General features: G+C 36.8%; 1 protein-coding gene across 1 annotated transcript; it reads left to right on the top strand.

Annotated features, from left to right (window-relative positions):
• Positions 1-14,804: 14,804 nt before the first annotated feature.
• Positions 14,805-17,242, top strand: LOC111886222 (heavy metal-associated isoprenylated plant protein 7). The gene is made up of 5 exons (XM_023882458.3): positions 14,805-14,957; positions 15,084-15,228; positions 15,362-15,564; positions 16,541-16,631; positions 16,729-17,242. The coding sequence occupies exons 1-5, from the start codon at positions 14,946-14,948 to the stop codon at positions 17,064-17,066; spliced, it is 789 nt and encodes a 262-aa protein (XP_023738226.1). The 5' UTR covers positions 14,805-14,945; the 3' UTR covers positions 17,067-17,242.
• The last annotated feature ends 54,847 nt before the right edge of the window (positions 17,243-72,089 follow it).

Raw genomic sequence — 72,089 nt, forward strand, 5'->3', positions numbered from 1 at the left:
GACACCCCTTAGCCTAAAATTGGTGACACTAGTAATCTTGGAGATACTATAGCCGAATTTTAGTGCCTAGAACCTCTTTCTCATTATCCTCCAACTGTTGGTGGTGTTTGTGACTTATTAGAGGCATCAAACTTGAGGTGCTAAGTTCTTAAAGGCCAAAATTCAACAAGCTACAACAAAAGCTAATCTTCTAACTTATTTTATGATTCATATGTCAAATTGTATGCTAGTTGTAGGCTTCATGCTTTGCAAAATTTTATTGCATGTATAACTAAAGAAAACTTAGATCCAAAGTAGTTAGGGTTGTATGTGCACCATAGGATGTTGTAGTACATAAAACCCAACACATACTACCTTCCACACCTACTTGTATTTGTCTCAACGAATCATCACAAACTAGCCGATAACAGACGCAACAACTAAGATATACACACATCATATACTTACTCTCTCGAGAATAGCTAAGCATACCTCAAATGGTCTGGTACACCAATACTCACTTATGAAACTTCCACCAACCCTACAGCCGCTCGTGCATGCTAATAATACGTAGCACAATATCTCATAGACAGTCGAATACTTGATTAAACTCTAATCCCACAACCAAACAAGGAACGGGAAATAAGGCTAAATCAAACATTCCCAGGCTATAGAATCTTAGTTATGTACAACTATGATGCACAAACTAAGCAACTACAGTAATGATGTCAATTCTATCTATCATCCTTCCTTGGTTACCTTTGAAAACAATTTTGAAAAAAAATTTGAAATCATTTTTGAAAGATTTATAGTTCCTTAGTTTGAGTCTCGATTCACATGAATTCTTATCCAATTCGTTCGAATCAGGGCTCTGATACCAACTTATTACATCCCAAAAATCACAATAAAAATTTTCATTTTTAATTAAATAAAAATCATTGTTTTCAATCAAACGCAAGTCATAAGAAACCAATATTAAATACAAATATTCCAAAATCAATGTATCATAACATCTCCAAAAACATGTCACCGAAGGATGTGTATGATCACGCCTTTGCTTACCCTCGATCATCAGAACTACCTGAAACATAACACTTAAACCGTAAGCCAAAGCTTAGTGAATTCCCCAAAATACCACAACACAAACATATAATAACATGCATACCAGGTCCACAACCATCGGGTTGGATTAACACTGAGCCCACAAAATGAGCCTGACTTGCCTTTCTGGCCCACAACTCATCTCTAGATTGCTCCAGAGCCTTCAACATCAACCTAGCTTGCCTTTTCTGGCCCATAGCTTATGTATGGATTGCTCTTGGGTTTGTTGGCTTCTACATAGAACAATATTTCCTCAACCCAATTGCACTATCTCGACATAGGCAACATATAAAACATATAGCAACAAACAAATAATAATGCAAATCTTAACAGACCACCACAACATATCAACATCCTAAATCATGATATAAAACCTACAGAGCGGACATTGATGCCTTTGAACCACAAGTACAGTAAGGACACCCACCTCACAGTCTGAGAGATAGCATAAATGGACACTGCTCCAAATGCCAACTCTATAGGTTGCTTATACAACATATAATGACCTAATCTCAAACTACAGCTCAAAATACCCAAAATCCCCCTAATTCAAACTTACTCAAACCCTTGGTCAAAGGTCGAAGTCAGAAAGTCAAAGTAGGTTGAGTACGCCTCGCGTACTTAGCTACTACGATGGGCGTAGTCAAAATCCTTCCAAACCGTATAGCCTCGGCCCAGTACGAGCAACACACCTTTTGGTATGCCCAACATACTCCATTTGGATCCAATTCTTCTCATTAAGTGCTTATTCCTTAAATACTTTTTTTATCCAAATTCAAATCTAGCCCCAAAACATCGTCCTAAGTCATAAAGTTTACACCTTTATGAATTTCCATGGCTAGAAAAAGGTCCAAAAGCTAAAACCCTAACTTAATAATCCATTAATACATCATAACTCTTATATGGAAATGATAGAAGGACCAAGATCATATTTTTATGATTCCTAAAACCTAAAAACTTATGAAAGGATAACTCTTATGGTTAGAGTAATCCATACTCATGAACACCAAGCTTATGGGACCAAAAGTGAACACAAACTCTAGGCTAGCAAGATCTAATAAAATGACTCATCAAGTTTCAAATTTTATAGCTTCAAAGGATGCTTGATGGTGAAACACTTATGTTAGAACATGAAAAGTGATCCTTAAGCAAACCAAGGTGAAGCAATCTTAGATGATGCATTCCGAAGTGAAGACAATTCTGAAGTTCAAGAGCATTCTAAAATGCATGTTAGTGATAAAGTGTTTTGTGTCTGCAATGAGCATTTATTATTACAAGTATTATTTTGTTTTGTTCCTATTGTCTTATAGTATAGTACAAGAGACAACATCAATAGCAATGCATGTGTCAGTCTGTTGATCTTTAGAAGTTTGGCAGTCCATGCTTACTTTATCATATTTGTCTTATGGTTACTCCTTAACTATTTAAGGAGTAGTCACCTTTGTATCAAGTATGGAATATGCACCTTTTTCACATATATCAAGAATTATTCAGTCAATCATTATCTATTACATTCTTCTTGTTCTTTAATCACTTTACATTGTTCATACTTATTAATCATTTATACATTGAGCACTTTATTGATTATCTTAATTCCGAGACAAGATTGGTTTACCTAACATGACTGGGTCTTTATTATTATCAGATATTGATCTTAAGCTAATTCAAGGTTCGAGTTTTCAAACCTTATCCGTGCACCTCCTTTTAACATTCACAACTTATGGATCCAAGATGCATTGAGCCTCCAAGATGATTCCACTTCCTTCTTCTTCCTTCAAGAACACCAAAAATGCACTATCAAGCTAAAATGCTCATACAATGGATTAGGGTTTTCAAGGGACGATTTGGGATATGGAGGTTGATGAGGGAAAAGGTCTTGAGGGGATAATGATGTTTAAATAGGGCTCAAACCCTAAAAATTATGGTTTGACCCCTAGCCACGTACACCTGGCATGCGCTTTTGTACGCCAAGTGTACTTCACAGAACACACATTTCTTTTTAAATGGGGTTTGGGACCAATTTTGCAACAAATTTCATAATAAGGGGTGGAAATGAAAATACCTTAGATCAAGGTGTTATAAATAATTAACCATAACTGGTTCACACAATGGATGTTATCAAATACACATTTAACAAATATTTCAAATAATAAACATCTAATTTCTCATATAAATTACCAACAAATATTTAATACCTGTTAATAATTACTAGTATTAAATTATGTTCATGAAATTAACTATGCACTCGCGTGATGTAGGTGGAAAACTCATGGAAAAATCAGATCATTGACTGACGCTTTAGATCTCCCTTTAAAATGACCTAAATATGAAGTATTTGTTTGTATATATAAAGTTTAATCGTTATAAGTTTTAATCAGATTCATCAAGAATCTCAAATGAAACACTAGAGTATAGATGATAAGAAACAATCAGGTAAGATTATATTGGAGGTAAGATTCGTTTGACATATAAAGATATAATGTTTGGAAAATCCACTTTAAACACCTCGCTAATCTTGCCTTGTCATCATTCCCGTAAGTAGATCGGTCAGTATAACGACTGATATTACTAATAGATCTTATTTATAAGTTCATCATAGCGATTATAAACATAAATATAAGTTATAATTAAATAGTAAACATAACTCAACTTACAGATTGTTTAACAAAAATCGGACATTACACGGGTAGAACTTTGAAACCGAAAGCACTATTTTTTGAGGCTCTCTGGTACTCCATAGCTTCTCCACTAACACCTAAAAACTACTAGAGTTGGGCCTCGAGAAAGTTTGAGAGAGGTTAGAGGGAAATTAAACAAGAAATGTGATAAAAATGAGCATATTTATAGGAAAATCATAAGGGCGCGTTGCGCCCATGCCATGTGTTAATGATCTATCGGATGGCTTGGGGAAGAAGGGACTCATCTGATGGTGACACGTGTCACATTCCTTGTGGTGCCACGTGTCGCTCCAGTGTTGGCCGGAATTTAATTATTTGTAATATTCATAGCTTTCACATGACGGGCTCTATTTGCAATGGTTTTCATATCCATGTGTAGCTATCGACTAGTACTACAACTTTCATTTAGTCTTCATCAGCTAATTTTCACTTTAATTTTCGTATTACAGTCATAAAAGGCTTGGACTATAAATATCGCTGCAAAAATCATAACTTTTTCATACGAGCTCATTTTTCAACATTCTCTATATCGTTGACTTTATATTAAAGAGTACTACAACTTTTATTTAGATTGTTTCGGCTAACAATCAGCCAATTTTGATTTCAAATTTTGTGTCACACTCGAAACTTTGAAAAATCATAACTTTCTCATACGAAATTCTTATTCACAAGAACTACTACTTTCATTTACATCACTTGGGCTAAAAAGTAACCTATCTCTGGTTCACTTTTTATGACGTATCTTGTCGTATCGGTTTGAATGCAAAATTTAGATAAGTCATCAATTTGTCATACGAAGTCAGATTTAACCATTTTTTTATCCACATAATCTTCATTACGTCTACTATAACTTTCATTAAGATTATTTATCCTAAATAATCTTTTATTTTTAATTTTTATTTTATCACTTCAACGATAAATAACTTTTATTATCTCATAACACATGAAGAACAATTACTCTAATCAAGGATTTTTTTTTTCTTTTGTTAATTGTATAATTATTATTATCATATACCTTAAATGTGTAGCCCAAAATTGTGGGGGTCACATAACTTATTTTTTTAGAAGACCACATCGTGTCTTGTTTATTAAATTACGTTATGATATTTTTTTTTGTCATATCCTCATTATTTTTGAACTTTTAACATGTCTTGAAACTTATGCTTTAGAGGGAACGCATGCTTTTCTACAATATAAAACTATGGACTCATTTTATTAGAATCAAATGATTTTAAAAGGTCTTTCAAACAACATTAGCAATGGGTGTTTCAATTTATTATACATATTACATCTTGAAATGCCTTATGAACAGTCCTGTTATTAAACCGGCACCGGTACTAGCTAGTTGTTTCAAGTTGTGTTTCTTCCCTGGTTTTAGCTGCTCTCTTGATTAAAATAATTCATTTGTTCAAACACGTGTCTCGCTCACTGATATTCAACACCCATGGTTGCTTCGTAGCTTCATTCCTCGAATTAGCATCCTCACTTTTCCTTCTGCTAAATCGGGAACATATATGGATAGCTACATAGACGGACTCCTCGAATTTGTGTCGTCCCTTAGATGCCGCCACCATCGGAGAACGAAGAATGCCCAAGAACCTAACGTAGGTGAGTTTTAGCCCTAATAGTTTGTGAATAGATGGTTTGTTGCTAAATCGGCAACCGATATATATATATATATATATATATATATATATATATATATATATATATATATATATATATATATATATATATATATATATATATATATATATATATATATATATATATATATTCTAATAAAAGAATAATTTTATTCTCCTTTTGACATGTGTCACTATATTATGCTTCATAATTAATGCATATTTTATTTTTCTTTTGTCATATGTCACTCTATTATGTCTTTTAATTAATGCATGTCACTTGCTAACCTATTGAATCTCCATTTCAAATTTTAAATTTTCCACTCTAATTACATTAAATTAATAACATTAGAATGGAAATTAAATAAAATTAACACAAATCATAAAGTGATATAATTTAAAGCGATGATTATAATTTTATATAACTAAAAAATATCTTAATTGATAATTTATTTAAAATAAGTGATTAATAATTTTGAGTTTTTAGTATTAAAGTTTAATTAAGTTTGTAACCGTGGTTCCTACGGGTTATCCCTATTTTAATAAAAGAATAATTTTATTTTCTTTCTGACATATGTCATCCTATTAGGTTTCCTAATTAATGTATATTTTATTCTCCTTTTGCCATGTGTCATCTTATTATGTCTCTTAATTAATGCATGCTACTTGTCAACTCTATTTTAAATTTCAAATTTTAAATTTTCCACTCTAATTATATTAAATTAATAAAATTAGAATAAAAATTTAAATAAAATTAATACAAATTATAAAATGATATAATTTCACATATTTATTTAAATCAATGATTAAAATTTATATAACTAAAAACAATCTCTTAATTAATAATTTATTTAAAATAAGTGATTAATAATTTTGAGTTTTTACTATAAAAAATTAATTAAGTTTGTAACCGTGGTTCCTACGGGTTATAAACTAGTATATATATATATATATATATATATATATATATATATATATATATATATATATATATATATATATATATATATATATATATATGACATGTATTGAATCATCGTTTCATAATTATTCAAATCGCACACTGAGAACTTCTTGCTAAAAGAAGTCTCGCTGATGTATCTGGGTTCTATTGAGTTTCATAACCCCTTGGCACTCTCAAACATTAGTATATATCAATGTTCTAAAAGTTTGTCATTGTTTCTCCAAGGCACATCATGGCTCCAAGGCTCGTATCCGACATCGCAACCTAGTCACTACTTAAGAAACACTATAGCCTCATCATGGCTCCTAAGGGATGATGCTTCACCTTTTTGTCACGTTACTCCTTATGTTATTTAGAATCTTTGTATATGTCAACAACGAATCTAACATGTCGTATAAAATGTGGTACCTTCAGGGCTGGTCCAAACGTATATGGGGCCTGGGGCGAAAAGAAAAAAAAGGCCCTCAAAGACAAATATAATAAAGATTCAAAAAAATATCATTTATTCTTCACTATAGACGTGTTCAATTCGCAATAACAGGCAAGCAAAACTATTTATCTTTTGAGCTAGTTAGAGTTTGAACCAACTTTATATCCTAAAAATCATTTAGGTAATAAGTTTATATATATATATATATATATATATATATATATATATATATATATATATATATATATATATATATATATATATATATATACTACATAGCCTAGAAATTTTGGGCCCCTAGAGACTAGGGCATTGGGCGGTCGCCCGGGTTGCCCACTGTCTGGACCGGCCCTGGGTACCTTCAAATCTAATTCTCATTCTCCTATTTACTTCTAGTCATATTTTATTATAAAGTCTCGTCTTCTATCAATTCTGCGTGGGGTTACTCAACACATACATCATTTTCAAAATCGTTAGAATGTAATGTGTATTTTCATGCCAACAGAAAGTTATCTGGTCGTTGAACTGATAATTCAGTTTAATCTTGAACTAACATGTTAGGTAAGTCAGTCCCAAGCTGACTAAGGCCCCGTTTGATACGCATATTTCCAGGTCCAAACAGATCTTTCTGGCTAAATGGACCGGAAAGACTGTTTGATTTGCACAAAAGAAGGGGTCTTTCCCGATAAGATATGTCTTTCCCAGAAAGCCCCAAAATCATATCTTTCTGGCTGAATGGGCTGGAAAGACAATTATACACCAAACCCCGCATCTTTCTTTCTTTATTGGATTATTAATTTTTTTAAATTTATTTTTTTTATTGAATTATTACTTTTTTCATCATTCAGCACAATCAATCAGATGTACAATCAAACAACATGATTTCTTTCCCAGTCAGAAAATTTTCCCAGACAACACTTTACCGGACAGCACTTTCCCAGACAGAAACTATTAAACGAGACCTAAACTCTATCCATGCTCACATTGACGAACTAACACAAGTCGACTTGATCTCACTAAAAAACATCACATTGATGTTGTCCATAGTGCCACTTGCCCCCACAAGGTGGTGCGACCTTTTTAGCCTCATTATTCACCGTTGTTGGTATTAAATTCATCGTATATAAATGTGCATTCAACATTGTCTCACTTGTATTAGGTCATAGATTCAGCTTTAACACTTATATAAATTATAATTATGCAAAATGGTACAACAAAAAATGTAACCTTTAGCGGCGACAAAAACCGTAGCAATTGATGCCCCATGTCGTCGCTAATACCTTTAGCGACGAGAAGTCGTCTCTAAAGTGTCGTCGATATTACCTCGTAGCTAATACTCGTTTGTCGTCGCAAATACTGTTGTCACTAATACATGTCGTCTCTAATACTCCTCTGTTGTCGCTATTGACATCGTCTCTATTGATATTCAGGCCACCGTCCGGAATATTTCCGGCAAAGCTTCCCAGAGTTATGTGTCGTCGTAATTGGTCCACGTCGTCCCTAAAGGTATCGCTGCTAATGGCTTTTTTTTGAGAATTTTTTTTATGATATTAGTTTATATATATTATAAAATGCAGATTTGATAAAAAAATACATAAATAAATACATACTACATTACATAAAACATCAAATATACCATATTACATATCTAATAAATCCCAAATAAACATCTAATATATCATCCATAAACTATCTAATAAATCCAAAATAACATCATCTATAACATAAAACAAGAAATATTATATGTCTTCGTTTTCCCCATCTTCCCTATCGTTGTTTTCCTCGTTGTTGACTTGGTTTTTAAACGGGTAGTCTCCAATGGCCGTCATAAATGCCAGGTTTGGAAGAAAAACATCCACATCAACATCCTACAATTAAGTCACAAACAAATTAAGTCATTAACAATTTAACAAACTATCAAACCCTCAAAGCACCAAATGAAGTAAGTCATTAAAATTTAACAAACTATTAAATGATCAAATCAATTAAATCTTTAATAATTTAACAAACTACCGAGCTACCAAAATTTACTACAAATACATCAAGTTCTTAACAATATAAAAAAGCTACTAAATTCTTTAAGAATTTAACAAGTACCTGTGTTGGTTGCAGTGCTTGTGTCTATGACTGCCATTGGGGTGGAGAACTTGTCCCGCAGCTGAAGAAGGTTTAGGCCCAATGCCTCTCACATGCCCCGTTCTTGTACCCAACACCTTCTCAAATATTGCGATCCAATCAATGGTGTTTGGATCACCACCAGAGTCAGCTATGTAATGAGTCTATAGAGCAACCTCAGCAACTAAGACATTCTGTATTTCACAAAGATTGTTAATATACGTTAAAACTAACGCGCGCGCACACACACACACATACACAAAACACAACAATCTACTTCATTTTTAAGTAATAATAACTTACATATTGCTCATCAACCAAAGGATCAGCAAATTCCTCTTTTTTATTCAAATGAGCACGATCTGTTAACATTACAAAATATGTTATATTTCAATAAACATTAAAAAAATATGTTATAACTGAATAAGCATTATGGTAACTTGCTTTCTTGAAACAAGCACTACCGTAGCTACACGTCCCTCCACGATTTTTAACTACTTGCTTCTTCCAGCATTCTTTGTTTTCAGCGGATCGTTTTTTATGTTTTTCTTTTAAGAAGTGGTCAATAGCAGCATTTCAACGCTGTAGATCCATACCCATAGGGGCTTGAGCCCTTGCTGCCTCCACATTGCCTGCAAACCCAGTCAAACGATTTTTGCAATATTTGTGCAGCATCTATATTGTGCACATATTCGATTGTTCAGTGACGCCCGATAAGTTGGATCCATATGTTGATTTTTAATCGCTCCAAAATTAAACCATCTTTACCAAAAATAGAGAAATTAAAAATAAATCAAAATTAAAAAATATTATATATATAATTTTATAAATAATTTACCGAAAGATACTGGAACATTCAAACACTTTCGGCTTCAGAAACGTATGTCCATGTGTCCTTATCAAAACCGATGTCCCACCACATATAGCTCCCAACCTCCTGAATGAAACATTCGTATACCTCCCCAATCGGCATGTTAGTATTTATGTCGAATACTATCTTAAGAGGCCGGTTGCCATTAGCGCAAATAGTTTGTGCATTTTTTTTTTATTTACTGTCATGTCTCTTCGTTTCGGAGGTACCGTTGCATAAAAAAATATTAGTCAAAATAAATTTTTTATATAGATACAATATGAAATACAACGAATTAGAATAAATCATAATTACCATCGTTCTGGTGATCACCAAAACCTCCACCGAACGGATGTGGTGGCTCTTCACCAACCGTCACCTCTATGGTCCATCACAACGGCCATGAGATGGAGCAATGCAATCCAAAAAAATGACATCCTAAAAAATTATAACACAATATGAATATATATATATATATATATATATATATATATATATATATATATATATATATACACACACACACACACACACATATAATATGATATGATTACAACAAATACAAACTTTATTTTACTAGTCAAATGTAAAGATTTTTTTAATCATTCTCGCCCTCAGACACTTCAGTGTCTGCTCTGCTGACACATCACTATCATAATCAGAATCTTCCTCATCATAATCAGTCTCGCAATCAGACACATTATTGATGATACTCGTTGGTGGCTCAACTTCATTATCATCTTCAACAGATTGACAATTTTGAAAGTAGTGGCTAAAGTCAATTGAGAGAGTGAAATTAGAAGAAGCGTTACTAAAAATGACATCGGTTGAATCATTGTCGACATTTTTAATGGGATCATGGTCAACATCGTTCATCGGTAGATCCCAAATTCTCCTGTGATTAAAATTGTCAACAACCCACCGTTGGTTGTCATTTTCATCACTTCGAGAAGGTTCTTGGATGTAAAATACTTGTTTGGCCTATGTAGCAAATATGAGTTGATATTCACTACTGAATTCGTGTTGTGGATCGATACAGGTGAAATTATTATCAGATTTAACTACTACAATATCGAACCACTTGCAACGAAAAAGTACGGTTGAATATTTATGAGGATAATGCAACTCGATAATCTATTTTAGCTGACCATAATATTTCTGCTTATTCTCTCCCTCAGTTAGAACCCCCGAGTTTTGTGTTGATCGTTGGGCGTCACACATAAGTACCATAAACCCAACATCATTCATTATGCAAGCTTTGTAAGTAAAAGCATTCACATGCGCACCGACTGAAAGAGCCGATAACTCCTTGTTAAACTCTGGAGATTTTTGTTTTTGCATATCATAGACCTTATGAAGGAACCATTTAGGGAATTCGGTTTTTTCATCACTTTCAATATGTAATTATTTGAATTCACTACATTTATGAAATATATATATATATATATATATATATATATATATATATATATATATATATATATATATATATATATATATATATATGAAAAATGGAGAAATTAGAAACAGACAATGAATTAAAAGATAAAAGCACTTACGCAATATACTTTTTGACTTCTTCACAACTATCAAACACAAACCAATGTAGACGTTTTCTTTCCTCTAGACTGAGATTTTTAAATCATAAAATATTTTTATTTGTATTTTATAAACTAAACTATGACTTTTTTTTAAATATATAAAATATATTTCATAAATGATATTAGCTTATAGAAAAAAATTATGTATTAAAGAAAATGAAATTGAAGGATTTAGAAAAAGCTAAATTGGCTGCAGCAATTACAAGTGAGAAAGCATCTCAAATTGAAAAAATGAAAGAGGCAAATCTCAATGTATATTCATATCAACCTAATTCTTTATTTCTTATAATCATTAAAACCTATAATGTTGTAATACGAAAATACAATATGTTATAATATAATAATAACTAAAATTGAAAAGATATTAATAATAACTTTCCAAGATGTCAACATTCACATCTAATCTAAGAAACATTTTTGTCATTTCTTTCTCTTTTAGTATCACATTAACATATTGGTTTATTAATCTTTTTCTTCTTTTTCTTTTAAAAATTTTTTTATCAATGCTTCTTTATTAGCTTATAGAAAAAAGTTATGTATTATGATGTATTTATTTTATTTATTTTAATATAGAAAAAAAAATATTTCTGATAATCATATAAACATTCTTAAATTTTACATATAAATTCATGATAAACATACAATAATTTTACATATATACATCAATATTACATATAAATTCATGAATTCATACATGATCGACAAGTAAAACATATCAATTAATTTACATATAAATTCATCAATTCATACATTATCAACAAGTGAAACATATCAAATTACATATAAATTCATCAATTCATACATGATCAACAAGTAAAACATATCAAACTAACATGCTCCTGCATACAATAGTTTCCATCAATTTCATAGTGAATAGTTTCCATCAATTTTACATATACATTCAAACAAGTGAATCAGATCAAATAATCAAACTAATATGCAATAGTTTCCATCAATTTCACAATCAATAGTTTCCATTAGTTTTACATATACATTCAAAATTCATACAATGATTAAGATATCCACATGCATACAATCCATATTCAGAAGTGAAACATATCAAACTAGCCTGTTCTTGCCCGGAAAAACGAAGCTACACTTGGTGTTAAAGCTACACCCGGTGCTACACTGGGAACTTAAAAACAAAAAAAAATCAGTTGTAATCGGAATCGGTGGTGGTTATGTGTGTTCAGAAAAGAAGAGAAAGAGAAATGGGTAGAGAAAACAAATCTCGTCGGAGATACCAAGTCATAATCGAAGGTGCGGTCGGCAATGGAGGTGACAGTCGGATTTGGAGGTTATACATGCGGTGGGAGTAGGCTTTGGAGGTCAATCGGCGATAGAGAGCAGTGGTGTCACCGATGATGTCGTAAATCATCGACGAAGAGATCGTTTAATGGATTCGTAATTGGAGTTACAGAAGAAATGGATTATAGAAAGACGAAGCTGAACAAAAGGGGCGACCCTAATAGCAGCGACAAATGGGCTATTAGCGGCGACATACTGGAGGGAACTAAAGGCGCCCTTTCTAGGGATCACCAACCGCTGGATCGGGTAAGAATCGTAGGGCCAGTATTTGGTCCAAGGTTGGTCAACGGATCAACACCTATAACGGCGACATGTCGTTGCTAAAAGTGTCGTCTCTATTGCCTTCCACAGGAATAAACCCTATCCGTTGGATTATGTACCGAACCAAGGGTCAGGATTGAAAGGGACGTGTCTCCGACGGATCTTTGGCGCATATCTTTAACGACGCCTCTATTAGCGATGACTGTTGTTTTAGCAGCGACACCAAACGTGTCTTGTCTGGTGTCGCCGCTAATGGTCCTGTCGTCGCAAAAAGCGACGTCCCTAATACTCCCAATTATTGTTGTGTGGTCATATGATTCTTAGAGGATGTTTGAGATTTCATTTTGATCATCAAATGTACTTTTACACAAAAAAATTATATTAGTTTTTGTGGTGAGAAAAAATCAATAAGTCATTAAGTTGTTTTTTAGAAATATGGTTATCTTAACTTAAGAGTATTTTTAAGGTAATATTGACTTTCACGACTCAAAAAGTCATAAAATTTTTAGAAAAGTTACAAATTTTAACTTCATAAAATCTCATATTTAAAAGGTTAAGAAGAATTTGTTTTAAGAGTCCTTTTTTCCTAAATATTTTTTTTAATTCATTGATTTTTTAAAAAACCAATAAATCAATTTTGAGATAAAATCCCAAGGGAAATTATATATGTATCCCTCAATTGTATTATGTACCCCTAATGAAGTTAGTGTTTGTATATCTTATTTAACAATTTATATGAGTAAGAAAAAAGATAAGTAGCACCCGATCCCAAACACCCTAACCCTATGATTGAAATTAATTCTGAGTTTACAATCTATAAGGAATTTACTGATTATCTATGGAAGCCTATATGGTCCCATGGATGGTAACATGACGACACTAAACAACTTGCAGAAGCTATGTAGGCTTAGAGCCCCGTTCCATTATAGCCCATGTGAAAGAGCCATATATTCAACATAAGGGCATCTCCAACACACTCTTATATTCTATTTCTTTCCTCATTCTTCTCCAACCCTATCTCATTTTCACCTCCATTTTTAGAGATATGAATAGTATTCCCCCAGTATTCCCCCATATATGGGGGAATACTATTCATATCTCCAAAAATAGATGTGAAGTTTGGTTGTCAATTTTAGTCCTTCTCATTTTTATTTTATACATTTTTAGTTTATTTTATATACTAATTATAATTTAAATGTAATATTTAATATTTATAATATCATGTTATATACTAATTTATATTAATTAATCATAAATATAGAGTTTAATTAGTAAAGGAGTGTATTTGACAATATATATAAGTTATAAAAATAGAATATTCTAAGAATATATTTTTTGGGGTAAAAAATGGGATAGAAAATGAAATAGGGTTGGAGATGAATCACTATTTCCTCCATTTTCTACCCTATTTATGGGGAAAAAATGGAGATGAGTTGTAGATGATCTAAGGATGATCTATTCTCATTCAAGTTTCGAATGATTTAGTAACTTGGAACTTTATATATATGATATTAATTTAAAATTACCTGTGATACGAATCAGTTAGTATATAGTAACTATTTAAATTAATATTGTATCTACATTTCTTTATTAACAAATTAACAATATGTTATAACTTTCGTACTTGTATTAATAGCATAGACACATTTGTTATTATAACACAATGTAAAATTAACAAAATATAATTGCATGATTTAATTATTTTACCTAATAACAAAAGTAAGTTAGGCTTTGTTATTTTGGCAATTGGTCCAATAGCCAAATCAATGCAATGAATGTTGCTGACTATGCATAGGACGCTTTGTCCACCCCACGTCAGATTTGCATTCTTACCTCCCAACCCTACAGCACCCACCCCACCCCTAGTAGGCTTAAATGTTGAGCCACCCCCACCCCCACCCAACAATCCATGAGAGATAGAGAGATATGTGGTGTTTTTTTGTGTTTAAATAGCGAAAATTTCGCATACTTTTGAATATTCAAAAAGTTATCAAAGGGAGAGTGTACTTTGACATAGGTATACAAGAAGTCTAATGGGTGAAGAAGTAAGTATCATTTTTATCTCGCTATGCCTACTCTCCGGTTTCTTCAATTCATTCATGTATATAACAATGACTTGAACAACTACACGCTGATATTAACGAGACGTCTTTGTGTATTAACTTTTGAAGGAGAAGAAAGAAGAAGAGAAGAAGGTAGATGAAAAAGAGGAGAAGAAGAAAGAAGAAGAGGTTCCTCAAGAAGTTGTGTTGAGGGTTGATATGCATTGTGGGGCTTGTGCTAGAAAAGTTGCAAGATCCTTGAAAGGATTCCAAGGTCCTTTTTCTATCTTTAACAACTTCATACTCTATATCCAACTTTATACGTTACCTAAGTACGAATATCAACAGTTAATTCGCTGTCATAATTCAAAATGATGTCTTTGAACAGTTTTTGTTTATATAAACAGGTGTCGAAGAAGTAACCACGGATTGCAAAGCCAGTAAAGTTGTGGTGAAAGGAAAGGAATTAGACCCTATTAAAGTTAGCGAAAGGATTCAAAAGAAAAGCGGTCGGAAAGTTGAGATCATATCTCCATTACCCAAACCGCCGGAGGCTGAGCCTGAGAAGAAACAAGAACCTGAACCTCCGAAGGATGAGAAGAAAGACGAGGTTAGTATTGCATAGCTTTTAAGGGATGTTTATTATGATATACAATCAATCATTTAAAGAAATAACGCACAATTACTTGTCAAGGTGTGGGACCAAATAGTATCCATTAAATTTAAATAATTATACTGGGATGTTTACAGTGCAACTTGTGATCTCTGGCACAGTGGCACTACGTTTGTGGTGACATGAAAGCTACAGAAACAAAGTCACGAAATAGTATTAATAGAATGAAGGGTCAAAAGGATGACACCCACAACTCACTGTGTCACACTTACCGATGTAAAATGATATGTGAAAATCAAATTCCATTATTTCGGCTAGCTCCTCCATATATACTCCACAACCTAGTTAACTCGACTCCGTCTTCTCCAAACAAAACAAAAGCAGATCAAAAAGCCTTGATTTTCATTTGGCATCTGTTGGAAATGATTTGAGTTTTCATGTACTTGGTGTCCTTGCTGTTAAAGTTAAGAATTTAAGGTCCTGTGTCCTTTTCATGTGGGATGGGTAAGAACCCTAATACTATTATTTTTGAAAAACTTGATTACCATCATCATTTATTGTCGTTGTTTGTCCATTTGATGCATGAAGCTCTTGAACCTGATGCATTGTGCATGGTATGTGAGTTGTACATATCACTCAAAAAGACAACAGGGAAAACTGTCATCTACAGGATGATATACTAAACCTTTGATTGTCACGTACAATGCTGGACGCCTGGACCAGCTGACATTTTCTTTTATTCATGTGTTTGATACCAACTTGCACCCATATCTTTGGACGCATGCTTCTTGGACTATCCACATTTTCCATGTGAATCTATCTTGGGTGGGTTCATTGATCCATCAGTGACCCGACCCCACAATGTGCTCACCCTGATATCAGTCAAGTACTTTTAAGTTTTAACTTCATTATGTTTAAAAACCGCTCTAGATTTTGATCAATTTAACTAATTAGAGCTTTTATCTTTCGGCAGCCTCCTCCGGTCATAACCGTGGTTCTAAAAATGTCAATGCATTGTGACGCTTGTGCACAAGGTTTACAAAAACGGATTCGGAAGATCCCTGGTAAGCATTTTTTTATCCAATAATATAGTTGTTTTTGTGATGGTTAAGATTTGTTGTACGTAACTAAATAAATGCTGTTATTTTTTTATGTACGTAGGTGTTGAATCCGTGAAAACAGAATTAGCAAAGGAACAAGTGGTAGTCACCGGTGTGATTGAGCCAGAGAAGTTTGTGAACGATGTATACAAAAGAACCCGAAAGCAAGCTTCCATAGTAGGAAAGGCTGAAGAAAAGAAGGAAGAGGAGAAGAAAGAAGAGGAGAAAAAGGAGGAGGAGAAGAAGGAGGAGGAAACCGAAGAAGTAAAGAATGAAGAGGCCGATACGAATACAGAAACCAAAAGGAGTGAATATTGGCCACCGAAGTATTACATGGAGTATTCTCATGCACCGCAAATGTTCAGTGATGAGAACCCCCATGCTTGTTCTGTAATGTAGCATCAGAAGATTGAGTACTAACGGCAGCGTGTTAAGCGTTTTAGCTACCTAGTTAAGTAGTTATGATATGGTAACTACTAAGCAATACAATTTTATGTGTACTAGCTTAGAATATTATATTGTGTCCTTTAATAATGTTTCAACGTAGGGGCCAATTTATGACCCTCCTTATTTAATTTCTCCTGTCGTACATGCAAGAAGCCAAGTCAAGTATTTGAATAATAATTGTTTGACCGTAGGGAATTTAAATCAAGTCATATTGAATTGTCCCGAATCAATATCTTACAAATCCACTCAAATGAGTTGAGTGATTATGTTTTTATTTTATTTAATATTATTTTTTTGAACCAGCGGGCTTTAATAACACATCCTAGGCTGCAAAAATGAAAGAAAATTATAAAATATTGAAAGGAATACAACATGCACCAACGTCGACTAGCCCATTTTCCTAAATTTGTCCCTATGTTTGTCCACATATGAAGTGCCTTTATTAAACATTTTATCTTCTTTCAAATACACCAAATAATTGCACGTCAGTGGCAATTTAAAAATTTCTTTTTCTTTCGAAAGCGATCTAACAAGCCACAAAGTCGATAAACTCTACCACAATAAAGATAGCTCTATTTGTTAGGTCAACCGTTATACCTATCATTAAGTGTGAATATTTTGAAAACATAACTTTCATTGGTGACGGAATATCATTGACAATATATAGAAGAGGGATTAACATATTGTGTACATGAGCCTAAACCTAGAAAATAAATACACAAAACAGAATACAAGATAACGGGTTACTTATGGGCTAACACCCCCCCTCAAGCGAAATGTTGGGTTTTGACCAACTCAAAGCTTGGATCGAAACAATAGGAACAGTGGACGAGCAGGGTTTTTGGTGAAGATGTCGGCAAGCTGCAGGTGAGAGGGAACAAATTGGACCTTGAGTTTGCTATAAGCAACTTTGTTCACACACAAAATGGTAGTTGATGTCAATGTGATTTGCATATTTATGAGCCACCAGGTTTTGGGAAAGAAAAATGGCGTTTTTGTTGTCACGAAGCAACAAAGGATAAATAGGTAACTTAACGTGTAAATCTCGTAAAAGATGAACAATCCAAGTTAGGTCAGAGGCGTTATTTGCAAGAGCCCGATATTCAGATTCTCAACTAGATCTAGAGACAGTGGGTTGTTTCTTCGCACTCCAAGAAATGAGGTTGTTTTCTATAAAGATCGCATAACCATATGTTGAGCGCCAAGTCTCTAGGCAACGAACCCAATCAACATTAGAGTAGCCTTTAACTGTTGGGTAGTCAGCGGAGCGAGAAAAGTGTAGAAGCAAAATTGTAAAAGTCGAATATTGTGTTTGTATAGTTTCGCATCTTTATGTTATTTTACTAAGTCAATTTTATGCGAAGTGTAATGTTTAGACTTAGTATATTTTTTGTTCACTCAGGTTCCCTATAAATAGGGACTGAGGATAGAAGTAGAGGATAACTTTTTGCAACTCAAATATCCTTCTGCTTATTCCGTGTAATCAGTCTTTTTCAATACAGGATCTGATTAATATTTACTCTTCGTGTTCATATTTCTCAATTATTCAATTCATCATTGCATTCATAATCTCGATAACAATTCTCTTCAATTGGTATCAGAGCGGGATTCAAACTGCTTCGATCAGATTTTAGTGTTAGAACCGTTTTGCTTTTAGAGTAGTAATTTTACTCAAAATTTTCCGCGCATTCTGGTTTTGAAAATCACATTTGATCTTCAGATTTGAATTGATTCTGCTTTTGAATTGTTAATTCGAGTAATCGATTAGCAATTTGTGATCATTTCTGTTAATCAAACTTCAAATTCATCGAGTTTTTTTTTCTTCAAAGCTTTCTAAAATTTTTTTGTGTTCATCAATGGCGAACTTTAACATCAACCAAAATTCCTATGTTAATTCCTGAATATTATGATCAATGGGCGGACAGAATGGAGGATTACCTGAATGGAATAGATGAAGAACTATGGAACTGTATTGATGGAACAGTTCAAGCTCCTGCTAATGTTCAACCAATCGGAGCATCAATTACAACTCCTGAAGTACTTGAAAGACAAAATCGTCTAAAGAAGAACGAAAAACGATGCATGAGGGAATTAAGAGGTGCTTTACCTCCGGTTGTTTACAATTACATCTGTAGTTGTAAAACAGCAAAGGAAATCTGGATCACTTTGAAGGAGAAATATCAAGGAAGCGAGAAAACGAAAATCAATTCAGTGAAACAATGTATCGTTGAACTGAAAGAATTCAGATAAAAGGAGACTGAATCTCTTGAAGCTTACTATGATCGTCTGAATGAACTGGTCTATCGTTGCAACAGGTATGGGATCACGAGGTCACTCATGGAGTACAACTTAACTTTCATTATGGGCCTTCGCAAGGAATGGCGAAGTGTGAGCATGATGATTAACAACCAACAGAGTTTTGATACAACAATTCTGAACGATTTATACAATCAACTGAAAACTCATGAGTGTGAAGTTTCTGAAATGTATGAAGAGTCGAAACAAAGTATTGGAGGTCCTTTGGCTCTAGTTTCAAAGGTATCTGAAGTTGATGTGAATGAAAAAGATGATTCATATAAGGAAGGATTTTTGATGAATTCGGATGATGAAGTTGTGGCATTCTACTTGTAACGACCCAATTTTTCACGTCCAAAAATTTTGTTTTAAAAACATTACTTTAGAAAATATTAATAACTAAAAACATCGTTTGATCAACCACAACATAAAGTGAACCATGTCTAAAAACCAAATCATACAACTAATCAAAATATCAGAGTATCAATCCCAATGAAGCTCGTAGCTGCGGAAACAAGGGAGTGTGTGTGTGTGTGACATGCTGCTACCGCGCCGGCTCCTTTCCCCTAGCTGAGGAGGTACCTGAAACCAAAACTGAAACTGTAAGCACAAAGCTTAGTGAGTTCCCCCATAATACCCCATACCATGCAACATATAACAACCAATGTTCAGCTAGGAGTTACGGGCCTTGCCCACACTCGGGAAGATACGGGCCCTGCCCACACTTCGCTAGCCGGGAGATACGGGCCTCGCCCACACTTGTGAAGATACGGGCCCTGCCCACACTTCGCTATCTGGGAGATACGGGCCTAGCCCACACTCCAACCTCGGAGAGATACGGGCCCTGCCCACACTCAACCGCTAACCCATAACATACAAGTATCATGCAGACAACAAGTATAAGCAACTCTATCATATTAACACATATATCATACTTGACTAAACCCAAAGATACGGGTTCGGCCCACACTCTAGTACTAGCATCTCGTCTACACGGGTCGGCCTTGGTGCCTTAGACCCGTTCCTACTGGAAAGGAAACTCACCTCGAATTAGCTGCTGGTCTGTGTGGGAATTGATCACCTACTACTGTTGCTGCTGCTCCGGAAACCCTTCGGCTGCAATTCCCACAATATACTCAATCAAACACTGCTTGCTGACCTTTAGGTAAAATGACCATTTTACCCCTGACCTTGCCCTAAGCCAAAGCCAGATTCAACTTTCAGTTGACCCGACTCGCCGAGTTGGCTTTCCAACTCGCCGAGTCCCTACCCAAACGACTGCCCTGAAACCCGATCCTACCCGTCGAGTTAGGCGACGACTCGACGGGTTCACCTTCTTAACCAATATTCAAGTCCTTCATTCTACTCGCCGAGTTGTATGAACAACTCGCCGAGTTCATCTTCATCCGAAGAACACTTATGCTAAGACTAGCCGAGTTGTATGAACAACTCGCCGAGTCTGTTCTTGATCTAAGGAGATTGCCTAGAACTCGCCGAGTCAGGGCATTGACTCGCCGAGTACCTCCATGGATGAGTTAAGCTTCCGACTCACTGAGTCACACCCCGTGACTTGTGTGACTCACTGCTCACTCGACACTACGAAAGGGGGACAAACTCGGAGACTCGCGAACAGACTCGCCGAGTCATATGAACGACTCGCCGAGTCGCTGCCATGCACCTACTGAATACACGGATTTGCTCGATTCCAGTCCATGCCATTCATAGATCTGGACTTCTAGGACACTAATCACACGTAAAGTTTCCAACTTTACGTGTGGATATTCACCAATATGGATTTTAGGGCTCAAAATGTCTCAAAAGGGTAGATCTAGGGCTAACAAGCAACATGGGGCCATAAAGCTAACAGATCTGAGCTCCTGGAGCTCAATCTTGCCTAGATCCAGAGGCCAAACATCTTATTATGACATACAATGCACATATAAGCTTGGGGATTTGACCAAGAAGGACCCAAATGAAGTTTTAAGCATAGAATCAAGGGGAAAATGGGTTATACCTCAAAGGAACTGCTGGAAGAACACAAATAATGCCTGGATGGCTTCCCTTCTTCTGGATCTACTTCCTTCCTCCTTCCAAACCTTCAAAACACACACACTAACCTCAAACTCTCAAAGAATAGCTTAGAACGAGAGATACAGGGCTTTAAGGGTCAATGGGGGCCGGCTTGGGGCTAATAAGTCCTTTAAATAGGGTGCAAACCCCTGAAACTTAGGGTTTCATCCAACAGCTATGACTCGCCGAGTCGCCAACTTAAACGTGTCCTGGGTCTCGCATCCACTCGGCGAGTCGGACCTATGACTCGCCGAGTCCAAGGCTAAAAGAAAGGAAATACTCAGATAACATTTACGTACCAGGAACCAGGTGCTACAAATCTCCCCCACTTATTTTAGACTTCGTCCTCGAAGTCTGCTGCTCGATCCTGAAACAGCTCGGGATAATGCTCCATCATCTCGTCCACCGGCTCCCAAGTCCATTCCGAACCCTTGCGGTGCTGCCATTGCACCTTCACTAGCTCCACCTTCTTGTTCCTCAAATCCTTCGACTTCCTATCGAGGATTGCGACTGGGCGCTCAATATAATTCAGGCTGTCATCAACCTGAATATCCTCCAAAGGTACTACTGCAGAATCGTCCACTAGGCACTTTCGCAACTGAGAAACATGGAAAGTGTTGTGGATCTGGCTAAGCTCGGCTGGCAGATCCAGCCTATACGCTACCTTGCCCACCCGGGCTACGACCCTGAATGGTCCGATGAATCGCGGGCCCAACTTGCCCCGCTTCCTGAATCGAATGACGCCTTTCCACGGCGACACCTTCAGGAGAACCATATCCCCGACCTGGAACTCCAAATCGGATCGACACTTGTCGGCATAACTTTTCTGCCGACTCTGAGCAGTCTGAAGCCTGTTCCGGACCTGCTGGATCCTCTCGGTCGTCTTGAGCACCACTTCGGTGCTCTCCATGACCCTCTGGCCAACTTTACCCCAGCATATCGGGGTCCTACACCTCCGCCCGTACAACATCTCGAAGGGAGGGTGGTCGATACTCGCGTGATAGCTGTTGTTGTAGGAGAACTCGGCCAGGGGAAGATAGGTATCCCAGCTACCACCGAAACCTAGCACGCACACCCGTAGCATATCCTCCAGAGTCTGGATGGTCCGCTCGCTCTGCCTATCCGTCTGCGGGTGAAAGGCAGTGCTAAAATGCAGACAAGTGCCCAACTCGTCATGGAATCTCTTCCAAAACCTGGAAGTAAAACGCACATCCCTGTCCGAGATCACCGATACTGGCACCCCATGCCGTGCCACAATCTCTCTGATATAGATGTCGGCCAATTTCTCGACCGATATGCTCTCCTGAATCGGAATAAAGTGAGCACTCTTGGTTAATCTATCCACGATGACCCAAATCGAATCCACTCCACGAGCGGTCCTGGGAAGCTTCGTGATAAAATCCATCGTGATATCTTCCCATTTCCACAGTGGAATATCCAACGGCTGCATCTTGCCATGCGGTCTCTGATGTTCGGCCTTGACCTTCCTGCAGGTCAAACACCGCTCGACGTACCATGCCACATCCCGCTTCATGCAGGTCCACCAGTAATCCAGACGAAGATCCCTATACATCTTCGTCGCCCCGGGATGAATAGAGAATCGGGACTTGTGCGTCTCCTCCATCAAAATCTGGCGCACGCCTCCGTGATATGGCACCGACACCCTACGGTGTAGTGTCAATAGTCCTCGGCTATCATAATCAAAGGAGGAAACCTGACCCACCACGCGCTCGCTCTTCCGATGCTCCTCCTTGATAGCCTCTTGTTGAGCCTCCCGAATCTGCCCCAACAGGGGAGTCACCACGGTTATCCTCAAGCAGACGTCCCTGATCGGCGTCGCCTTGCGGCTAAGCGCATCGGCCACCACATTGGCCTTCCCCGGGTGGTAAAGGATCTCGCAATCATAATCCTTTACCACATCCAACCACTGACGCTGCCTCATGTTCAGATTCGGCTGATCCATGAGGTACCTCAAACTCTTGTGGTCCGTGTAGATGGTACATCGAACCCCGTAGAGGTAATGCCGCCAAATCTTGAGGGCAAAGACCACCGCCCCCAACTCCAAATTGTGCATCGGGTAGTTCGCCTCGTGAGGCTTGAGCTGCCTCGAAGCGTAGGCAATGACATGGCCCCTCTGCATCAGTACCGCGCCCAACCCAGAAATGGACGCATCACAATAAACCACAAAATCCTCTACGCCCTCTGGCAGGGCTAAGATCGGCGCCTCACACAATCTCTGTCTCAGCGTCTCAAATGCAGCCTGCTGCTCGGGCCCCCACCGAAAGACCACGGCTTTCTTCGTCAGTCGTGTCAGGGGCACGGCTATCTTGGAGAAATCCTGGATAAATCTCCGATAGTAGCCTGCCAATCCCAGGAAACTCCGAATCTCAGATGGAGACTTCGGAACCTCCCATCTCATCACGGCCTCGACCTTGGCCGGATCGACCAGAATCCCATTCTGGTTGACGAGGTGTCCTAGAAATTTCACCTCGCGCAACCAAAACTCACACTTGGAGAACTTGGCATACAAGCTCTCCCTCCTCAGGGTCTCTAACACCTCTCTCAGATGCTCCTCATGTTCCTCCCGAGTCTTGGAATAAACCAAGATGTCATCGATAAAGACTATCACAGACCGATCCAGCATCGGTCTGCATACGCGGTTCATGAGGTCCATGAACGCGGCAGGAGCATTGGTGAGTCCAAACGGCATCACCACAAACTCATAATGGCCATAGCGTGTCCGAAACGCGGTCTTCTGCATATCCTCCTCCCTGACCCTCATCTGATGATAACCCGAACGCAAATCAATCTTGGAGAACCAAGATGCTCCCTGAAGCTGGTCAAAGAGGTCATCAATCCTCGGAAGCGGGTAACGGTTCTTCATCGTTACCTTGTTCAGCTCCGGATAATCTATACACATCCGATGCGACCCGTCCTTCTTCTTCACAAACAGAATCGGGGCTCCCCAGGGCGAACTGCTCGGGCGAATAAACCCCTTGTCTAGCAGCTCCTGCAGCTGCGTAGACAACTCCTGCATCTCGGGAGGAGCCAACCGATACGGCGCCTTGGCTATCGGAGCCGTGCCAGGAACAAGGTCAATCCTGAACTCCACCTGTCGCTCCGGAGGTATCCCAGGAAGCTCCTTTGGGAAAACGTCTGCAAAGTCTCGGACCACCGGAACCTCACTCACTGTCGCCTTACCCGTCTCCCGGGTATCCATCACATACGCGACATAACCTGCGCATCCCTGTTGAAGGTAGCGCCTAGCCCTCGCAGCTGAACATACAGTGGGTCCACACTGAGTCCTCTCTCCATGAATCACTAACCCCCACCCCCCCCCCCCCCCCCGCTTGGGGTCCTGACCCGCACTAGCTGCTGCGCGCAATCTATCACCGCCCCATTAGGGCTCAGCCAATCCATGCCTATAATCACCTTGTTCCCACGCAACGGAATGGGAACCAAATCTACCAAATAGCGTTCCTCAAACAAACGCAGCACGCAATCTCGAAATACCATCGATGCTCGCACCGATCGATCGTCAGCAATCTCCACCTCCAAAGGGCAATCTAACTCGCCCGATGACTCATGAAACTTCTTGCTAAGCGCAAGGGAAACGAATGATCGGGATGCACCCGAATCAAATAACACCTGAACTGGGAGGCCGTTCACATGGAACGATCCTAATACATACATATACATACAGAGCACATATCAATAACATAACATCATAAAAATAAGATAGAGGGAACGAATCATACCCGTCACCACATCGGGTGCGGCGCGTGCCTCCTCGGTAGTCAGCTGAAATGCCCAGCTCCTCACCACTGGAGCCTCTGCCTTGCCCTGCCGACCATCCGTGATCCGCAGGGTTGCTGGAGCTGGCGCCTTCACCGGCGCCGAAACTGTCATCTGGGGGCAATTGGCCTTCTTGTGGCCCCTCTGGTTGCAGTGAAAGCACAGCAACTCCGATGTCTGAATAGCTGAAACTGGAGTAGTACAATCCCTGCTAAAGTGCCCTGTCTTGCCGCACTTGTAGCAGCCTACTGATCCCGTCCTACATGCCCCCACATGCGTCTTGCCGCATTTCCCGCAGCGGCTCGGTCCTGACTGGCCTTTCGGCCTACCATCTGATCCCATGGGCTTCTTCCCCGAAGCCCCTCCTGCCTGAACCTCCTCTAGTTTCCGTTTTCGGATGTGCTCCAAATCTAGCTCCCTCTCCCTTGCCCTGGCAATCATAGAGTCCAAGGTAGGGAAAGCCGAAAAACTAACATGCTTCCGGATGTCAGCTCGTAGCATATCATGATAACTAGTCCTTTTCATGTCCTCGTCACCAGCATACTGGGGCACCAATAAAGCCCTCTCCCGGAACTTGGCAGTGATCTCCGCCACAGTCTCCGTCATCTGCCTCATGTCTAGAAACTCCCTGGCCAGCTGCTGAAGCTCGACAGCCGGCGCAAACTCTGCCTTGAACCTGGTCACAAAGTCCGACCAGGTCATAGCCTCGATAGATGAGGCTCCCAACGAGTCACCCACTGACTCCCACCAATCCCGGGCTCGGTCCCGTAAACATCCTGCTGCATACCTCACCTTCGACCCCTCGGGGCAGAAGCTAGTCAACTGGGCAGACTCGATGTTTGCAATCCATCGCCTGGCAGCAATGGGGTCTTTCACCCCATGGAAATCCGGCGCACCACTGCCCCTGAAGTCCTTAAAGGACAGTATGCGAGATCCCGACTGGCCAGATGCCATGTCGCTCCTGAACGCCCTGAGGCGATCCTCCATCAACTCGATGATCCCTTCCTTGATCGACCCGAAGATAATGGGAGTCGACTCAAGGATACCCCTGGTGATCTCTGACGCGATGAACTCGCGTAGTCCCTCATCAATCGGCTCGGAACCTGATCCCGAACCTGACCCCTCTCCTGAACCGCCATCCACCGGCCTCGATCGAAGTACCACCATTCTGCAATACATAAATGACAATCATTAGTGATACTGACACTCCCTGAGGGATCATAACTACCACAAGTTCCCTGGTCTCATCCTGGCCTCCCTCGGTTCAGGTACGGATCCTCTGCTTTCAGTAGTACGGGCCCATACTACCTTCCACATCTATCCGTACCTTTTCCAAGGTATGCCTCGACTCCACCAGATCCCTTTCACTATTGCTGATCACTGCTATACTCATCCTAGGCTTACCCTAGGGAAATCTCTAATTCCACTCTAACCAGTCCTCAGCTGCTACAGGCCTCCTTGTAATGCCAATTAGCCATTACCCGAATACCATCACATGTGACGAGGCTCAGATAATCCTTCGAGTATCGGACTCGTCCCTACAACGGTTGGACTCAAACAAGAGCTGCGCAGTAGGATCAAATCCGGCACTCTAAGATTATTCAACCCTGATCACATGTGACGTGACGCATTCACCTAATGGCTAACTCCCATTATTCAGAGTCCCACGAAGCACGAAGCAAGCAGCATTCAGATAAGGGTAACAATCTCAATTAACTCTATCCACTTTCAGGAACTGAGCTAGCATAAAGTGCTAAGCTCATACTACCAGGCATAACCTAATCAGGCCACCCTACGTACTGTCTGCTCAGAAACTAGCATGCAAGTTCTCACACAACTGAAACACATTAAGCAGGAACATAAGGCATCACTCCTAGATCCTTAGTCCTATTCTAGCATGCTGTTCTACAAAAGCTGATAAACGTAAAATAAACTTGTATGGGTACTTTGGGGATACTTACTTGAGCTCGGCCGGTCGCGCACATCACACACTTCGTTCTTTCTCAAAACTCTTTTGCCAATTTTTGAAAACATTTTCCTTTAGAAAATCTTTTAATCCCTCGATTTGAGTCCAAACACTTCCGAAGATGTGTCCGAATCCCTCAAAGCAGGGTTCTGATACCAACTTGTAACGACCCAATTTTTCACGTCCAAATTTTTTTTTTTAAAAACATTACTTTAGAAAATATTAATAACTAAAAACATCGTTTGATCAACCACAACATAAAGTGAACCATGTCTAAAAACCAAATCATACAACTAATCAAAATATCAGAGTATCAATCCCAGTGAAGCTCGTAGCTGCGGAAACAAGGGAATGTGTGTGTGTGACATGCTGCTACCGCGCCGGCTCCTTTCCCCTAGCTGAGGAGGTACCTGAAACCAAAACTGAAACTGTAAGCACAAAGCTTAGTGAGTTCCCCCATAATACCCCATACCATGCAACATATAACAACCAATGTTCAACTAGGAGTTACGGGCCTTGCCCACACTCGGGAAGATACGGGCCCTGCCCACACTTCGCTAGCCGGGAGATACGGGCCTCGCCCACACTTGTGAAGATACGGGCCCTGCCCACACTTCGCTATCTGGGAGATACGGGCCTAGCCCACACTCCAACCTCGGAGAGATACGGGCCCTGCCCACACTCAACCGCTAACCCATAACATACAAGTATCACGCAGACAACAAGTATAAGCAACTCTATCATATTAACACATATATCATACTTGACTAAACCCAGAGATACGGGTTCGGCCCACACTCTAGTACTAGCATCTCGTCTACACGAGTCGGCCTTGGTGCCTTAGACCCGTTCCTACTGGAAAGGAAACTCACCTCGAATTAGCTGCTGGTCTGTGTGGGAATTGATCACCTACTACTGTTGGTGCTGCTCCGGAAACCCTCCGGCTGCAATTCCCACAATATACTCAATCAAACACTGCTTGCTGACCTTTAGGTAAAATGACCATTTTACCCCTGACCTTGCCCTAAGCCAAAGCCAGATTCAACTTTCAGTTGACCCGACTCGCCGAGTTGGCTTTCCAACTCGCCGAGTCCCTACCCAAACGACTGCCCTGAAACCCGACCCTACCCGTCGAGTTAGGCGACGACTCGAAGGGTTCACCTTCTTAACCAATATTCAAGTCCTTCATTTTACTTGCCGAGTTGTATGAACAACTCGCCGAGTTCATCTTCATCCGAAGAACACTTATGCTAAGACTAGCCGAGTTGTATGAACAACTCGCCGAGTCTGTTCTTGATCTAAGGAGATTGCCTAGAACTCGCCGAGTACCTCCATGGATGAGTTAAGCTTCCGACTCACTGAGTCACACCCCGTGACTCACTGCTCACTCGACACTACGAAAGGGGGACAAACTCGGAGACTCGCGAACAGACTCGCCGAGTCATATGAACGACTCGCCGAGTCGCTGCCATGCACCTACTGAATACACGGATTTGCTCGATTCCAGTCCATGCCATTCATAGATCTGGACTTCTAGGACACTAATCACACGTAAAGTTTCCAACTTTACGTGTGGATATTCACCAATATGGATTTTAGGGCTCAAAATGTCTCAAAAGGGTAGATCTAGGGCTAACAAGCAACATGGGGCCATAAAGCTAACAGATCTGAGCTCCTGAAGCTCAATCTTGCCTAGATCCAGAGGCCAAACATCTTATTACGACATATAATGCACATACAAGCTTGGGGATTTGACCAAGAAGGACCCAAATGAAGTTTTAAGCATAGAATCAAGGGGAAAACGGATTATACCTCAAAGGAACTGCTGGAAGAACACAAATAATGCCTGGATGGCTTCCCTTCTTCTGGATCTACTTCCTTCCTCCTTCCAAACCTTCAAAAACACACACACTAACCTCAAAATCTCAAAGAATAGCTTAGAACGAGAGATACAGGGCTTTAAGGGTCAATGGGGGCCGGCTTGGGGCTGATAAGTCCTTTGAATAGGGTGCAAACCCCTGAAACTTAGGGTTTCATCCAACAGCTATGACTCGCCGAGTCCAGGATATGGACTCGCCGAGTCGCCAACTTAAACGTGTCCTGGGTCCCGCATCCACTCGGCGAGTCGGACCTATGACTCGCCGAGTCCAAGGCTAAAAGAAAGGAAATACTCAAATAACATTTACGTACCAGGAACCGGGTGCTACACTACTCAAACAATTGAATTAAGAAATTTTTCAAGAAGCCTTTTAATCCAAAAGGAAAGGCTACTGATGCGAAGAGTGGAGTCACAAAAACTGGAGGAGAGGAGAGGAAGAAAATGGAGAAAGCTGAGGAAAAACAAAAAGATGCGAAAGAAGTGAAGAAGTTGAAAGGTGACTTAGGAATTTACTGTCACTACTGCAATGGTGCGAATCACTTCGCAGCCGATTGCATGTTGCGAAAGAAAGAAGAGAAGAAGGAAAAAGTTAAAGATGAAGCATACTATTCTGAAAAGATTGAAGAGATACGTGCTAAGACTAAAGGAGTGTCTCTGGTTGCGAAAGGTGAAACTGATGATGAAGAGAGTGGTACATATCAGATCTGGTCTTTAGGATCTGATGACGAGGAAATGAGGCATCCCACACATGGAGCCATGTTCGCAAGTTTTGAAGATTGCGAAGAGGAAATTTCAGGGAGGTGCTTCGTATCCAAATCCATGGACAAATCACCCATGACCACCAAGGTACGTCTTATACTTGAATCTTTTAATATTCCTTTATCTGCTTATGATGCTGAACTCACTTCATTTGATGATACTGTGGCTTATTTTGATTCTGTAATTGTGTCTGCTAGTACTGAAGCTCAAAAATTAAATATGCAACTAGGAGAGACACGAAGAGAATTAGAAATAAAAAGAAGCAGAGTAGACAAACTTGAATTACAGCTCAAAAATGTAAATTGTGATAAGGATAATCTTACAAATGATGTTAGGTTATTACTTGCACAAAGGAACATATATTGTAATTATGCTAAAATCTTGTATGCAAAATTAACTGCTTTACATCATTCTTCGGATATTAGCAAAGAACAACATAAGAAACTTTTACCTTTTCTTGAATATGAATGTGAAAAAGTTGATGTTGTTTCTTATGATTGCGAAAGTACAATTGCTCAATTTGACAAAATACCTGATGATAGAGATGCATATGGTATTGTCAAAATTAATGAATTCTTGAATGCTGATGAGTTGGTTGACATTGTCAATGAAAGTTTGACAAAGAGTGAACAAGTGAAAATCTTAAAGAAAACTGAAAATTCAACTCTTGACTCTCCACTCAATTATGTTGATGTCAATGACAATTCAGATAATATGAGTGAGATCAGTGAAATTGAAGAAGAAGAAGAGGTTGATTGTTCTAAATTGTCAATCATTAATATCACATCTAAGATCAAAGGTAAAGAAATAATAGTTGATTCGATAGTTAAGGATGAAACTGATAAACCTTCTACTTCGCAACATAATAATTTTGATAATGTGGAGGTTGAAAGCTGGAAATCTGATGAAAATGATGAAAACAAAGAGGGTGTGAAGGATACACCTGTGACACCTCCAAGAGTTGTTGTGAATCAAGTGTTTGATAATACAAAAGACTTTGACAAAATTCTAAAGGAAAAAGGTGCCCATTATTTGGAAACCAACACTGTTGTCTATCCAAATTTTAAATGTACAGATGATATCATTTTTCCAAACCAAGTTTTTGTCACACCTGGAAATGTTGAGAACATTAAACCTGAATTTATCAAAATGGTTGAAAATGATAGTCAAAAGTCATCAACCACAGGGTTCTTTTCAAATCAAAATATCGAAGAAAACAATTTAACAAAAAATTCTTATGTTTTTCAAGAGAAAAAGTCATCACACAAATGGGTGGTTAAAGGTGAAAATGCAAACAAAGTTTTTGAAAAAGCTGAGAAATCAAAGGCTGAGGTGAAATTAAATTCTCACAAATTTAAATTGAGGGTTGGAAATTATTCAACAGAAAATAATGTTTCAAAAAGAAAAGCAAGAAAAGCAATTTTTTGGCAAGTTGTGTCTAATGATAAATCAAAAGTTGAAAAAAAAACAAATTTCCAAACCAAAATCATCAAAATTTCAAAGCAAAAATACACAAACAGATACAAGTTTTCACAGACCAATGAATTCTGTTGACAAAATTCCATATGTTCGCAAATATGACTACAATCGAAAATTTGAGACTTCGCAAAAATTTGTGAATAATCAAAAGTTTCGAAATGTTGGCAAATTCATGAATACTTCATCACCTTTGAACAATTCCATCAAAGCTAAAGGGAAGTTGTCACCAAAACAACCAAATTTTCCAAATCCTTCAATTTCACAACCAACCAAAGTTTCATATTCAAAAGGAAAATATGATGTCAATACAATCAATCGTTGGCTTGAAGGGAAAGGCAGACAATATCAAAGTGGAAAGTTTTCATAACAACAAATAAGAACTGCATTTGACAAGTTCGCAAATAGCTCTTCCACTACTAGTTCATCATCTCATAATTCGCAAATTCCAGTTCAAAAATGGAAACCCATTAACAAAGCTACGAATGTTGTGAAGGATGAGATTACAATCAATGGAAATCCTAAACTATTGAATGACTATGTTTCAATATCTAGATCAGATGATGTTGATATAATGGATTCTATCACAAACAAAGTAAAAACATGGTTTTCAAATTCAAAGAATATTTTTCATTCTACTAATGATGGACCCAATAAGTCTTGGGTTCCTAAATTCTTTCAATAAATGCAGGTGATGTGTGACAAGCAATACGATGCGAGATAGTATATTGATAGTGGTTGCTCTCGTCATATGACTGGAAGAAAGGAGAATTTGCGAGATTATAGAAGTTTGGAAAATGCTGGAGTAGTCAAATTTGGAACTAATCACAAGTATCAAGTGAAAGGTTATGGGAAAGTCACAAATGGACAGTTCACTGTAAACAGAGTTGCTTATGTTGAAGGTCTTCAACATAACTTGATTATTATTTCGCAACTTGTTGTGGGTACTGGTAATCAAGTTATATTCAATGAAGAAGGCAATATCATTTCAAATGCGAAGACAAATGAAGTACTTCTCAAATCAAAAAGATATGGTGATATGTTTACATTAGACATCAAACCAATCATGGGCAAACCGGCTGTGTGTTTATTATCAAAAGCTTCTAATGATATTAGCTGGCTTTGGCATCGTAGATTGTCACATTTGAACTTTCGCAACATTAACAAACTTGTCACTGAAGATTTAGTTCGAGGTTCACCAATATTAAAATTTGACAATGATACTTTGTGTGCAGCTTGCGAACAAGGAAAAAACATAGAAAAGGTCATCCAATTGTGATAGATTCAAAAATTGTGGAACCATTGGAACTTCTTCACATTGATTTATGTGGACCGTCGACTGTTGCTACAATCAATAAAAAGCGGTACATTTTAGTTATTGTTGATGATTTTTCTCGATTCACATGGGTACATTTTCTCAGGTTAAAATTAGAAGTTGCTCAGACAATGATTGGCTTTATCAAAAAGATTGAGATTAGCCTGAAAAAGAGTGTTTGCAAAATTAAGAGTGATAATGGTTCTGAATTTAAAAATCAAACTCTTGATTATTTTCTCACAAGCAAAGGTATTTCGCTTAATTTTTCATCACCATACACTCCTCAACAAAACAGTGTTGTTGAACGAAGAAATCGATCATTATGCGAAGCAGCCAGAACCATGTTAACATATGCGAATCTACCTCAATATCTTTGGGCTGAAGCAGTTTCTACTGCATGTTTCACACAAAATCGATCACTCATTCATCGAAGATTCAATGTTACTCTATACGAAATAATCAACAATAGGAAACCTAATGTCAAATTCTTTCATGTCTTTGGTTGCAGGTGTTTTATAATGAATCTCAAAGACAATTTGTCTAAGTTTCAAGCTAAAGCTGATGAAGGCATATTCTTAGGATATGCGCACAATTCAGTGGCATACAGAGTGCTCAACAAAAGAACAAGAAAAATTGAAGAAACTTTCAATTTAACATTTGATGATTACTATCTTAAACAAACAAATAGTAAATTTGAAAATAAATCAATACTTGTTGATTCAAATACTCAAATTGATAATTCTGAAATAAATGATTTTGATTATGACTTAATTTTCAGAATTCCTGACAGGGCAATTAATGCAGAACATAATGCTCCTGATAATCAAACATCAAAATCCTCAAAACATACTGATGATTCAACAATTACTACAAGGTCAACATCTTGCGAAAGTGTGTCTGATGTTCGTATGGAGGGGGAGCATACGATCAACAATGCAGACAGTCAGCCAACTTTCGAGGGGGAGAATGAAAATAGGAATCATCAAGTTGAGGGGGGAGCATTCGCAAAATCAACAGGAACATCATTTTGAAGGGGAGCATCAAGATGAATATCATGTTGAGGGGGAGTAAGATGAAACAGAGACAATTAATCTTTATGAAAATGATGAGTTTCATGAACTAAATGATAATTTTTCTATTGCAGGATCTGAAAATGAAGATATGTATAAAGATGCACCATTAGAATTTGATCCTAATTTTCCACCACTTGAGAAATGGACAAAGAATCATCCCAAAGAACAGGTAATTGGAAATCCACAAGATGGTGTGTTAACAAGAGCTCAGATACATGTGAAAAATGAAATACTGAATGCGAACCAAGAACTATGAATGTTTAATGTCTTTATTTCGAAAATAGAGCCAAAGACAGTAAAATATGCTATGGAACACTCAGATTGGGTTGTTGCTATGCAATCTGAACTGGCTGAATTTGAACGAAACAAGGTTTGGAGATTAATTCCTAAACCTTCTGATGTTTCAATTGTCGGATTAAAATGGATTTTTAAAAATAAAACCGACAAAGATGGCAATATTATTTGAAATAAAGCTAGACTAGTGGTTAAAGGTTATTCGCAACAGGAAGGAATAGACTATGAAGAAACATTTGCTCCTGTTGCAAGACTCGAAGCAGTTCGCATATTTTTAGCATATGCAGCACACAAAGACTTTGATGTTTATCAAATGGATGTTAAGTGTGATTTCTTAAATGGAGAACTTGAAGAAACAGTGTACGTTGAACAACCACCAGGATTCGTAAATGAGGAACATCCTAATCATGTCTACATTCTTGACAAAGCTGTTTATGGGTTAAAACAAGCACCAAGAGCCTGGTACGCAACTCTTACAGATTTCTTGAAACAATCTAAATTTAAACAAGGATCAATTGACCCTACTTTGTTTCGCAAGAAAATTGGGAATCATCTTATGCTTGTTCAAATTTATGTTGATGATATTATTTTTGGCTCAACTGACCAGCATTGTCAATTGAATTTGAAAATCTAATGAAAAGTCAATTTGAAATGAGCATGATGGGAAAGATTAATAATTTTCTTGGATTGAATATAAGACAGAACAGGGATGGAATCTTAATCAATCAAGAAAAATATACGAAGAACTTGCTTGAAAAGTTTGGAATGACAAATAGCACGAAACTAAGAGTACCAATGGCAGTGGGAACAAGACTAACTCCTTCGTTAGATGCTCCTGCTGTTGATTTAACACTTTATCGAAGCATGATAGGGTCTTTATTATACTTAACTGCAAGTAGACCTGATATTATGTTTACGGTTTGTAATTGTGCTAGATATCAAGCTAATCCCAGAGAACCTCATTTAACTGCAGTGAAAAATATTTTTCGCTATCTTAAGGGGACAATTTCGTCAGGACTTTGGTATCCTTCGAAATCAGGATTTTTCATTCAAGCTTTTTCAGATTCTGATCTAGGAGGATGTACTTTGGATAGGAAAAGTACAAGTGGTGGATGTCAATTGTTGGATGGAAAGTTGGTCAATTGGCAATCAAAGAAACAAACTTGTGTTGCAATTTCAACTGCTGAGGCTGAATACATTGCTGCTGCTGCTTGCACTTCGCAAATTATTTGGATTCAGAGTCAACTTCGTGATTATGCAATCAATATGAAAAAGATTCCTTTGTATTGTGATTCTCAAAGTGCAATTCGCATTTGTCATAATCCAGTACAACACTCAAAGACGAAACACATAGCTCTTAGATATCATTTTATCAAAGATCATGTGGAAGATGAGAATATTGAAATTCATTTTGTTAAATCCACTGAACAACTTGCTGATATTTTTACTAAACCTCTTGATGAAAAATCATTTGTCAGAATTTTAGCAGGTTTGGGGATGATTGACGTGAATTCAGTATCGAAATCTATCAGTCAAGGATGAAATGTTTGTTCAGAATCTCTGAATCAAAAGTGTTCAGAAGTTACTGTTCATTTAGCGGCTTCGCATTTATTTTTAATGTTTTAAAAAAAAAATTCAACTAAGGTTAGATTTCTGATTTGTTTTTAATGTTTTAAATTTTTTTTGAAAAACCTGAAAAATCAAAAATATTTTCTTTTGATTTATTTATTTATTTATTTATTTTTTTGAAAAATTAAAAATCCAAAAAGATTTTATTTTGTTATGTTTTTATTTTTGTAAAATTCAAAAATCACAAAAATATTTTTGTTCTCTTGGGTTTTATAACATTGTGTGTTGTGAGATTAGTCCAGAGTTAAATACGAAGAGCTCATGCTTGTGTCTTCTAAGGGAAGGTATCAATTTTTTTTTAAAAAAAAAAACTAGTTAGGATGTCCCTAGAAGCATGCTGTTGTATGTAGACCAAAAGCCTCAACAAGATTCTATGTGTGAGAAAAGAAAGCTTTAATGAAATTATCACATGAAAATTTCTTCCCAAAAGGCTTATATTCGCATAAGTCAAAAGAGCTACCTTACTCTTCTCAAATGAGTTAAGAGTTTTCTGTTTTGTCCAATATAACAGAGGTACACTTCGATTCTTAACCAATCTTTTTATACCAAACAATCTTTCAATCCAAATTTTCGAAGAGATTTGTCCTTGAGGTCTTTGATCAAACCAATCAAAACCTAGACAAATCACAAGTTTGTGTTTATGATCTAACATCATGAGACCATGATGAAAGTGAAACCCAAACATCATAAACCTTAAGGAATTGACGGGGAACATCGTTCCAGATTTTAACGAAACTTTTGTTTCAGTACCAAAAATTTCGAAACTCCCAATCATATTAAATTCGCATGTGTGGTCTTGATCAAACATTCGCAACCCACGATGTTTGTTACCCAACAAGATCCAGTTCAAAAAATTTTTAATATGATTTTTGTGTGAGTTTTATTCGCAAATCCTAGTCATGATAAATATTTTCAAAAGCCAACTTGTCACTGACTACACTGGTCATACAAGTAATTTCATTTACAATTTCTCACCTTATGTTAAGGCTGATATGTAATGAAGTTTGAAACCAACCCAAAATATCGTTTAAAAGAAGCCCTTCGATACTTATTTAAAAGTATTCGATTGTAATTCACGGGAAACTACACAAGTTGTTGATTATCTCTCCTGATGATTAAAGAAGCAACCTTTGCCTGAGGTTTAACTGCATTAATGTCAAATTAAATTTTTGACATCACAGAATTTCAAAATTTTTGTTTTGTTTCTCATCTTATTCTGTTGACACAATGCACACACGAAATCCTTGAGGTTCTGAGTAAAACAAACTCAGGCTGATGATTTCACAAATCTGGCATATGACTTCACTTTACATCCCAAAAGTGAAAGAGCCTTGCCTCCATGCGAAGGGTTTTAACGGTTCAGATTCTATAACGGGAAACTTGACAGGCTGTGTACTCAAGATGGTTGGTATTCTATCCGGTTTTCAAGGAGATGTGACAGTTACTTTTTGAAGCATGGTTATTTTTTGTAGTCATGATCCGATTTTCAAGGTGCCACATCGGATAACATTAAATACATCCCGCTTTAATTTCAAATCAATTTGGGTAAACTATAAAAGGGGGATCAAGAACACTATATACGGTTACGCGAACAGAACTTTCACAAACCTCCAAAGATTCAAACTTGTTCAATTTCATCTCTTTCAAACCCTAACGATGGCTGCCACTCAATCCAACACTGATGAAGTTCTTTCTCAATCCCTGATGAAAATCCAAAGCACCAATTATCATGTTGATCCAAATGTCTCTTCTTATCCCGAAGAATTGAAGATGCTCATCGTTGCGATGAAACGATCACCTCTGTCCACTGCCATGTTTAGTTCATTCTCCGTTCCGATGACATGGTTATCCTTGGCAGCTTCAACAGCATCATACAACCATACTACTGATATGATAACCTTCAACCTGATAAACAACAAACGGGTAAAACTTTCCAAGAAGATGTTTGTTGAATTCTTGCAGATTCCGAACAATCCTCCATTTTTCAAACCTATTAACTCTCAAATCATTCATATGTTCAGTGAGATGGGCCATCAACCAGAGCTTGAGAAGATAAGTGACTTTCGAAAGTCTGGGTTGCCGTGCATATGGAATTTCTTATTTGGAATTTTTCTCTGATGCCTAACAGGAAGAATAGTTGGACTGGATAGAGGGAGAATGGAAGTATATGCCATGGTTATGGGCTTGTACTACGATATCAGTGTAGATTATGCAACCCAGTTGTGGAAGGAATTTGTCAAGAGTCTAGAAAACACAAACTCTGAAAAAGGAATTTCGTGTGCAAGGTATTGGAGTTTGATTCTAGAGAAGGTGTATGAAAGAGAAGGGATTGCTGTCCCTGAGGATGTTGAAGTTGCTGAATTCTCTTTATATCAATTTCCAAAGGTAGTGGAAGATGATGAGGCGATTTTTACTCATGTTGCTCGCATTCTAGATGCGATGTTTCGCAAGGTCTCTCAAACTCACAAGGTCTTAGTGAGATATTTGAAAACAATTGATCAATCGGTGCCGACTGGAGTGTTATTAGATGTTGCTGTACTCTCAAAGAAGAAGAAGCCTACAAAGAAGGATGCGAAAGATCCATCTTCGCAACAGGTTCAGGATGAAGATGTTCATATTGAAGAGACTTCATCTAAATCGAAGAAAGAAACAATACCTTCCAAGTCTGGGGTATTGAAAAAGATTCGCAAGACTGAGGTGAGCAGTAAAGGGGTTACCATTCGCAATATTCCTGCTCCGGTCTCTCCAGGAAAGAAAAGGCAAAGAGCTGAAGACGTTGCGAAAAACATGCAACGTACTCTAACAAAAAGACAGAAGCTGGTGGTTCGCAATGAATCATCTGATGAAGAGATAGTTCCAGAAACTCCACCGATGACGTCTACGGTAAATGTTTCCTTACCAATCATTTCCATTATCCCTACTTCGCAAATATCTACCACAATACCACTCACCAAACCACTCGAAATAGTCACTACCAAATCAGTTTATGAGGAGGTACCTATTTCTGATAGGGTTGTCAACGTATCTGATACGGGGGCACCTATCACGAGTGTTGCAACCACATTACCAATCACCTTACCAATTTCTTTACCACTTGTTTCATTTCCATCCACAACTCTATCCACAACCTCATCAAGTTTTGATCATCCACTTCAAAATCCATTTACAACCCTTTTTCCCTCACAATCACCAGAAACTCCTCAACCTTCACAACCTTTATCTGATAATGAAACTGAAGGAGGAGCCTTTGGAGGTGTAATCGAAGACATTCATTTTGATTCAGAGGAGGAGGATATTCCTGATCATATGCTTATGACAGGAAAGCAATTTAAAATCCTGAATCATAAGCTGAATGCTATTATTCAGTCATAAGCTGATTTTGGCAGGATGTCTTCTATCTCAGCAATGGAGGTTGATATAATGCTCAAGGGTGCTGAGAAGCGTATAATGGAGAAGGTTGATCAGTCTGATAAAAATAATGAGCTTCGCATTAAAGCTCAAGGGAGTAATTTTTCTTCGGTGGTCCAGGACTTGAAAACAGTTGCAAAAGAACGTCATGTTCTCTTTGTACAGGATGTGAAGAAAGTTCGGGAGGATGTCAACTTTAAGCTTCAAGAGTTGAAAACTGAACTTACGAAGGAGCTCAAGGATATTAATTCTCAAAATGTCGAAGTTCAAACGAAGATTGATGAGGTTGCTTCAAAAGTGCAAAAGGTTGTTGATGTTCCTATCCTTGAAGCTAATCACAAAGAAACCCAGGAGAAGTTTGATCAGCTGATCAAGTTGGTGACTGAGCTGAAAACGGTGGTTTCGCAATCTTCATCTACACAAACTCTCACTCCTGAGTTCTTGTCTCTAAAAGTTAATACTTTAGAACAAGCTATTCAGAAGGCTCTTACACCAATTTCCAATTTTACCTCTTTACTACCGAAGAGTGCCCCACCTTCTTTCACAGGGGTGCAAGGGGGAGAGAAGAATTCAAGTAAATAGGAGGATGCGAAGACAGTGGGAAAAGTTATATCTACCCAGATTACATCTACTCTTCCAATACTTACGAAGCCAATTTCCTCAACTACAATAACCACAAGACCGATTGCTAAAGGAATTTCGATTGGGGAAAAAGAAGGAAGTTCAAGTTCAAAACCTCAATCAGATGTTGTGGGAAAAGGAAAAGGGATATTGTACGAATAATCAAAGGAGGAGAAGAAAGCTGAGGCTGAGGCAGAGTTGGAGAGAATGAGACAAGTACAAAGCATCATGAGGCAAAAGGCAAGTGATCCTCCCACGATGAACAAAGGAGATCCTGCGAAGCTGTATTCTTACGAAACCATTGAGTCAAAAGTTGTGGGGAGGGAAATGTATGAGTTCGAGAAGAAGCCAAAGAGAAGTTATGATATTGCGAATTCAGACAATTGTCAGCTAGATTTTCCAATCAACGAAATGCTCTTCATAACTGCTCAGTACAAGATTAGTGAGAAGTTTGATAATCCTGATGATTATATACACATGAAAATCAGATTTCATGTTGTATTGGGGAAGAATCCGGATGAAGTTTGGTCTTTAATGAAGATCAAAAAGGTGCTAACAATCAAGAAAGATGCGATGTTTGAAGACATGCTTCAAAATTTTCGTTACTTTGTTATTCGAGCAGACAACAAGCTGTATGACTTCACTGTAGCTGATTTTCCTCTGATGAACTGCAACGATTTGATTCAAGTGGCCCCGATTTTGAAGCATATGGAAGAGAATAAGCTCAAAGGCTCTGAGACTGAAGTGTTCAAGATAGGATTCGCACATATTAAAACATACATCGACAATTACTTCGATTGTTTGTCTCTAACTGGTGAAGAATTGGCAACTGTGGTGGGAAGAGAAGTGAATGTTCCTTGGGAAGAAACTTTATCTCAATCAGCATTATCAAAATATGTTGTTGGGGAAATATGCCTGAAACCTTTCGGCATGGTGTTTTCAGGAAGAGATACGAAGGGGAAGCCCAAGAAATTCTTGTTTAAAGTCTTAGAGGTGGAAAGATATACTTCTTCGCAATATACACACTTTATTGTTCGTATGAACAATTGCATGAAGAACAATGAAGGAGACAAGAAGGATCTCAAGAAGGTGATTTCCTGGTATGGAGAAGTGCGAAAGAAAATTCACTCTGCTGTTCAAAAGCTTATGGACTGAATTTCGTCGACTGTTTACAAAGGGGGAGATTGTAGAAGCAAAATTGTAAAAGTCGAATATTGTGTTTGTATAGTTTCGCATCTTTATGTTATTTTACTAAGTCAATTTTATGTGAAGTGTAATGTTTAGACTTAGTATATTTTTTTTTCACTCAGGTTCCCTATAAATAGGGACTGAGGATAGAAGTAGAGGATAACTTTTTGCAACTCAAATATCCTTCTGCTTATTCCGTGTAATCAGTCTTTTTCAATACAAGATCTGATTAATATTTACTCTTCATGTTCATATTTCTCAATTATTCACTTCATAATTGCATTCATAATCTCGATAACAATTCTCTTCAAAAATTTAAGGCCACAATGGATCGTACCCCTAACATATTGAAGAATGCGTTTAACAACCAAGAAGTGGGCATCACTAGGTGCTTGGAGAAATTGACTAATAGAGTTCACTGTAAAAAGAAAGGTCGGGTCGAGTAATAATGAGGTATTGTAATGCTCCAACAAGTGACCGATAGAGAGTAGGATTATGAAATGGCCGACCTTGGGCACTATGAAGTTGAGCACCGACTTCCTACAGGGTAGCATCAGGTTTAAATGTAAGCATTTAAGTATGATCAAGAATGTACATTGCATATTTAGCTTGTCCAAGGAATAAACCGTTATTGGTGTGTATTACTTCAAAAACTAAAAAATAACTCATGTGCCCTAAGTCTTTAATGGAGAACTCCTTATGCGTCTATTTAATGAAATTACATAGGAATGTAGAGTCATTACCGTTGACAATAATGTCGTCAAGAGTAGTACTATGGGAGTACACAAACAGGGAAGTATCTACTTGACTGCAGTGAAAACCAAGTCGTGTAAGGAAGTTGTTGAACCGAGTAAACGGTCACAAGGTGCTTGCTTGAGTTCGTATAAATCATTTTTAAGACAAGATATATAATCAGAAAACCGTGAGTCGATGTAACCTGGACCTAATACCATGTGAATATTTTGAGAATATTTCCCTTCATTGGTGATAGAATATCATTGACAATATATAGAATAAGGATAACATATTGTGTACATAAGCCTAAACCTAGAAAATAAATATACACGATAATGGGTTAATTATGGGCTAACAATAACCATTATAGTGGTGGGTGTCACCTCATCACCACATCCAACCCTTAAACTCAGGGGGTGCCTATCACTAAGACACCACTCCATATTATTTTTTTTATTTAATTTTAATTCAAAAATACAATAAAATATATTAAAAAAATTATCTAGTTTTTCATTCAATAAAAAAACATTAGATTAGTTTTTAAAAAAAAACTACATGACTTAAAAAAAAAGAGAATAAAAAAACAAACAAACATAAAAATTCAAAACATAAAAAAACCTAATCTTCGTTAATGTTTTGATGGTACAAATGTTCTCTGACATTTTCTCGAAGATTGAAACACGTTTCACTGTTATGAATATCAATTACTCGTGCTAAAAATGCAGCTGTTCTGGGTACAAACTTTTCAATCGGGATAACTACGTTATTTGGATCATACGTGCAAATCGCTCTACCTTGATTTTCAATAATCATATAATGGATTATAATATATTCACTTATTATTGATTTAATTGTATCCATATCTGAGAGTCATGTATCGTATTTCACTACATGTCATGTCTGCTTGAGGAATCCAAATGCTATCTCGATATCCTTTCTAGTTGATTCTTGAATTTTTGTAAATAACTTTGCCTTTTTTAGTTCGAGGTACCGAGTATGCTTTCATAATAGTAGAATAATCAGAGTATATCCAATCGCAAAGTTAATAACCATATTTGACGAATGCACATTCACCATAAATGACATATCATGTGCTTTGTAACATCCCATAAATACGGTCCAAAAATTTCATTTTTAAATCATGAATAAAACATAAATATCATCACCATAGTATAAAATCGTAAACCATGTATCTCAAAATGTCATAAAATCTGTCAACATATCATAATCTCATATAAAATATCAGAGTAAACTCCCAAGCTAGGAAAACTATGGTGTGTGTCATGCGATCATTCCGAGCTCTTCCCTTTGCTAGCTGAAGTACCTGAAACCAAAACTGAAACTGTGAGCACGAAGATTAGTGAGCTCCCCCAAACTACTACATACCATACACAAAACATATCACACATAAAACAACTATGGGACACCGCCCATCTGCATCGGGACGAACCCGACATCGGCTTACCCAACATCGGACTCCTTCCTGGCATCGGGCTCACCCCAACATTGGGCTCACCCCGGCACATACACAACATAACACATATCATAAACAAATAACATACATCGGGCTTGCCCCGAAACACATAACATATAAGATATAAACTGACATACATCAGGCTTGCCCCGACATTGGGCTTACCCTAGAACACATAATACATAACATGCATGAATTACAAAGACATCAAGCATACTTAGGCTCTTCTCGGGACCACCCTGGCATCGGACCGCAATCCAGAAACATATACTCTGCATCGGGCTAACCCTGGCATCGGATCGAAATCCGGAACTACTAACATCTGAACGGGTTGGCATTGTGGTCGTAGACCCGTTCATACAGGAGAAAACTCACCTCTCAAACTGGATGTTGAAAACTCGGGCGAGGGTATCTCTATTAGCTGCTCCAACGACTCCCCGATTATTATGACCAAAATAAACACTTAGTCAAAAATTAAGAATCCATCTAAGGGTAAAATGACTATTTTACCCCTTTGATCTAAATTGGACCATGACCGAGGCCCAATCCTTTCTAGTCGTTCCAAACTCACTAAGGCCCATTAAAGTCCTCCAATGGCCCAATTTTCTAAATTGGCCCCAACTCCTCAAATGGGCTTTCCACCCAACCCCAAACTAGTCCTTGGGCCCTTAAGTGTCTTCTGGTTGCCCATCACGGCCCAAAAACTGTTAAGCCCAAAGATTGGCCCAACCCGAGGCCCAATAACGTAAAGTCCATAATCTTAGTGTACGTTGAGCGTACTCTTCTGTACGTTGTGCGTACAGCTTGCATGGCTTGTACGTTGCGCGTACTAGCATGTACGCCCAACGTACTCTCCTTTTATGCCATTTTCTTCAAACCTCTTAACCCCTTAAGACACTACGTCCAAACTACATATCTGAGTCCAATAACCCTTCTTAACCCATAAAGTTGATCACTTGGTAGCTTGCACCCCACCAAATGAGATCAAGCTTGTAAAAATAGTAACTATCTTCATGGAAATGGCTAGATATCTTGCATGGATGCAAATAGGCCTTAAAGATTGCAACTTTACTGCTCAAAGGACTCAAATAGCTTAATGGGTGGCAACCCTAAGTCTAGAAACGGATTTGCACCATAAAAATCCATTCTTGAAACCAAAAATGGACAATATCCATGAGAACCTAGATTTATGATGTAGAAGCACCAAGATGAGAACTTTATACCTTCAATAGGTTGGAAAAGATGTAAAACCTCTGGATCTACAAGCTCTCTTAAATCTCTTGCTTCTTCTCTAAACACCTTCTTCTTTAAAAACACCAAAATACTCCTTTAATGGCCATCCAAGCTCCAAAATCACTCAAATGAAGGCTAAGGGTCGATTTCTAGGGTTTGGAGGGTGGAGGCTGAAGATATTAGGGTTAGGTTATGTGATAAGGAGTTTAAATAGGATCCAAGACCCTAAAATAGGGTTCTGATCTGGCTGGCGTACACCCAGCGTACTCCGAAGAACATTTACGACCATCCTGGTCAGTACGCCCAGCGTACTGCCTTCTTCACTAGTATGCCCCGCGTACTCATTGTGTATGCCCCGTGTACTCGGCTAAGCCTTAAAACCACAAAACTTTTGAAGGTCATAACTTCTTCGTTATAAACTTGATTCCAACGATCCTTATATCCACGGAAAGGCAACGAGAAGCCCTACACTTCTATCAAATCATATCTTCCTTAAGACCTTCCAAACAAAAGTCTATTTCCATAAAATCCCAAACTAACACTTTACCGAAACACCCCTTGGCTCCAAAACACAAACCGAACATCCAGATCACTTCTAATACATCACTCGCACCCAAATGGGCCTAGATCTTATCTTTTCGAAAACCATAATCCTTATGATGACCAACCTCCAGGTCACGGCCTCAGACTAGGAGTCTATTCGGAACAGGGCGTTACAACTCTCCCCCACTTAAATTAGATTTCGTCCTCGAAATCATTCATCACCATCCCCGATATACTAGACGACCTGAACAATACGACCACAAACCCGATAATACCATAGCATTCCTAACGTATGAGTTTCATAATGGTCTCTCTCCGTGACCGACAGCCTTCACTGTAATGTTACCATACTCAAACATCGTCAAACAACTGCTCAACCACTGAACTTCCAACTCTGATGACTTTGATGCAACCTTCGAAGACAAAGTCCTTAACCATAATTCCGCTACAGGATTCTTATACTCGACAGAAGGCTCAGATAATCCTTTGGTCTATTACTCCCACGGTATTCAACCATGGCCAATCAATGGTCGAAGCTACCAAAATTCCCCTTCGATGCAGCCATCTGAAATGGTTATGGTATCAGGTCAACTACTCAGTCGGTATATTAGTCATAAATCGGTAAAATGGGTACAAATGTAGTCTTTTTGGGTCCCCTTATGGTTGTTGGTTATGCTTATGATTTGGACGCCTTCGTGGTTCCATTTAAATTGTAAAAAACTAGACAATAGTAGTACCAAACATCCCCAAATTAAGCAGCTAACAAAACAAAATAGATTATGTTTGGCCAGAAACCATGTTTTGGTGAAGCATTTACCATGTCGTGGTGCGCATCGAAGAACAGTGGTTCCATTGTGTAACGCCCACAAGATAGGACTAAATGATTAAAGAATAATAGGATAACTAATAGTTACGGCGTTAATTAGAAATTATCAAAGAAGGAATATTTAGTGAAAATAGTCTAAAAGAAAGTCTTAGTAGTCGTTAAACCGAGAGTGTGCATGTAGAGAACGTCCAAATCTGACATCGTATGAGGATTTCTGATTTTTTTTCTAAGTTTCAATGCAATAGTATACGACTCAGAAACCGAAGTTGTGATCGGATGATTGTTAGGAAAAACAATCTAAATGAGAGTTGAAGATCTCTTCCATATGGTTATGTTGATATAAAAACAGTCGAGAACGGATATATATATATATATATATATATATATATATATATATATATATATATATATATATATATATATATATGAGAAAGTTATAAATTTTTAATGGGTTTTAACAGTCTAAGCCTATTAAAAATATAGCTTTGAAATCATAGTCAAAATTTGCTAACAGAGTATAAATGAAAGTTGCATATCTCTTCGATAGCTATGAATGGATATAAATAACGTTGAAATTGAAGTTCGTATGATCAAAATATGATTTTATGAAGTTTTCCGAGAAGCGTCATGCGCAGGTGGGGAGTGGACCACCATGTTTTTGACATGTGGCAGAAAATGGGAGGAGCAACATCTTAGGTGTGTGCATCGCGCAATTGTGCTATAAATAGACTTTAGGTGCTCATTTGCTTCCTCACTCCCCATCCTCCTCTCTATCGGAATTCTCTTGGTTTTAGCCCACTTCCCTTAGTTTCTGACCTGTAGCGAAGCCCCACGACAACCCTGAGTACTTATCTGAGTAATGCCTTCGAGTAGGAGATCCCAAGTAAGTATTATGCCCACTTAGATTCTGGAACCTTTGTAAGTTAAGTTACACTTAGTTCATGTTAAGTGTAACTTTTAATTATAGTCATAGTTATTATTATGAATCTATAATTAAGATTTATTAGTAATTCCAAGTCGTTTTACTGATTGATCTACTTATGGGAGTGATGTCTAGGCTGGATTTAATGAGGTGTTTAAAGTGGGATTTCTAAACAGCATATTTTGTATACCAAATGGACCCTACCTCCGATATGATCCTACCTGGTTATTCATTATTTAGATCTAGAAGTAGACTTTGGGGTTATTGAGGAATCTATAACTTTAGGATGATAGTTACATGAAGTATGAAGTTAGACTAACACTTAGCACTATGTACATTTAGGTCTGTTGGAAAAAGGTGTAAGGCGAAGCTCTGCCCAATTCACCAATCACCAGACAATTTGTCAAGTGAGTTTATAGTCCCTTTCATGAACATGATTTAATATAAATATTAATAAAATATTAACTATATGTTGGAAAATCATATGTGAATTATGTGCTTATTGCATGGATTATATGTTAGGATGATATACATAACGTGCTATGTGGGAACCATATATGGTTCTATTTTATGTTAAGATAAACAGATAATATTATATAATAATATTAAAAGTAGAATTTTTGAGAAGATAAATGATTAATAATACCTAATACTCTTATGGAATCTATATACACTAAGATAGGTTAGTATTGCCCATGAATAGTGTCTGTATTAAAAGTTGGTTTTAGGTACTATAATCTAGTCTTTGGATAAACTTAGACTCATGGAAGATACCTAGCTCAATTAAGTTTAATATTAGGTAGTCTCATTAAGAGAATGTGTGTAACCTAGTAACGGAGAGTAAAGTTCTGTTCCGTGACACTATTAGGTGTCGATGTATGGTAGCTCCATACGTCATGGCCATAAATGGTGGGTTCCGATCAGGAAACTGTTAATGGTACGTCTGGTCACCCTACAGAGTAGGTGACAACACTTACCCATTCTAGACTATAACAGCCCAAAAATTTCAACAAATTTAAACCTTTTAAAAGCGACCCATTTATTAATAAAAGTGTTTACAAACTATTATTTCCAAAACATTATTTAAAATCAAAGTCTCCTAAGATCCAATTAGTTCTAAAACCAAGGATGTTTATGGTCATGCCTTCACCCTGCCACTATCCACTGAGGTACCTGAAACCATAAACCAAACTGTAAGCACAAAGCTTAGTGAGTTCCCCCAAAATACCACCACACAACAAATCATTCTTACAGAGCCTTTTGCGTGATTGGAACGCCCCACCGACCTACAATCTATCTGGTACGCTCACAGAGCATTCTGCCTAACTAGAATGCCCCACCGGCCTACAGTCTATCTGGTACGCTCACAGAACCTTCAGCATGACTGGTACACCTCACCAAGCCTTCAGCCTATCTAGAACGTTCTTTGGGCGTTCGGCCTGACTGGTACGCCCCTCAGACCTGCAGTTCATGTGGGACGCCCTGGGTCTCTTGGCCTTCAGCACATAGCAGGACCACCTCAAGCTACCCACGCAACATGTCAACATATACATATCCAAAATACATGTAAGCCTAGTAAACCATAACAACATATCGATATAGACATTACCGGGTTTGTTGAATGACAGTACAAAGCAGTACAGTCTCAACCCACACACACCAAGGCGACATATACACAGCTAACCATATAACCAGTCAATAGACAATCAGGTAGATCTTATAGAGCACTAAGCATAGCATGATCTTATATACCAGGATACCGATCTAAAAGATCACTACAACGCGATAACATACTATCACATAACAGGATATCAAATCCAAAGGGGCTGCCTTAATACCTTCAATCCATAAGTATAGGGAGGAAAACTCATCTCGCAAACTGAACAAAAGCTGATGACGTCCCTGCTCCAAATCCCAACTCTCAAACCAACACCTACTCCAACCAAAAGACCAAACACAATCAAAATACCCTCAAGGTCCATCTTAGTCAAACTTGTCAAAGTCAAAGTCAATTGGTCAAGGTCTAAAAGTCAATATCTCTTCCCAGCGGAGTACGCCCTGCATACCAAGAGACTACATCCAACATACTCTGATGTTGACCAAAAGCATGGCGCTAACCGCGTGCGAGCAGCGTACCACCAGGTACGCCCAGTGTATGTAGCTCGGTCGTCAAACTCCATTAAGAGCTTATTCCATTAAGTTCTTACATCCAAAACTCATATCCAAGCCCAAAATGATGTCCTAAGTCATAATGTTTCCAACTTAATGACTTTCCATAGCTATAAAGTGCTTAATGTCCAAAACCCTAAGTTCTTAACCCAAGAAGACACCACAACTCTTACATGAAAGGGATAGAAGAAAAAAGATCACATTATTATAGTTCATAATAGCTTTATAATGGATAAAGTTTCCAACTTTATCCATTAGAATGGTCCCAACAAATAAGATCTAGTCTTTAAGTCTCAAAGGTACCCAAAAGTTCATCTTTTTCAGTTTAATCCATTAAGTACAAGTCTCCAACTTTCAGATCTGAATCAAAATGATGTTTAGATGGATAAAGTTTCCAACGTTATCCATAAGAAGGTCACAAACTTTCAAAATCTAAACTTTATGCACTAAAATGACCAAAAGCTCATAACATCCAAAACTAGTTAGATCTAATAAATGCATCATCAAGATTCAAACTTTATACCTCTAGAAGATATATCAAGGTGAATAAAGTCCATATCTACAAGCTCCAATGCAACCAAAACTTCTACAAGAAGTTCCTTCTTCTCCAAGGTGCTCCATGTATACTCTAAAGCAGTGAAAAACACCTTCTTTAAGCACATAAAGCGCAACTAGGGTTAGGGTTTCATGGAAGGGGTTTTGGAGGGGTGGAGGCTGAGAATGGAGTGGGTTTGGGGGAGTTAAAGAGCTTAAATAGGGCTTAAACCATGGAAATAGGGCTTGGGAACTGATTACGTATGCCCAAAATACTTCTTGTATGCCCAATGTATCTAGGATGCCTCAGTTGCCCAACGTAGTGTTGGATTAGTGTCTAAGTCCATAACTATGTTTTGTATGTACTTGACCCGATGGTGCATGGTCCTTTTGGGTTGCCTTCACCAAAGCAACTTGATAGGATGAATTATGGAGAGAAAGGATTAAATATGATTTATTAATATATTAAAGGAATAATATATTAAAGGAGAAATCATATTGTTTAATTAATATTAGTCAAGAATTAATACGAATTAAGTTTGTGGCTAAAAGACATTAATTAAACTTAAGGGACTGGAACTGTCAATTGTATGATAGTTGAATATTGAGCTAATGGACTCCATATTAAAGGAGTGGACGAATTCTATGGGAAACCCCATTAGAAATCGTCCTAGGCCTTTAAGGAAGGATTCCATGGGTTGCTTAAGGCTTAAGCATCCAAATTAGGGTTTCCTTGTTAGTTAACCCTAATAGCCTCTCTATTTAAAGTGCCCTTAAGCCCCAAAAACGTGGTGAAGACTCCTTCTAGGGTTTGTACACGTTTTGGGCAGCCTCCTCTCTCTTCTCTTCTTCATCCTCTTGCTCTTGGTGTTTGTGAACCATTAGAGGAGTGACATTTGTGACTCTAAGCTTTCTAAAGTCATTACAAGGAGGATTTGAGATTGTTATTGCTACATAACAATCAAGGTATGATCTAAACCCTTATTCATATGTTATATTGATTATCATATGCTAGATCTAGGGTTTGAAATCTTGGATGAATTGCATGTACAATAGAGAAACCTAGATCCAAGCATTAGGGTTTGTATGAGCACATAGGATGTTCTTATGGCTATAACCCATCAATGGTATCAGAGCCTTGATTGGTTTCTATTGTATTGATGCCTTGTATGTTTGTTCAAGTTGCAAAATCGGTTTCTAGCCAACCTGCCAGATGAACTCGGCGAGACCATAGGGGTACTCGACGAGTTCGAGGGTCAGAAAGAGGGGATTTCGGGATTTCTTGCTGTTTTTCTCATGGATACTTGCCTTGTCTGTTTTAGGTCATTAAAATCCGATTTTATACATATTTATGAGTATATCCTTGATTAAACAAAAGATAATTTGCAATTGATTAGATAATAACTTCCTTATATGATTAAAGTTGATTATTTGTATTAATTGGGTAACTTATTTTGCAAGAAATTGAAATTAGGTCAAATATAGATAATAATGAAATTAATTGTTTAATTTATATTATTTGTTATTTGATCCTTGTGTTATGAAAAGTCTCAATTTTCCCCTTTAGGTTTTATAGTTTAAATTTGAACTCAAAAGTTTTTTTGTTTTGAAATTTAAATAGTTGAAACCCTAACGTTTTGAAAAGGTTTCAAAACTTGCCCTCAAGTTTTGGAATTTAAATTTTGATTAAAAGTTTAATTTTGATGTATATTTAAATTCTAAACCCTAATGTTTTGAAATGTTTCAAAACTTGCCCTCAAGTTTTGGAATTTAAAAGTTGATTAAAAGTTTAATTTAGGAATGTTAAATTCTAAAACCCTAGAGATGTTTTGAAAAGTTCAAATCACACCCTTATGGTTTTATTAATTAATTAGGGTGTATATTTAAAAGAGGTTTAATAAATCCATAAAAGTTTTGGTTTGCAATTTAATTGAATTAAAAGTATAATTATTAAGTTTGACCACCTAGTATTTTAAAAGTGAAAAATACACCCTATACTATATATAACATTAAAAGTCTAACATTATATATATATATATATATATATATATATATATATATATATATATATATATATATATATATATATGTATGTATGAGTAAATGTCAGTCTTACCGTTAGTAAGCCTCATTCACGAAGTTGGTCTATAAGGGGTGTTTAAGGAAATTGCCTATAAAATGGCGATTGAATGGGTATCCACTCTTACCCACCGCACTCTTGACTAATGGAGGGTCGTTAGCCGAATGGGTAGGATAGGACAGAACCTTCCATTATAAGTATAATGAAGTACAAAAGTAACTAAATGTTTTACAAATTCCCAATCTTAGTTACTTTAGGCAAAAGTGAATTGATGTAATTCCATGAAATTACACTTTGTGCCCTTGCGAAGATGTTAGTGGAGCGTGTGTGGTTTACCGGCACACTAAATGGTTCTAAGCAAAGGTAGCAAAGGGTGACTCAATGTTTGTCATACTTCGCTGGAGCATGTGTGGTTTACCAGCACATCGAATAGGTGACTGTAACATGTGGGGGCACCATGTAAATTTTCATGGTTATTCGCACCCGCTTTGTGATCCTCGGCATCCCAGTCACAAACTAGAGGGGCATATCGAGATTTAAACATGCCATTGAAATGTTCAATGAATCTCAAAGGATCAAGGAGTTTTCATAGATTTAAAACTTAAATTTCTTTTTCGTTTTAATGGTGGAAATTAGTGAATCGTCATTCACTTACCTTCAAATATTCTGCAACTAGATTACGGCATCCCTTTTCTAGGTTGTAGCGTATTGTGTTGGGTCCTAGCCTTAATATCTCATTTGGGTGATTTATTAAGGATTCAATCAATCAACTAACTTGAATTTGTTTTCTCCCGTTTTGTAGATGTCAAAGTACGACAACTATGGTCTTTCCAAATCCCGTGGAACAAGCATTCCACATGAAGATGATATTCCACGATTCGATCAAGGAACAAGAAATCATGCTTCACTTCCTCCACCTCCTCCAATCATTCTCCCTAACCCGCAAGATCAAAGAATTGAAAGGTTCAATGTCACTAAATCCCTATTGGAAATGAAACATGAAGATGGTAAACCCGTGTGTGCCCACGTTCTAGGAATGAAATCACACATCGATAGGTTGATAATGTTGGGTGTGTCATTCCCTGATAAGTTGGCTGTGAACTGGGTTCTGTAGTCACTTCCTGAATCATATAATGAGTTCAAAAGAAAGTATTATATGATGGATCATGACGATAACCTCATTGACCTAACTTACCTGCTCATTGCTGCTGAATCAGAAATGATTTGGCAAAGCAATGGAGCATATTTGTTGGGAAAGTCAACCAACCATGCTTCCGAGGACGTTCTAGGAGAATCGACCTGCGTTTGCTGCCAAGAGTAAGGGCGTTGGATACAAGTTTTCCCTAAGATCCTGAAGAATCCAGAAGATGGGAGACTCAAAGAGTATGGTTGTGCTTCAGGTAAAGTCCACTATCTAACTCCATTAAGTTCCTATTCGTTGATTCTTAATACATAATGTGATGAGATTACATTTGAATGTTTTACAGGATAAGTGAAAAGAGAGGAAGCTTGATGGAAAAAGCAAGATGAGTCTAATCACAAAGAAATGGATCTCGATCGCATGGACTTGAAGATTAGATTTTGAGCTTAGAAAGTTATGATAGAATTGTTAGGAATATTTGACTACATAGTTTTTCAGTTGATTTTGCATTGTAAGGACAAATGTTTTCCGCTGCTTTTATGAATAAAATAAATTATGGTTTGACTCATTTATTTATTTATTTATTTATTTCCTTGCAATGAAATCGTTATGAAAAATTGATGTTTGCATATTTCTACAACGAATGGATGTGATTCTTAATTGTGTTAATAGTGGAAATGTCAAGAATTTACCAAATAGGGAAAGTTTTTCATCGCCCAAGTTTCAAGTGGACAGAAACTTGGAATCATGCAACTTGGTTGCATGATGAATGAGAAATTTCATATTTGGAAATTAGACTAATTTGTTGACAAAGTGTTAAGTGAAGGACTAGGAGATCGAATACACAAAGTTGTGTGTTGATCAAGTCCACCACAAGAGTAACAAAGACATTCGTCATGGTTTACTAAAGGTTTAGTAAATATGATTATACTTATAAGATTAAGTGTAATTTTGAATAGATTGAAAAGTTTAAATCAATAGCAGAACGAATAAGAAGAATCAAGTAGGCAGAAAGATAAAAGTTTCTCTATTCTAAGAAGAAGGGAGAGTACCTTTTATGCTTTATGATATGTCTTAATGATTTAGAACCATATCTCAATTGATCCTCTAAGTAAATCTTAGTACAATTGTACGTCTAAGAAGAGGAATCAAAAAATTGAAGAAATGGTTAAATCAAGAAGTCAATCATACTTCGTTCCAAAAACAAGTCTTAGAGTGAAGATTGTGATATTGAGTGAAAAATCTTAAAAAGGTTTATAACATTCATCAAATGTAGAATTTGGAAAAGGGTTTTCTTATTCTTGCACATTTGAAATTGGTAAGTTGTGATGTCTTGGATTAGACAAAGACCAACGAGGACCAATTTTATGAAATGTTTTGTCTTGATAAAGGCTACACTAACTCTTGAATATTTGTTTGTCAAGAAATGTTTATTGACAAGAGAATCTTATATGTCAAGTAGTTAGTGGGAGTCTTAATGGTCTTGAAAGGTTTCAAGAACTAATCAAGAATAAACCTTATCAATCATCACTAGCACGTGACTTGAGGTTTACAACCTATCGTGTTGACATTACCTTGTTTCTGTGCCATTCCAATTGAGTTAATTATGCATGTGAGCCCTATGAGTTCTCATTTGAATGCATAAAAGGAAAGGACCTTGATCAATTGTAAGTACATTGATAGGAAAGGGTGAGCTGCTTAACTACTTGGAAGACATGGTGGACAGCCGTGTTACCATAAGGCAAGAAATCAAGATTGAGAAGGTTCGGTCCATATGAGTTTGGATTTGTCGCAAACTTTGGTTTTGACAAATTCACATGGATAGGAACACTTACACCATTAAAATCTAAGTGTCATAAGATTCCCTCCTTCATGAAAATGACTGTGAGGAAATGATTTCACAAAGGAAGATTTTAAGAAGATAGTGATTGTGAAAATTGTATTCTCGAATTCGATTATGGTTACGGTATCCCTTTCCATGATTCGAATTATGAGATTTGGCAATTAGTCTAAATTGTTTAAGACACACATATAAACTATCTAAGGAAAAGGTGTATACGTTTAAGAAGCCTTGATAAAAGATTATCAAAGCATTGGGTATTAGAAATATGAACTTAAAGAAATTCAATAGGCATTGTTTTTCTGAAAGTTAAGTTGTTTCTGAATACATGTCAAAGCTAGTGGGAGCATAAGTGTTATGTTTATAATAATAATCTTGATAGTGGGAGCATAAATGTTATGATTGTATGGTTATTAAGGCAAGTATTGCAAATTAGCAATATTAACTATAGAAAACAAGAGTCATACTTTGCAAAGTTGTAAGGGTTGAATAGTTGTTTTGCTATAATTAAGGGAGAGAATATTATGCTTCACTTCAAATCTAAAGGCTTAGGTTGTGGAATGTTAATAAACTTAGTCAAGGATACATAGTGTGTTCTTAAATTTCGATTATGATTAAGGAATTCCTCTTCATATTTTGAATTGAGAGAACGTAGCACATAAAATATTATGGCAGAAGATTGATAAAGTATCGAATCTTTATGTAAGACATTATGCATCGTGTCCAATACGCTTTGGGTATAGGATCGATTGCAAATGCCATAATATTTGACCATTCTAAAATTTTCCAAATGTCTAGTGCATTTAGAGGGAAAAGGACAAGAATCGGTTTTGACTAAGATAATTAGACAACTATCAAAGGACAATCCAAAGTTCGCCGAGGATTGGTCGCTTGTGAGTAGTTGGAAGTATAGTATTGGATGGACCATATCGACGTTATTATGAATAGAAAAGATTCTATTAAGAATGAGTTGTCATATGGAAAATATGGAAATGTTTCCATATTGGGAGTTGGATATTGAGAATCTATGTCTAGATTAGAAACTTTCATGCAAAAGGATGTTCAAAGGACTGTACTTTGAGTGAGAGACATCACATCTATGGAATTGTCTTCTAACAATCTCCGATAGAGGACTTTGTAATTTCATTGGTAATAGTCATTGTGACTTTAGTGCAGTGACATTACAAAAGGATCATTGCATAAAATGTTAGAATCTAACATATTCTATAAGTGGCAAGAATTTGATATTCTTTCACTTATGAAAAAAGGATTAGGAGTTGTGAAATGAGTATGATTGGAAATGTGTTCATTTGATCTATTTCACAAAGTAAGAACCATAGGTAAACATTGTGTGCATGCTAAGAGCATGGGACAAGTGTTGTAATAATTCAAGTAAGATGTTGATTACCCGAAACAACAAATAATGAGTAATCGATATGGTGATAAATAAAAGGTGTTTTATTTATACTCAAAGGTTTGGGGCCGTATGGGATTAGTATTATTTTTGTGTTTCACTTTGCATGTTTTGACTTCCTGAATAATTTAATTGGTTCAGAATAGTCAAATTATTCGAATGGGCCACAGTCGTTCATATGTTGGAAGTAGATATGAATGAAGACTGTCATGAATTGGGGTGTGGATTATCTAAAGGGTATTAGACATAAGCGATTGGTGAGACGATAACATCTTGTATTCTTGAAACCAAGATGTGTGAGTTGTATCTTGCGATTCGGTTGCATATTGATAATATGTAAACGCACCAGTAACTTGGTGTTATAAAATATATTGTTGTGTGTGATTAGGTGAGTGAGTGCAAGCGAGCATTGACTCAAAGTTTATCCATTCCTTTTATCCATAGTAAGATAAAAGCGATATTTGTGATCCCCTCGATGATTTAGTGATGGCACCTAAGCGCTTGGCCAAGCCGGGACTAAATTAATGTGTTCAATTGTAGTCTGTTGTCAGTCATCATAAATCTGAATTCGGGAAACAACACATAGACAGATAGAATGATTTAGATCCATGTCTCAGTCTATACGATATTTCTAGAATGGAGGAATATATGACCCCTTATCTAAAGGACACGCGTATCTGATAAGATCAGAGTTGACAGCGGCTTTGGAAAGCTACGATTGCAGATCAGGATCTGAAGTTGTACGCAGAATAGTTATTAGACTTATCCAAGTGGGAGACTGTTAGATTAGTGTCTAAGTCCATAACTATTTTGGTATGTACTTGACCCGATGGTGCATGGTCCTTTTGGGTTGCCTTCACCAAAGCAACTTGATAGGATGAATTATGGAGAGAAAGGATTAAATATGATTTATTAATATATTAAGGGAATAATATATTAAAGGAGAAATCATTTTGTTTAATTAATATTAGTCAAGAGTTAATAACAATTAAGTTTGTGGCTAAAAGACATTAATTAAACTTAAGGGACTGGAACTGTCAATTGTATGATAGTTGAATATTGAGCTAATGGACTCCATATTAAAGGAGTGGACGAATTCTATGGGGAAACCAATTAGAAATCGTCCTAGGCCTTTAAGGAAGGAGTCTATGGGTTGCTTAGGGCTTAAGCATCCAAATTAGGGTTTCCTTGTTAGTTAACCCTAATAGCCTCTCTATTTAAAGTGTCCTTAAGCCCCAAAAACGTTGTGAAGACTCCTTCTAGGGTTTGTACACGTTTTGGGAAGCCTCCTCTCTCTTCTCTTCTTCATCCTCTTGCTCTTGGTGTTTGTGAACCATTAGAGGAGTGACATTTGTGACTCTAAGCTTTCTAAAGTCATTACAAGGAGGATTTGAGATTGTTATTGCTACATAACAATCAAGGTATGATCTAAACCCTTATTCATATGTTATATTGATTATCATAGGCTAGATCTAGGGTTTGAAGTCTTGGATGAATTGCATGTACAATAGAGAAACCTAGATCCAAGCATTAGGGTTTGTATGAGCACATAGGATGTTCTTATGGCTATAACCCATCACGTAGGTCCTTTGTACACCCAGCATACACAGCATAACCCAAAACTGACCAAACTTCAAACATGCATAACTTCTTTGTTCTAACTCCGATTTTCATGTTGTTTATTTCCACGTAAAGGTATAGAGAAGCTCTACATTTCTATAAACTCAACCTTGCCTTAAAACTTTCCGAAAAAAAAAATCCAAAATTCATAAAAATCTGAACTGAGACTTTACCGAAATACCCCTTGGCGACAAAACACAGACGTAACTCACGGATCATCCAAATTAGATTACCCACACCCAAATGGGTCTAAATCTCTTTTACTCAGTGGCCCTAAGCCTAATGATACTCTGTTTTCGGGTCACCACCCCCACATAGGAAACGATTCGGAGTAGGGTGTTACCTAGATGGTCTTATGAATTACGTTGTTAGTATAGGCTAATAACCTACAGACGTAGATAAAGGAAATACGTTATTAATCAAATTACTCTAAAGGATTGGGTTCCTTATTGTTGGAATAGTGTCTAAGGCTGTAACTATATTTGGCAAGTAATTGACCCGGTTGTGCATGGTCCTTTTGGGTTGCCTTCACCATAGCAACTTGATAGGATGATTTATTAAGAGAGAGTAAATATTATTAGTATATTATGAGAATAATATAAAGAATAATATATTGTTATTTGATTAATATAAGTCATAGAATTAATTGGAATTAATTTGGTGACTTAAAGAGATTAATTAAATAAGAGGGTATAAACTGTCAATTGTTTGATAGTTAAACTTTAGATTGTAAATCCATATAGATATGGATTGGACGGATTCTAGAAGCTAAAGGATAGCTCAAATCGTCCAAGAGTTATCTGAGGAATGGATTTGGATAGCCTTAAGAGAAGATTATCCAATTAGGGTTTAGGTTGTAACCCTTAAGGAGTCTACAAGTATAAATAGACCCTATGGCAAAGGGAAATCGGTACTTCATCTAAAGTAAGAGAACCCTGGCCGATTTCCTCCCCTCTCCTCTCTCCCAAATCATCCTCCTTGCTAGTTGGTGTTTGTAAGCCATTAGAGGAGTGACAATTGTGACTCTAGAAGCTCCAAGACAACAAGATCAACAAGGAATTCAAAGGTATGATTATAGATCTGTTTCAATATTGTTATTACACCTAAATAGTCATTAGAAGTCTTGGATTCAAAGCATGTTTAATTAGAAAGCCTAGATCCAAGCATTAGGTTTTTGCATGCGCACATAGGAAAGATCTTATGGCTAAAACCCATCAGTGGTATCAGAGCCTAGCTTGGTTTTCATTAAATTGTTGCTTAATTGTCTGAAACTAAACTGCAAAATTCGATTTTTGTGTTTCTGAGTCATGGACTCGGCGAGTTCCATAGTGGACTCGGCGAGTTGGCCTGACTCGGCGAGTCCCTTGGTGCACTCGGCGAGTCCAAGCGTCAGGAATGGCCAGATTCGGGATTTCTTCATGTTTATCTTATGGAAACTTACCTTAATCATATTAGATCAACCCTAATCATATTTTTTGATATATATGACTATTATCTTGATCTAATTAAAGATATTTATCAACTAATAAAATATTTAATTTCCTTATATGATAATTAATTAATTATTTTGATTATTTTGGTAATTATCTTGAAAGAAATCTTGAATAAATCAAATATAGATAATTAGAAAATTAATTGTTAATTGAAATTATTTGTTATTTGATCCTCCATGTTTTAAATGTTTAAAACTTGTCCTCAAGTTTTGAAATTTATATTTGTGATTAAAAGTTTTAATTTAGACAATTTAAATTTCAAACCCTAGATTTTAAAAGGTTTAAAATACAACCCTATACTAATATAATATTACAAGATTAATATATATATATATATATATATATATATATATATATATATATATGTATAACTAAAATGCTAGTCTTACCGTTAGTAGGCCTCATTCACGAAGCTGATCTATAAGGTGGGTATAAGGTTGCGGCCTATAAAATGGCGCTTAATGGTTGTAAATAAATGATTTTAAAGCTTAAAGAAAAGTTGTAATTGGTCCTAAAAATTAGAGGATGTTACAGTTTGTAACGCCCGTGTTTCTGGGCTTGCCATTTTTAGCAATGTAATAGTCTAGGTTAACTTTTGTAACCCAATTTGAAATAATAAGAATGTATTATTTGTGAATTATGTGAATTATGTGTTTATTTTCTTAATTATTATAATCTAATGAATTAAGAATAAAATAAACGTCAAAATTAAAGTGTGAGATATGCCCAATATCTTTGCATGAAGATGTAGTGGTTGAAACAAGGGTTCCAGATGTATAATGAATGCCGAAATCTGAGTTTTAACGAAGAAGTTATGACCTGTCGAAGTTTCGCGACAAAACCGGTGTGGCACAGCGTGACGTAAATAGTGAAATTACGAAAGAGTGATATTTAGCCTTAGTGATCAACACGAAAGACGTAGATAATGTTAAACCGAGAGCATGCATTAAAAGAACGCCTAAATCTGACTTCGTATGAGGAAGTTATGATTTTTCGAAGTTTCAGCTTAGCAGTAGACATCCCAAAAGTTCGAATTGAGATCGAGCGAGTTTTAGCCAAAACAATCTAAACGATAATCAAATATCTCGTTCATAGTAGTGCTTTGGTGAAAAGACAGACGGAAATGGACGTCAGACGAAGAAGTTATGAATTTCTAACGAAGTTTTTCTGTCCCGGCCTTCTAAAAATAAATAATAAAAATAAAATTCAAAATTAGCCGACAGAGTCTAAATGAAAGTCGTAGAGTATGGTCTGACCTACGCGTGAGTATAAAGAACGTCAAAAACGGAGCCCGTATGCGGAAGTTACGCAATTTAGAAGTTTTACGAGTCAAATTACACTGAGCGTAATTTGAGTACGCCCAGCATACTCAGAGGAGTGCAAGTTGTCTGACCAATATTTGAGTGCTACCAAATGACGCATGCAGTGACGTCGAAGTACGCCCAGCGTAACCAAATTACGCCCAGCGTAATCCCAGACTCAGCAGCCTATAAATAGAACTCAAGATCAGCCATTTTCCTTGCGATTTTTCTTCCTCTCTCTCTCTCTCTAATTTTTGCTTTGTTTTGCGTGCCAATCATATCCCGAAGCCCCGATATCATTCCCGATCCCCGAAGCAAGTTCCGAAGTCCCGAGGATCCCGAGAAGTGAGATTTTCGAGCCGAAACCCTGCCCGCGAGGAGCCCGGTTTTTGTGAAGATCTTCCAGATCTACCGAAGAATACTACTTCTGCAAGTCGTAGTGTTGTCCGATCATCTTCTAATCAAGTGAGTGTATAGTCTCTTTCAATACACGATATTATACAAGTAATCTTTGAATGTATTTAAGAATACGGGTTGTGTGAGGGTATTATTATTACCTTCTAACACATAGACTTATATGACTCTCCTTGAAATTTCTTGTTATGTGTTTACGTATTACTTGCTATTTGGATGGAGTATTGAAAGAGCATGCTATACAGTTTTTCTTTTAAAAATTATGTATAAAACATGTACATTTTTATCTACTAATATGTTGGGTAGAACATGGGTAGACAGTTGGTGTGCAATGAAATAAATTGATGAGAGGCCTCGTTGTTGGTGTTATTCTAGTCATTCAACAGAGTATGGATGACGACCACGGACTATTCTAGACAGTCCAGTGGAACGCTAGCAGGCTCATCACCTGTAGGTGTTGTGAACGATGTGTTCTCCGGTGTACTCTATCCCCCACATAGTTGCCTTTAGGACACTTATTGTTGAGGAAGCCCCTCTGCAGTAATGTCCGTCCCGATCAAAATCCTAAATTAAGTTCCTTATAATAGATGTTGTTTTTAGGGATGTAAAGTGAGGATAACGGGAATGGGTAATCGGGTTATTGTTGATTGTTGAAATTAAATATAATTATTTATTGTGGGTTGAAAACCCTATATGCTCACCAGGCCCCCAAGCCTGATCCACTCAGTTTATTTGTCTTACAGGAAGTGGCGCAAGGGCATAAGATGGATGAATCATCAAGTTGTTTTGTTTATAATTCTGTATATGTATATATTTGTTGAATGACTTGTAATGTTATCGTTTATGCTTTACGGTGTGTATGGGAACATGACATCCCGATTTTTGATTATGAAATGAAATTATATTTCTTTATGAAATGTTTTGATAAAAATCTATTTTATCATGTTTTGTTTTTGGGAACAAATTTCGCATCTCTTTTAAAATCAAAAGGATTTACTCTGAAAATGTTTAAAAAGCATAAATGAAACCGGTCTTTTCTGGCGGAGATTTTGGGGATGTCACACAGTTGGTATCAGAGCATTAGTTTAAGCGAACTAGGAATTTGTAGGATTTCTACACTTAAACTTAGGAGTTAAGCAATGATGGTGAGGTGTGTGTCTAGGATAGTTTAGGTTCTAAACCCAAATAGACACAAGCACTAGAATATTTTAGGGTATAGGCCTTAAATAATATTAAGTGCTAAATAAGAAATATATATATATATATATATATATATATATATATATATAGAATAACGTAGGTTAAATACCTTATTTGTTATAACATGCACTGGCTTACTTTAGGATAAGATGCCTAATTTATTTTACGGGCCAAATGAATTGTAGTATAACATGACTTTTCTATTATTAGATTCAAGGTCTATTGCCGACCTAGTATTAGGAAATTTTATGTGTTCAGATTTCTAAACGTTTAATTATGGTACGAGAACTGACACATAACTTTTCAGAGTAATGAGGAGGATTTCACGTCTAAATATTTTCTATCTATATTCTCGTCTCGGTACATTGAACGCCTTCTCGGGTATACAGAACATCATGGTCAGGATGCGTATTAGAGTGGAAATGATATCGGAGACTGAAGCCCTGAACCGGTTATGAGGGCAGGAGTTCAAGCCATGATTCAAGCAATGCTTGATAAACATATAGAGGAGATTTGACAACTATTCCAAGGAAATAGGAAAGAACCAACTGCACTATTTATAGAACCAATATTAAATGAAGGTCAGTCTAAGGAAGGAGACTACATTGGGAATGTAGAATCATCAATGGTTAAGAAGGACAACTCCAAGAAAGAGGTTGATAGATATGGATGTAAGTATGAAGACTTCATGTCATCCCAACCACTAAGATTTACTGGGGAACCAACACTAGTAGCAGTTATGGATTGGATCTACGAAATGGAGGCAGTGTTCGAGAGCTGTGCCTGTGGTGACCAATAGAAAACAATCTTCGCAACCAGACAGTTAAAGACTGGAGTATTAAGTTGGTGGAAGCAGCTGCTAATGCTATGTGGAAAGGAGAGGAAAGGAAGATATCATGGGAAAACTTCCTTGTGCAATTGAAGGAGGAATACTACTCAGAAAGAGACATTCTGGAAATTACAAATGTATTCCAAAACCAGAAGAAATTAGAGATAAGCGTCAGAGATTACACTATCGCCTTTTTTGAAATGATGGAATTAGTCCCTTACCTAGTTCCTAATGAACTCTCCAAGATAGAAAATTTTCCTAATGGATTACCAAAAAATTTCGGTCCTTTGGTAAAGCAAGCAACTACCTTGGGAGCAGCTCTCCAAGTTGCCAGCTCCTTGGAATACATAGTTAAAAGGAAAATCGCCACCAAGGAGCCCGAAGATGGAAATGAAGCAATATGGTACAAAAAATGTAGAATGAAGCATTTTGGACAATACTCAGAAGTTGTAACCTGCTTTAGATTTGGCAAATCTTGTCACTATGCTAGCCAGTATGCAGTCATCGCATGTTTTAAGTGTGGAGAAGTCGGGAATTTCAAGGAGGATTGCCCAAATAAGAAAGGAGAGGCATGAGTGTTGCAAAAGACCCTAAAGATAATAAAGTAAGAACCACATGGCACTTCGGGAAGTTAGGGGTAAGAAGCTACCTACCCAAATTCAAAGATATTGAGTAGTCTTCTCATATAGATAGTAGTGGGATGAGAATCCTAATATAAAGAGGCATATTGTATGATTAAATGTTGTAATCATTTCGAAAGTTATAAAAATTTTAGTTATGTTACATCGTTATCTAGCATTAAGATATTATGATTTCAACATAATGGGTTGGTTAAGAATAAATTCTAGTATAGTGTGCCTTGTAAAGCATGACACTACATGAGAAAGAATTTATACCAATGGTTGGAAAGTCAAGTTGCGGTTAAGGATACGCATGAAATATATCGTAGTAGAGTCTAGGAAATCTATGGTATATGATTACTTGGACACATCTGTATGTGTTAAATCGCTTTTGCGATCGTAGGAAATAGTAACATGGGAAAACTGCGAGACAAATTATGGGACGAGTATGAGTAGGTGTGGAATGTAGTTTCCATCATTACCTTTTTCGGTGATGATTTCTAATCCAACCCTAGTAGTCAAAGCAAATCGAGTCCGACTAATCTACGAAGTAAGTGCGTCATAGCGCCCGATTTTAGATTGAAAGAAGAGATAGTCAAAGCGATCAATAGAAGTATCTCAATCGTCGTATCCTCTAGCTAGAAGTGCTACATGCTAGAATGTGATTATATCACGTTAGAACATGAAGGAATGTATCCTTCGTGTTAAGAGTCTGATTCAAAAAGACCTGAGTCTAACTATTTTATCATCGATGAGAGGTCATTAAGGACATGGCCCATCGATTTGTTACAATAGTCGAACTAAGGACCATAATTTAGGCTAAGAAAGAGCAAGAGCTTCCAATAGAGATCGAATCTAGAATGAAGAACCGATGCAGCACTGTCATCGGTCAAGAAGTCTAAGAGCTAGAAACTCAATAGTAAAGACATAAGAGTTATGATTACCACCTAGGATAGAAAGGTATTGTGCAGAATCGTTATACAAGCCTTGTTTTATTGATGATTACAGGAGCTAATCATCCTAAGGGGGAAATAATTGTAACGCCCGCAAGATATGGCTTGATGATTAAAGAATAATAGGATAATTAATAGTCACAACGATAATTAGAAATTCTCAAAGAAGGATTATTTAGGGAAAATAATATAAACAAAAGTCTTAGTAGTCGTTAAACCATCAGCGTGCATATAGAGAATGTCCAAATCTAACTTCGTAAGAGGGAGTTATGATTTTTTTCGAAGTTTTAGCATAGTAGTATACGGCTCAAAAACTGAAGTAGAGATCGATTGATTGTTAGGAAAAACAATCTAAACGAGAGTTGAAGATCTTGTCCATATGGTTACGTCGATATAAAGAAAGTCGAGAACGTATTTCATATGAGAAATTTATGAATTTTTAATGGACTTTAACAGTCTAAGCCTGTTAAAAATATAGCTTCAAAATCAAAGTCAAAATTAGTTGATGGAGTCTAAATGAATGTTGTAGATCTTGCCGATAGCTATGTGTGGATATAAAGAACGTTGAAAATGGAGTTATTATGATAAAAATATGATTTTCTGAAATTTTTCAAGAAGTGTCACGTGCAGGTGGAATGCGCGACGCACACCATATTAGTGACACACAACTCAGGTGTGCGCGGTGGGCAATTACGCTATAAATAAACTTTGGGTGCTCATTTGCTTCCTCACTCCTCCGTCCTCCTCTTTATCGAAATTATCTTGATTTTATCCCATTTCCCTTAGTTTTTGACCTGCGGCGAAGCCCTATGACACCCCAGAGTACTCATGCAGGTAATAGCCTTCGACTAGGAGATCCCGAGTCAATATTCTGGCCACTTAAATTCCAGAACCTTTGTAAGTTAAGCTACACTTAGTTCATGTTAAGTGTAACTTTTAATTATAGTCATATTTATTATTGTGAATCTATAATTAAGATTTATCAATAATTCTAAGGCGTTATACTGATTGATATACTTATGGGAGTGATCATTCAGTCATCATATTTATTGATGGTCATTTGAACCGGAGTTGATTGGGCCCTTATGAGGGTTTACGGCCCAATAGGGCTTATGCCTATGCCTATGCCTATACCTATCTTTATCCCTATGTGTGCTTGCATTGTTTTCTTCACTGTCTTGAATAGCTTCGGTATAATAGCTAGTAGAGTATGACGAAAACTGATATACCAGCGAAGCATGTCATTAAAGTTCTTCTTAGGTCTAGGCTGGATTTAATGAGGTGTTTAAAGTGGGGTTTCTAAACAACATTCTCTATAAACCAAACGGAACCTACCTCCGATATGATCCTACCTGGTTATTCATTATTTAGATCTAGAAGTAGACTTTGGGATTATTGAGGAATCTATAACTTTAGGATAATAGTTACACGAAGTATGAAATTATATTAAGACTTAGCAATATGTACATCTAGGTCTGTTGGAAAAAGGTGTAAGGCGAAGCTCTGCCCAATCACCAGACACTTTGTCAAAAGAGTTTATAGTCCCTTTCATGAACATGATTTACTATAAATATTAATAAAATATTAAATATATGCTAGAAATCATATGTGAATTATGTGCTTATTTCCTGGATCATATGTTAGGATACATATACATAACATGCTTTGTGTGAACCATATATGGTTCTATTTTATGTTAGGATAAACAAATAATATTATATAATAATATTAAAAGTAGAATTTTTGAGAAGATAAATGATTAATAATACCTAATACTCTTATGGAATCTATATACACTAAGATAGGTTAGTGTCGCCTATAAATATAGTCGGTATTAAAAGTTTGTTTTAGGCATTGTAATCTTGTCTAGGGTTAAACTTAGACTCGTGGAAGATACCTAGCTCAATTAAGTTTTATATTAGGTAGTCTCATTAGGAAAATTTGCATAACCTTGTAACGGAGAGTAAATTTATGTTCCATGACACTATTAGGTGTCGATGTACGGTAGCTCCGTACGGGATAACCAGAATTGGTGGGTCCCGATCAAGAAACTGTTAGCTGTATGTTTGGTCACCCTGCAAACTAGGTGACAACACTTGACCATTCTAGTCATTCTTGTGAGTTACATTTTTAGTGTAGGCTCATAGAATGCAGACATCTATGAAAGGTAATACCTTATTCATCAAATTACTTTAAAGGCTTGGGTACCCTATGACTTAAACCGGCCAAGGAATACCCTAGATGTGTATTCAAACCCTTGCCTTAAATGGTTCATCAGATAGATAAATCTCTCTAATAATCTTGGACTAGGATCTGTGAGGATCAATAGAAATAGATAGTCTAGGATCTGTAAAGATCGATAAAAATGGATAGTCTAGGGTCTATAAGGATCAGTAGAAATGGATAATCTAGGATCTGTAAGGATCAGTAGGAATATAAGCCTATATGGATTTAGTATGGTAACTATTGGTTTTACGGGACTGATAATTAATGGATATTATCATATCAATATCGTGGGATTGAAATCTCTATGTATCTCACCAAGTTTCCCCAACCTGGCCCATTCATCTTCTATGCATCACACGTATCAAGACTTAAGCTATTGGAACTTGATTAGGATGTTGTGTGATTATGAGACAACTCGCAATAGTAATAAGGAACATCAGGTCTTTACAATGTAACTTATGTATTGGTATTGATTTTGATATCTTTAGGGTTTAAACATTTTGGAAACAAAAATTTGTAATCAAAATGAATTTTTTTGTATTGGGATTTTCTACAAATAGAAATAAATGATTTTAAAATCTTAAAGAAAAGTTTTAAATTCTCCTAAAAATTTGAGGATGTCAAACATCGGGACCTGTCTATAGCAAATTAAATCATTGATACTCAGAGTGTTTCGTCTTTAAGGCATGTCTGAACACATTAAGCACATCATTGATAGCATATTCAATAGTTAAAAACCCCAAGTTGAAAAACCCTAGAAACACAAATTTCTTATATTTACTTAATACAATCAACTCATAGCAATACCAAGTAAAATAGATCATAAAAACATACATTGATAATGAATTTAAACACGAAATTATGAACAAAGACAAAGTTTTTCCTGAAACGATTATAAGAGGCAGTGGAGAAATGTATCATGGTGTGTATAAGTGAAAGTGAAAAGTAAAAGTGTTTTATGGTTAAGAAAACTATTGATCCATCAGATACCACGTCGTGGAAAAAGTTTATACCACGTTTTAAAGAGCGTTTTGGATCGAGTTTGAAATAGTTACCACAACATGGTTATAAGGCTACCACACCATGGGTTTCAAGGATTTGAAGACTCATATTTTTCTTCATAAAAAAATTATTTGTAACACATCACAAAATTATTTTTGGCTACCCCTTATTAGAACGATGTCCAAAAAATTAAACGAGTGAAATAACCTTAGAAAATCAATATTGAATAACGAAAATAAAAACATGATAAATAAAGGTAAACAAATCATATCGCAGGATGTCTCCCATAAGCACTCCTTTTGGAGAAGTCATGAGCTAGAATCCTTCCCACTCTATGCTTTTGCGGTTTGGAAATGAATATCCATGTTCAATTTCATCTCGAGCCTTTTCCTTTTGTAACTCGCAACTCATCTATTGTAATCTTCTTTTGTGTTTTCTTTCTTCATGTTAGCACTTAACTCCTTGGTTCATTCTATCTTCATCCTTCTTCTCTTTTTGGAACTTTTACATGTCTTTATCCGCTCTTTCAAGTTCCGACTTGTTGCTCACATCTTCTTCCTTGTCACCTTCTAACTCTTGATCCTTATTAGGCTAAAATTTATCGACGATGGGCATTCCAAGATTATCAAAACCGAAGCTCGAGCAGTAGTGCGTTTCTCCTCTTTTCCTGGCTCATTCCATTCTCGCATCTCGTTATCCATCATATTTTCCAATTCCTTTAGATCATAAACATCCTCATTCTCCTCTTATTGTACCACCTTAGCATCATTTGGCATTGTTTTATCCATACCATCCATGAAAAGCACTTCATAATTGCTTGCTTGTGAAGACTTAACATTTTGATTAACTCCAAAGATGATTTCTCTCGACCGTACTCTTAATATAATCTTGGAGCCGTGGTTGTCAACTAAAGATATAGTGGTACTTAGGAAGGATATTCCAAGGATGATCGAGACATCTTCGTCTACTTTCATGTCTAAAACAACAAACTCAAGTGGAAATATGAATTTCCCAGTTTTAACCAACAAATCCTCTAAAAATCCTTGAGGATATGGCTTAAATTATGGTAATAGCACATCAAGTTGATACTAGCTCCCGATTCGGCTAGTGCATCCGTCTTCGTTGAATTGCCAAATTCACAAGGTGTAGTTAGGCTTCCTGGATCTCTCATTTTCGTTGGAGCTTCATAAATAACTATTGTTGAACACTATTCATTAATCATCACCTGTGAAGCTTGCTCCAACTCCTTACGATTTCTAATAAGGTCTTTGAGAAACATATCATATTTTGGCATTTGAGTGATGGCTTCTTTGAATGGCATGTTGATCGAGAGCGACTTGACTTGCTTCATCAACTGCTTATGCTCTAGTTCTAAATAGAACATTTTTGTCTCTTTGGATATGGTATTGTTGGCTTATATGGATTGACTAAATAGTCTTCGAGATTATGGGAGGATGACCCCGACATGGAAATGTGATTACCAAGTCGTGGTAACCGGGTAGTGGACATCTCTTGTTTTTCGGCTTCATCTTTGATATGTTAATCGCCGAATGTGACAATTATTTTTTGAAGAAAAACAAACAAAATAAAAATAGTTTTAAAGAAACCTATGACATCCCCTATTTTCTCAAAACCAATTAACACTTTTTCTTTAAACTTTAAAATAATAAGTTATCTTTGTTACAGAAAATCTTAGTTTAATAAAACAATTTAAGAAAACTAATATTGTTTTATAATATTAAAGTACCAAGGATGTCATAATTATTATCTGACATTGGTTACAGCTTAAATAATAAAAATTTTCTAGAAAATTATTATATGGTTATATTGTATTTCAATCGACATCCTAATTGCTTTACAACAACCTTAGTTCGTGATGCATATAAATTGAGTGGGTCAGGTTTGGGAAAACCTGGTGAGATACATATTGTTTCCAGGCCTATAATATTTTTATGATAATAAATCATATTAATAATCCTACAAAATAAACATTTACAAACAATATAGATATATAAACCCAACATAAATACCTATTAAACACTTTACCCAGACATACCAAGTCCAGTTGATTCTCACAAATCCTAGTTCAATGATTATCTGGAAGGATCACCTAACCTGATAAATCATTTGAGCAAATTTTTTACTACACAGCTAGGGGAGTCCTTAGTCAGTGTATGTCATTTAAAGTCAACCAGTGTTCAGAACAATTGATAAATATGGTATACCATTTTATCTACGTATGTAGGTTATGAGTCCACATTAGCAACGTAAATCAAAAAATCGTATAGAATAATCAAGTGTTGTCATCTCACTCTGGCAGATGACCCGAACATACTTACTAATTTTCAGATACAGACCCACCATTTATGGTCGTCTAGAAAGAGGAGGACTACTACACTCCACTTTGATCTCACACTTTACCCCAGAATGAGACTTATTCAATGTTCACTTTATTTTGAACTAAGGATCATTTACAAGCCTTAGTTTATAACTAAAGTTAATCAATTTATAATACAGTTCCTAATCATGTAATATTATCATAATTTATGATATACAAATAGCATAGAATATTTATAATACAATTACTGTTTTCTAAATCTTCTAAGTAACAAATAATTTTATTAATAGTATGCTCTCGAAATGAATTATGCACTCACTTGGTTAAAGATGAAAACTCTATTTAATCGAGCACTCTGATGCTCCAGAGCTTTGCTACTAATACTTAGAAACTCCTAAAGTCGTCCTTCGAGGTTACGAGAAAGTTTGAGAGAAAATTGAAAAGAAAATGTGTCGAAATGAAGAAAATTCGAGACTATTTTTAGGCAGGTGCCATGTCTTGGCAAAGAGCTTGTCACGTTGTGGTGCTTTGGGCCAACCTGGATTTGCCACGTGTCATATTCTCCTTGAGCCACATATCGAGTCCATTAAGAGTTGTCCCCCAGACATGCCATGTCGTGGCTATAAGCTTGTCACGCCGTAGTGAGTTGGTTCTGAGTCAGCTAAGAGCATCCACGGCTTGCCACATGGCGTGCTCTCAAGCCGCCACATCATCATCTTACCTTGTATTTCCCAAATCTTCGAAAAATCATATCTTTCACATACAAGCTCTGTTTTTGACATTCTTTATATCTATTTGTAGGTATTTTCATGTACTACAAGTTTACTTTAGATCAGAACTGCTAATTCTCACTGTATTTTAAATTCATATTTTTTGAGATTACACTGTAAAACTTTGTTGCGGAAACCATTACTTCTTCATAAGAACTTCATTCTCGATGGTCTTTACATCGTCAGTATTTACGAGATCTTCAATTATCATTTACATTGTTTTGGCTAACAATCAACTGATTTTAATTTTGATTCGTGTGTCACACACTATTGTACTGTGTCGTTCCAAAACTTCAAAAAATCATAAATTCTTCATACGAAGTTAGATTTAGGTTTTCTTTATATGTATGAATTCATAATCATGATTACTATGACTTTTGTGTAGATTAGTTATTCTAGATAATATTTTATTTTTAATGTATATTTTAACCTTATTTAATAAGTTTTACACAAATATTATATACATATAATATCTATATAAATCACATAAACACATATATACTTGAATGATTCTCTTTTATTTATTCCCTAAAATATCAATCGTCGACTGATGTAAATGCAGATTTATAACTATGTCTAAAATGGAACGCGGGTGTTACAATTATCTCCCTCTTAGGATGATTTCGTCCCAGAATCATGCAACAACAAATAGATGTTGATAGCGACTCCTCATGTTTCTTTCTATTTTTCGGGTGAGTTTCGGCCCAAACATATGTTTCCATCACACAAGCACTAATTCAATCATATTACGTCATAACTTCTTTTTCTTATGGTAAATGATTGCTCCAGGTTGTTTAATTAACCTTTTCTTTTCATCAATTCTTAATTCTGAAAGTGGAATCATATCAGGTTCTTCTCCCAAGAACTTCCTCAAGTAACAAACAAGGAAGGTGTTATGAATACCTCGAATTCAGCTGACAATTCAAGCTTGTATGCTTGTTTCCCTATCTTCTGAAGTACCTTGAATGGCCCAATGAATCGTGGACTCAACTTTCCATGTTTTTCGAATCTGTTAAGTACCTTCTATGGAGATACTTTAAGTAATACTTGATCACTGACCTCAAACATTACAGGTCGTCATTTCGTATATGCATAGCTCTTCTGATGACTTTGAGCAACTAACATTTTTTGTCAGATGATTTTCACTTTATTAACGGTCAGTTGAATGATCTCCGGACCTTCAAAGTGTTTCTCTTATGCTTCTAACCAACAAGATGGTGTACAACACTTTATTATAATGCTTCATAAGAAGGTACATGCCAACAACATATCCTCCAATATTTGGATAGTTCTTCACTCTTTCTATTCATTTGTTGATCATAGGCAGTACTTAAACATAGCTTCGTACCCATTTCTTCATGTATACTCTTCTAGAATCTAAAACTAAATCAACTATCTCTATATAATACAATTGATAAAGGTACTCAATGAATCTTGACAATCTCTTTAACGTAGGTTTCTACTAACTTTTCCATAGACCAAGTGTCTCGTGCGGCTAGGAAATGTGCACTCTTTGTCAATCGGTCTACT

The sequence above is a fragment of the Lactuca sativa genome, chromosome 4, assembly GCF_002870075.4.
Source record: "Lactuca sativa cultivar Salinas chromosome 4, Lsat_Salinas_v11, whole genome shotgun sequence".
Lineage (NCBI taxonomy): Eukaryota > Viridiplantae > Streptophyta > Magnoliopsida > Asterales > Asteraceae > Lactuca > Lactuca sativa.

What these genes read in the sequence shown, in the direction of transcription:
- LOC111886222 (XM_023882458.3), top strand. An exon ending in ATCCTTGAAAGGATTCCAAG is followed by an intron (nt 15,229 to 15,361) that starts GTCCTTTTTCTA and finishes TTATATAAACAG; the next exon opens with GTGTCGAAGAAGTAACCACG. An exon ending in AGGATGAGAAGAAAGACGAG is followed by an intron (nt 15,565 to 16,540) that starts GTTAGTATTGCA and finishes ATCTTTCGGCAG; the next exon opens with CCTCCTCCGGTCATAACCGT.